The sequence below is a fragment of the Ostrea edulis genome, chromosome 9 (genome assembly GCF_947568905.1).
Source record: "Ostrea edulis chromosome 9, xbOstEdul1.1, whole genome shotgun sequence".
Classification (NCBI taxonomy): Eukaryota; Metazoa; Mollusca; class Bivalvia; order Ostreida; family Ostreidae; genus Ostrea; species Ostrea edulis.
The window spans coordinates 21,249,601-21,321,135 of record NC_079172.1 but is presented as its reverse complement, the minus strand read 5'-3'; the positions used below and the strand labels follow the sequence as shown (position 1 = coordinate 21,321,135).

General features: G+C 36.5%; 2 protein-coding genes across 7 annotated transcripts; one reads left to right on the top strand and one right to left on the bottom strand.

The window, feature by feature from the left end:
• The first annotated feature begins 11,904 nt into the window (after nt 1-11,904).
• Nucleotides 11,905-41,983, top strand: LOC125658606 (uncharacterized). 5 transcript variants are annotated; one of them, XM_048889908.2, is made up of 4 exons: nt 11,905-12,341; nt 12,548-12,583; nt 28,038-28,113; nt 38,076-41,983. In XM_048889908.2, exon 4 carries the CDS (start codon nt 38,578-38,580, stop codon nt 39,361-39,363), a length of 786 nt encoding a protein of 261 aa, XP_048745865.1. In that variant the 5' UTR covers nt 11,905-12,341; nt 12,548-12,583; nt 28,038-28,113; nt 38,076-38,577; the 3' UTR covers nt 39,364-41,983. The 5 variants fall into 5 exon arrangements, with proteins under 5 accessions (XP_048745865.1, XP_048745870.1, XP_048745867.1 ...); XM_048889910.2 differs by having other exon boundaries at nt 12,339-12,436; XM_048889913.2 differs by lacking the exon at nt 28,038-28,113 and having other exon boundaries at nt 12,024-12,341.
• Nucleotides 41,984-58,767: 16,784 nt separating this feature from the next.
• LOC125658896 (asparagine-rich protein-like) lies at nt 58,768-71,518 on the bottom strand. Of its 2 annotated transcripts, XM_048890337.2 has the most exons (7): nt 71,132-71,518; nt 65,096-65,395; nt 63,622-64,530; nt 61,544-61,908; nt 60,698-60,788; nt 59,608-59,687; nt 58,768-59,371 (listed from the first exon to the last, which is right to left on the bottom strand). In XM_048890337.2, exons 1-7 carry the CDS (start codon nt 71,202-71,204, stop codon nt 59,300-59,302), a joined length of 1,890 nt encoding a protein of 629 aa, XP_048746294.1. In that variant the 5' UTR covers nt 71,205-71,518; the 3' UTR covers nt 58,768-59,299. The 2 variants fall into 2 exon arrangements, with proteins under 2 accessions (XP_048746294.1, XP_048746295.1); XM_048890338.2 differs by lacking the exon at nt 65,096-65,395 and having other exon boundaries at nt 71,132-71,348.
• Nucleotides 71,519-71,535: the final 17 nt, after the last annotated feature.

Here is a 71,535-nt window from a genome sequence, read left to right as displayed (position 1 = left end):
AATCTGAGAGAGCAATAGTAATTAACGCAAAGTTTGCAACACTAGAACCAATTCTCTCACAACAAAGACCGGTGAAATCATCAATAAAGCTATATCTGAACAGAATGCCAAGTCTTTTAATCCTAGTAAGATGTGTCACCTAAACTGATGAAGAAAAAAGTCTTCTATTAACCACACTTACATGTAGATCAATTTGCGGGGGGGGGGGGGGGGGGGGGGGGCTGAAAACGTGGACAGTTCATAATCTTAGATAGGTTGATTGATTGTACATTGTTTAACGTCCCGCTCGGGAATATTTCACTGATATGAATGTAAACGTCACCACTGCCGGTGAAGGACTGTACAATTTAGACCTATGCTCGGCGCTTATCGCCTTTGAAGGAGGGATCTTTATCATGTCACACCTGCTATGACACGGGACCTCGGTTTTTGCGGTCTCATCCGAAGGATCGCCCCATTTAGTCGCCTCTTACATCAAGTAAGGGGTACTGAGGACCTATTCTAACCCGGTCCCCCATGGGACATCTTAGATATATATGCATACAGTATGCTTCTTAGGTGTGCATGCATACTGTATAATTAGGCAAAATGTTTGCTTACTTAAAGTCAGACATATCAGTATGCAATTCTTATTGTTTACCAGAACGTATAATAAAAATAATCCTTATTGCGTTTTAGCTGATACGCTCTCTCTCTCTCTCTCTCTCTCTCTCTCTCTCTCTCTCTCTCTCTAGCCGACCAAACCTACTAAATGAGGACGTCTCACAATGTGTAGAAGAGAATACACACATATATTATTCTAAAGGCACAAAAAAACTATGTTAGGTATAGCTATAGGGATATCTATAAAAGTTTATCTAATACTCTCTTTTGAATTATGAAAAAAAAGGTTTTTGAGAGAGAATATTAGTAAGGACATGTCCTCACACCACTTGCCCTCACTAAGCTAATATTTTGTATCTACATCTTTCACATGCCGTAGGTCACATTTATGAGGACGTAATTGTGAGGACATTTATTTGTCCTCATAGTGCAATTCTTGTCCTCACAACGTCTGTCCATTGGTTGAAATTTGTCCTCACTTTACACGTTTTACTGGCTCGCTCTCTCTCACTCTCTTTCTTTCTCTCTCAATATATATATATATATATATATATATATATATATATATAATTCAATTTTAAAAAGCAGGGAAATATACAGTTCCAAAATATATTTAAATCACTAGCGTTTTCTGGATTTTAACATCCATCCTCAGGTGAATACAAATTAAAATAATATATTTTAATTTGTATTCACCTGAGGATGGATGTTAAAATCCAGAAAGCGCTAGTGTTTTAAATATATTTTGGAACTGTATATTTTCCTGCTTTTTTATTGAATTATTTTGACTGTGTGATATCAACTTTTTCTATTTGGATTATATATATATATATATATATATATATATATATATATAAAGCACTAGAATGACCAACGACATGAACAATTGGAATTGTCAAATTTTCGGGACAACCTGTCCCTTCGTCAGGACGTGAAAGGATTACATTATGGAGAAAACACAAATATAATTAACAATAAGCACTAAAGCTACACTACAAAACTGGCTAAACACTTTTCCAGCGGATTACATGTTGCAGGCTTTGTTATTAACCCAAAAAAGAATAACAATCAGGGTGTCTGGTCACCGTGGTATCAGTCGGTAAAGTGTGAAATTAATTAATGGAAGAACTAACTTGGCCGATCAAAATGTGAAACAGTTAATTCGTACATCGTGGTATTCTCCCCTAGATCAAACTATTGAAAATCTAAATTTCAGATAATAGTAAATGAAATTGGCGTAATGTCTAAGCTATTGGTTACTTGTAAAAAACTAAAAATGGAACTTGTTGATGATGAGTGCCAACGACGTTACATTTTTAGTTTTTTACAAGTAACCAATAGCTTAGACATTACGCCAATTTCATTTACTATAAAGTGAAATTTTCTGTGCTCATCCAAATAAAGTGAAATTTTCTGTGCTCTATATCTTCACGTTAAAATGAAGATGAGAAAATAAAGTCAAGAGGAGGATATACCGATTTGTATATGCGTAGATTAATCTAGATCTGTTCTACTCTGCACATCTGTTACTGGTATTTCAAATCATGTATGTTAGAATTCATTCACTTGTTCATTTCGTCCGGAGAATCCCTAGGTAAACAGGTATGTGCGTCACCACTGTCTCAATTAATTAATGTTCACAGGTTCGACAAGGATTATTCCGTTTTGGGTCTGACTCAGCAGTGATGTTTTGTCCACAATTTGAGGTCTGCAGCGGAACAAATACTTTATACAAACAATGGATTTCTGCATCGCTTCATCATTCAATAACATCTAGACGTTCAATTCAGTCTTTACCCTGCCTGGATCACATATGCAACCATTCACAATAATTAGGAGACATGTTCAAAATACCGGGCTATGTTTCATACACCAATCTATGAAAGACCATGAAAGCAAGCAGACATTATACATTAAGTTTCATTAAATTTTCATATCGTAAATAAAGTGTGCATGTCTTTAGGAAATAAATCAATAACGAACATAATAAAAAATGAAATTCAAAATTGATTAACACATGTACAGACAATATAGACTTATTAAAAATATAGTGATGTCGAACGATAACATTTGAGAACAGGTTTCAATTCATTCCAAAGAACAAAGCACCCTCTATTGCATTCAACAAACAGATACATGCATAACTCTTACAGAAACAAGCATCAAAGTCGATGTTAAGATTATCTTCAAATCGTTTAATAACTTTTAAAGTGATGACTTGATTTCCTTATGAAAAGTGAAGATAACGAACAGTGATCAATCTCCTATAAGCAACACAAAATAGAGAGTTGGGCAAACACGGACCCCTGCATGGACACACCAGAGATGGGATCAGGTGCCTGGGAGGAGTAAGCATCCCCTGTCGACCGGTCACACCCGCCGTGAACCCTGTATCCTGATAAGGTAAACGGAGTAATCTAATAAAAAGAATTTGGTCCGGTAGTTCATCCGCACTGAGCACTCATGACTACTTTTTGTCCTCCGTGCAGCATACATCGCGTCACCGCTTGTCCTCTATGGAAAGCCAAAGGGTTCAATATTCTATCTTTGTAATTATGTATTTTGTTCCTAAATGCGCCATCGGTTCAATGTAAATAGAAATTTTTTTATCGTTATATAACGGTATATTCGTTATTTGAATGGCGTAAGATGTAAAGGAATGTAATGTCTCTGTAGATGCGTAACAAGTGAATGCATTATATATTCAATGTAAATTTGAAATTAGATCTTCGTCATCCGTATTTGAGCATTTGCACATTGCAGTTGCGAGTTACAGTAAATTTTTGGTAATCCGTCCGATGATAGTTCGACATTCGAATTTGCTCATTCGTTTACTGCATTTCAACATTTGTTCGTTGTTTTACCATTATGACGACAGAGGGCGCGCGCTACATCGAATCTTTTGGAAAACAGACTATAGAATCATATTGGAGGATCAGTTTATGTGACATTCCCTCGGAGCTATTATTTTCCCGGCCTTTTGAAGTCCGAGGTAAATTATTTTATTTTGTGCAAGGAAGATAAAAAGAAGGGGGTGATCAGATACGAAAAAAGTGCTTGTGGAAATAATGTAAAATTCAAATCTAGGCCATGTCTCAGGCTACTGGTTTTATGGCCTGGCCTAGTAAAAATTATGGAAAAATAGCCCGACTGGTCTATTACATAAAAACTTTAAATATGTTACATGCAAGGTTGGCTGTCATTTAATGAAAACAACTGGTAAATGATAAATGATTCACTTTGTTTACAAATATAAAACCCATAGGCGTCGGAACCGGGGGGGGGGGGGCTAGGGAAGGGCTTAGCCCCCCCCCCCCCCACTTTTTTTTGCAAAGATAGACATAATAACCCAACCCCCCAAACGACGTAGAAACTTTTTTGTTGGTTTAATGTTGAGTGTGCTAGACACCCAAGTAGTCCCGAGTGTTAACTGGTCTTCCTATATGATTCTATAGCTGTTTCCCAAAAGATACGATATAGCGTGCGCCCTCTGTCGTCATAATGGTAGAACAATTTACAAATGTTGAATTGAGCAAATGCGAATGTCGAACTAACATCGGACGGATTACCAAAACACATTTACCACAATCGCATAGGCTTAGGTGGCAGGGGACAGTTTCTTTGGTTTTGAAACATGTGGATAGGGGGTATACACCAAAGTCAGATTATGACAGACTAATGAAAAATCATATTTCCCTTTTCTGTCAATACTTGTATTTCATATTAGTGTAGTTACTAAATTATGACCCTAAATTACATGTAATCTATAAATACTGGTGCTGGTGCACAAAACATGCTCTGAGCAGGTTCCCCTTTTTTGCTTTGATTTTCCCTCATTTGGGCTAATCCGCACCACCCCCACACCATCACAGTACCAAACATGGGGATTTAGACATTGTGCACAATCAAGAACCCTATCTGCCCTTCTCAAAAATCTACCTCTCATATGGGGCCATCCACCTTCCCTCACAACTACAGACCTTTTGCTAGACCCTGCATGTTTTCACCGGGATTTCTTCAGCAACTGACCACGTGTCTTAGTTTCGTATTTGCACCCATCTATATGCTAGGAATCATGGTGACACCTACATGTTGTATATCAACATTTTTACTAAGCACTCAGCTACATTTGACATGCATCCTAAAATTATTGTATACATTTTTACACATGTAATATCACTTCAAATACGGGGTAATTCCATTTTTTGAAAAAGTTGACTGGGCCTATAGTGCGAAACTGTCCCCTGCTACCTTAACAAACTACAATGTGCAAATTCTCAACTACGGATGACGAAGATTCAATTCCAAATTTACATTAAGTAAATAATGCAGTCACTTGTTACGTATCTACACAAACATATATTCCATTTACATCTTACGCCATCCAAATGACGAATATACCGTTATGCACTACAAATGTCAAGATAACGATTAACATTTTTCTATTTTACATTGAACCAATGGCGCATTTAGTAACAACAAATACATAATTACAAAGATAGAATATTGAACTCTTTGGCTCTCCATAGTCCTCCCCCTCCTTCTCTAATTCACCCCGTGTCGTGGCAGGCGTTGGCTAATCGGAACATCACTCGGCCTATTCCGGGAATAAATTTATTCTCCGGAATAGGCCGAGTGATGTTCCGATTGAGGCGTTGGCATAATAAAGAACCCTCACTGTTACGGCCCTGAGCGCTAAGCATACAATTATGTAAGTCTATTTGTGGTACTTTGCCTTCAACACATATGAACAAAAGACTCTGGCGGATTTGAACTCGAGATCTGCGGTTCACCAGCCCAATGCTTTTACCATTGAGCTACGATGATATACAAACAAATCGATTGATACAAATAATTTCACAAAACATTTAAATCTCCATCTTGTGACGTAGTGTCATAGAGAGTATAAGCTTTAGTGTAGTGAGCTACCTTAACATGAGTGGAAAATTCTCGACAGGACTTAAAAAACTAACAACCAATCAATCTATTTCATCTTTTAACCATTGCACCTTTGATTTGGCGTCCAATCCATTTAATTCTGCTCAGTAACTCTACCGGACCTGAACGCACGGCCATTTTGAATTTTAGTGTTGTTGATTTTATTGTTGCAATACACGTATTCTTACACGCAATTTCAAAAAGCTAATTAAAGCTTTTTGATGAGAGAAATTATTTGTTTTAGTATTTAAAAACATAATTAAACGATAAGAAATGAATCTTATATTAATTCTTTTCTTGACGGCGGCTTTCCGTCCAATATTCCCCTATAATACCGCTATCAAGAACAGAATTATAAGAATCATCCTTTATTATACATGAAGTTTTAATGCCTCTACAAAGTATGTTTATAATCAAATCTGTCAGCGATCTAGGTACACAAAACGAAGAGCTCTTATCTTTTAATCATGCTCGTCTGCACTTTTTTGTGAGGTTTGTAATGCTTTTTGTTACACGAGACATAACTTTAGAATAAACTGGAATTTAACTGACTGTTGGGTTTATATAATAGTTGCTTTCACATTTCTGCAAAAGAATCTGTTATTTCATAATCAAGGCAGCTGGTCTCAGGAGTACATGGATAGATATATATAAATTTAAATTGTTCAAACTTGAGAGTGAATTCGGCACCCACGTGCACGTGACAATCAGTCCTCAGCCAGCGGAATACAATGTACATGTGTCCGCCATATCGATAATTTCAGATCATGTCTAAAACCTTCCTATTTTAAGATAGCATTCACAAATTACCATGAAAATAACCATAACCCATACAAATAACCAATGTGATATAGATATGCAGGGAACCACAAACATTTTATAGAATTATATGTATGCGGTAATTTTTGTCCACTTAGCAAAACTTTGTAGAGAAATGCACATCTGTTTCTATAAAATGTTTGTAAAATCATATCTCAAAGCATTTGCAAGTCATTACGGTTGGTTTTATTTGAAATCAATTTCTGAGGTTTTACAGCTACTTAAATAAAGATATCGATTGTTTTAATGAAACTCGAGAAGATAATAAAAGTCAGTTCGTTCACGTCTCTTGAGAAATTTACATTAAAACCACAAGCTTAATTCCTTATATTTTCTTGCTCGGAATTTGAATAAGTGCCAGCCACGCAGTCAGACTATGACATTTCGATTGCGCCAATAAGTATTTTCTATGGTGTCCTGATAGGGCCATTAGCAAAAGCGTTATGTCCAGCGCGTTAGTCACAAATAACACACCGTCAAGCCAACAACCATCACACCAACAAGCAATACGCCGTCACGCCAACAACCAACACGCCGTCACGCTAACAAGCAACATGCCGTCACGCCAACAACCAACACGCCGTCACGCCAACAACCAACACACCGTCACGCCAACAAGCAACACGCCATCACGCCAACAAGCAACACACCGTCACGCCAACAACCAACACGCCGTCACGCCAACAACCAACACGCCGTCATGCTAACAAGCAACATGCCGTCACGCCAACAACCAACACGCCGTCACGCTAACAAGCAACATGCCGTCACGCCAACAACCAACACGCCGTCACGCCAACAACCAACACACCGTCACGCCAACAAGCAACACGCCATCACGCCAACAAGCAACACACCGTCACGCCAACAACCAACACGCCGTCACGCCAACAACCAACACGCCGTCATGCTAACAAGCGCCGTCACACGTTTGCAAATGGCCCTATCAGGACACTATGATTTTCTGCAGATCGAGGTCCTAGGTACTTAGATGCAACTCTGTAAAGGTTATATTATGATCATACAATGTATTTTGATAAACTGCAGGTAAAATGTTCGTAGGAAAGCCAGTTGAATTTTTGCACTAGCTTAATTTTTAAAAAAAACCATATAGGCGTAAACTTGCAGTGATATAAAGTTTGCGTGAATAACTATAGAAAACAATATATAAGCCTAAAAGTAGATCGAAATAACCTTTTTCATTGCGAAACGCAAGCCTCGCCTTGTCAATACCCTTGCACAACACACAGATATTGTGTACTGTAAATACTATTGTTTGTACATGTATTGTATGCTCATCAAGAAATATTGTCAGATGTAACACTTAAAAATGATAATATTTGTATTTGTTATTGTAATATCATTAAGTTTTTGGTTTACGTCCCTTCGAGAAATTTTCACTCGTCATTTAGTAACATTCACTACCTACGTTTACGTCTTTGGTTTGACGCGGCCATGACACGAGCGGGACTCGAACTCACGGCCTCCCGATCACGAAACGAACACTCTACCACTTGCATTTCGTTCGTGTGTTATACATTGTACATGTATTGTGCAATTTTAGTTTGATGTTCGTACTATACACTATATCTTAATTAGTCCCGTGCATGCAGATCCGGGTTAGAGTAGATCCTCAGTACCCCTTGCTTGTTGTAAGAGGCGACTAAATGGGGCGGTCCTTCGGGTGAGACCGCAAAAACCGAGGTCCCGTGTCACAGCAGGTGTGGCACGATAAAGATCCCTCGATCCTGTTCAATGGCCATAAACGCCGAGCATAGGCCTCAATTGTGCAGCCCTTCACCGGTAATAGTGACGTCTCCATGATTGAAATATTCTCGAGCGGGACGTTAAACAAAATACAATCAATCAATCTTAATTATTCAGATTACCTTTCACATCAATAGTACATTTCATTTAATGTTTACAAAAGATATCAGAATTGGTGAATTGTTTTTCTAGGTACATGTACTTTCATAATCTTGCGTCTATTACTATAGTACATCTTGTCCATAATTGTAGATATTTTTACGTACTTGGTGAGCAACACAAGATTATATTGCACAAGATTATATGTTTTAACAAAGAATAGCTTATCACCATTATAATGCTTGTCAGCACGAGGCCTCACCCGTAACATGGCTACTTACGTTTCACTAAAATGGCTAGTTAGCACCGCGCTTTCCTTTAAATACCGGCGATGAAGGCGACACCGGTAAACCAGGCTTTACTTGCATGGTTAATACATGTAAATTCGCAGTGAATTGACATTTTCCGCTATATGTGGTATTTTGACATAGGATATTTATTTTTATGCAGAATTTTCTTCCAGAAACATTTACTTAGAATTAGTGCAAAACGTTCACACTGCTAACCTGAAACTTCTCAAGGCTGCTAACCCTTTACTTTCCAAAGCGCGAAAATTTGATTAGACATCAGTCGTATACTCGTGTATATATACGTTAAATATTGTATGTAACGGCGTGAAGAGGTCTGTAGAGATAATTAAACTGATGAACATTGACCTCTGTGTTTAGGGGTATATCAGGACAATGATTTCTGGATCCAAACATCGACCTCACCGCTACTGGAATGATCGATGATACCTTTAATGCGCGTTATTTTGTGATCCTGGTTTTACGCAATACTAGTACTCAAGAATGGCGGACCACCAATTAGAAGATAAATGTACCAGATGTTGTTGTAATATCTTCATTTCTAAAATAAGTGGATCATGGAGCTTCTTTACTCTTTTTAGATTTGTTAAACAAATATAGTTTATAAGACGCAAGCTTTGGGTTAGAGATAATTACTGCATTGCAGGTAGCCCATGAGGAGCAGTCAAGCCGCGGTCCCCCTAATAGACATTCAGTATTAATGAATTGAAGTTGTTTTCAAGAAGCCGACAAATGAATATTTTAGATATCTTATGGAGATATATGTATGATGGAAATCATTATTTCTTATACACATGTACCGATCGCACATCAAAGACATTTGGTATAGACAATATCGATTGTTTTCAGTTCAATTTACGTGCTTTGTATCAGAAATTACTGTTACATGTACATGCACCCGCCACTTTTGTAATAAAAAGTGCAAGTTTGTAGAACCTCATCTCGCATGAGCAATGGCCACGATTAAATCTACTTCTAAGGCACATGGGAATAATATATCCACACAAAAAATGAGTTGCAGCCTTTTCATCAATGAAGCGCTCTCCGCATGTTCACTGCTGCCTGACATCATATACAACAAAGTGTAGATTTCGGGAAATATACTTTCATTGATAAACCAAGTTTAAATGCAAAAATCATGCTTCACGAGGAGATTGGTTTGCCACATATACCACAAGAAAACCTATGCTTGATTGAAATGAGAGTTTAAAATTGGAATCCTCTTTCTTACAACCGTTTATCATTTTAAAAGCTCATGTGATGTCAGATAGCAAGCTATTTCTCAAATGATGTTAAACTGTAAAACCATTTGATTTTGTAATGATATGGTGCTTTGAAGATTAAAGTAATCAGATACATGTACATAAAGGCAACATTTTCGAAATAAGTTGCAGATCTACAATGTAAATAAGATATATCTCTATCTAACTTAAAAAACACATCTCGCTTGGTAAAACACTATCAAAATATAATCATTTTTAAATTATTGAACCTTAGTTTATCTTGGCCTGTACAATACTCAGAGTAATATAAAACTGAGTAGACCTATTTTAGAACCTACACATACATGTACAATAGTTCAATAGAATGGTTACCTTCTAGAATGGAGTAATTAGAAGGTGATCTCTGGTACCACGTGATTTAGCTGAATCGTCCCTTTCCCCTTATTTTTAACTTAAGGAGGTATGCTACACCAGAGAAATCTGCTATGGATGAAAAGTGGAGGATATGTACAACAATATCTTGAAATTGAAAACTTTCAAATTCACTTTATCTAGTCAAAAAATGAAGTTTTAATAGAAAGCAATCTGAAAAATAAAATTAAAACCCCTGTTGGACTCGAACAGTTCAGCTCTCGACGTGCTTTTTTCTTCTCTACCTACTGAGCTACTCAGCTGGGTAAGAAGTTTTTAAATGAATAGACAAATATTGCTAATATTTATATTTTCATCTATGTTTTAAAAGCCATTGTGACTATATAGAGTGCCTCTATAATGAACGATAATCAAGTACAATGTAAAACCCCATCCTTACTTGTTCTGATACACAGGTCTTAGTGAGGAGTCGGTTTTAGAATGATTTTCAGGGCGCCATGGTCGCATTGAACTAGTGACTCACGGAATAAGCAACATGTCGAAACAACACATTCTTCTTATGTGAAATGTAAAACTCAAATAAAACTAGGGTTATGAAAATTATTTATCTGTAGTTAGAAATTCACAGAAAGTCAGTTTGCAAGAATTTCTTCTCACGGGTTAACAATCGAAATGGGTAGGTTTACCAACATTCCTAGAAAGAACCGATTATGCACTACATACAAATCTAATACCAAATGAAATACTTTTTGATAACGAGAGAACAGAAATATCTAATTTATATATATGTGTGTGTGTGTGTGTGTATCTAATTTATATATATATATATGTGTGTGTGTGTGTGTGTGTGTGTGTGTGTGTGTGTGACATATTGTAATAGAGTTAAGTGTGCTTGAATATACGTTGTCAGTTATTGCTATTGATTAATATACTAACAGTTTCATTTAAAGTCAACATTTCGCAAATTCTATGGTCGTTCTAACGATCTAGTTTGCCAGTACAACCTATCATTGGGTCAAGTGCTGTCTGACATGTTTCATACCGATTGTTAGGCCGTTCTTGGCACACTGATTTTGACTATGGATAACTCCGTTTACCTGATCAAGATGCAGGGCTCACGGCGGGTGTGACCGGTCGACAAGGAATGCTTACTCCTCGTAGGCACCTGATCCCACCTCTGGTGTGTCCAGGGGTCCGTGTTTGCCCAACTATTTATTTGTATTACTTATAGGAGTTATGAGACGTTATTTTCACCTTTCATGTATATTCTATTGTTTGGCATCTCTTCTCTTCATTGTTGTAATTATCTCATGTTTGTCTATTTTGGACTCTGAATTAGAATAAAGTATGAGCATGTTTACTTGAAAAGAGGTACATGTACATGCAGAAAGAGACCCCGCCTGCAACATTTGACCGAATCAATTGTGACGTACATTGTCAACCGACACATCCAATGAGTCACTATAGTCAAAGTGAGGACGGTGATCCTAGAATTATTCTACTATACATTACAACCTAATATTGTGTTACTAATCATTCGTACATATACATATACATCAATCGCCATCGATCTACTTACTTAATTGTTAACAGAAACAATGCAGAGTCAGCATGTATTGCGTCTTTAAACTCTTTTTATGACTTCAGCACCGAAATAATAAGATCTTAGAAATGATCAAGCTGCAAGAGTATAAAAAAAAATTCAGTAATATTCCAAGTACATGTACTTATTCCATACAAGCCATGTCATGAGACGTGCATTCGTTATATCTGCCATTGATAATATAGAATTACTTCAATCAACGTGTCGGCTGTTGCTGGGAGGTTTGTTAATGCTTTAGATTCAGATCCATTTCGAAAGACCAGGGCGGTCTTTGAAAATCGGAATTATTCTGCTTTGTCGAGTCAATCGCTCATCATCGAATATTTTCTTGATTTGTTCTATTTTGACAAGTAATTAGTGGTGAAATCTGGGATAATTCATTGTATTATAAGTCGCTATTGATTTTCTCTCTTCTTTTTGCTCTGTCGAATAGACAAACATAGAACGCGACACAGAGGGACCCGTACCGAATTCTCTTTTTTTTTCAAAGGCATAACCAAGGCGATCATATCGCTACAAACGAATCTGTCGTGAAACGCGGTACGGTGCGATTACATAACGCTCTCTCTCCATTTTCTCAAAGGAGTAACTCTGACTCACTGTAAAAAGGTAACGGTTTTAACTGTACTTCAATGGCGTGATCAATAGAACTTGAGAGTTTCATTACCGAAAGAAAAATGTCTTGATCAAGACAACGAAACTTTGTATGGGATTTTTAAAAAAAAAAATGATTTTAAAAGATAATGTATTTGACTTCAGCCCAAAAGAAAAGAAAATGGGTTTAGTTTTAAAATTATGTATTTTCTTCACGACAGATTTGGAATCTAACAGACGCTGATCTTTCGTGGCAGGTAAGTTCAAACTTTGACTATAAGGTAAACGTGTCAAATCGATATCTTTAGATGTACGAATTTAGTAGAAATGTCTCTCGTGTACCAAGAGCCTTTTCCATGCCCGCCATTATTTCAGCATTTTTTTTTTCTTCACATTTGATTTTCGCTTAAAAGTACATCGACTGATAAATCTTTCAGCCAGATGAACTAAAATGATATTCGCTGATTGGCTAAGGTAGTCAGCGGTGTAACGTCAAAGTTCAACATCAAGAAATAAAACAAAACAACAATAAAATGTATAAAAAAAATATTTAAAAAAATAAAGATAAAAAAGAGGATGGTTTACCAATGCCGTCGTTATCATCTGTGCTATTAGTCGAGAAACTTTTAGACCTAAAAATTGGAATCACTCGATACTAAAAAATGCTTAATAATTCTATTAATTTAAGTTTTATCAATATTATCGCTATATCATGTAAAGATGATGATTTATTATGTTTTACAAGTTTTATCAGTTCAAATATCGAACTTTTTTTTATTTTTTATCAGTTCAAATATCAGATTTTTGTTTATTTTTTTATCAGTTCAAATATCGAACTTAGTTAATTTCTTATCAGTTCAATATTGGATTTTGTTAAATTGTTATCGGTTCAAATATCGGAATGTGTTAATTTTTCATCAGTTCACACATCGAATTTCTTCATTTTCTATCGGTTCAAATATTGGAATGTGTTAATTTTGGTAGTTAGTTTGGTTACAATGTTTATTTCTGTTCTTTGTTTCTCTTGTTTTTGCGATTGACATCACTTTTTTGCCCAATATGTCGAAGTTTTTGTCATTGTTATGACTACACTGCTGGAGCTTTGTCGACTTTTTCAACACTATCGATATTTTTCTTCGACGACAAATGTTTCTATAGCAACATTTTAGTTACATCTTACAAGCCAATTTTGTTCGATGAGACTCAACCGCACCAAATGATTAGAGAAATGTTTTAATGAAATTTCAGTTTTCCGATATATAATTATTGTAAATGTTGAAGCTCATCACAAAATTAGGAAATAAACTGTAAAAGTGGTTATTGGCGCTGTGAACTGCATGTTTTTTCTACGTCCAACATTACGCGGTGGGAAAATACACGGAAATGAAATATATATTATATCAAATATTTATAACTATACGCGTGGGGGAAATTCACGCGCTTATTACGTGACCGCGTAATTAGTGTAAAATTCCCCCACGCGTAAATAACCACTTTTACAGTAACTTCACAGTAGCATCACGATCGCGCGCAACATTCCGATGGGGGGGGGGGGGGGATGGCGGGCACATGTGAAAGTCAAGTATGACCCATAATACTCAAGACATTTTGGATGACAAATCTGGCCCTCTCTCTCTAAATTCGCCACTGACATCCATGTATTTTAATGTTCGCTTTTGATATCATTTTCTCTTATTCTATTAAAACCAAAATTTGCTTCCTATAAGTCTGTTCTGTTGAAAATCATTCATGATTTTTCATTCCAAAATTTGAGATAGCCCTGCAGGAGCCAAACAGGCTTATCGTCTATAATTTAAAATCCAGACGTTACTCCTCTTTGAACACGATTGTAAATCTTATTTCAAAAACATGAACACACTTAACAGACGACTGTTTTGAACAATGAATAGACTAATAATTCATTATCTCGTAGAACGTGTTCCGTATAACTCTCAATAAATATTGCAATGATAATTTGTCAGAATGCATCGAACGTTTTTCATGTCATCGCGTTCAAACTGTCCTTATTCATTGTTTGCATATTTCTCTTTTTATTCAATTGGAAGTAACCCGTGGGAATCCGGGATAGAGTAGATCCTCAGTAGCTGCAATAATGTAGCCCTATCCGATATTTTTTTATTTTGACCAAACTACTAAAATTTTCAGATCTAAGGTAAATAGTGGCATCTTGTTTAGAAAAATGTAAACGATAAAAGAAGCAATAATTTCTTCCACTTTCGGAGAAATAAATGACCAAATGTTTTGATTTATTAAATTACTTTTATTGGAAGAACTTAATTTTTTTTTCAAAAACCCTTAAAATTTGCGTCATTTTATTAATTTCACCCTATCAAAATATGACAAAAAAATAGTAAAAAGGACTACATATGAGACATATTTCAAGCCCCGTAAAAACTGTAAAATCTAGGAGCTTCCCGGGGTTCGCCCCCTGAGCCCCCAACGAGGTCTTCGCCCTGAACCCATTAGGGGCCTCAAGACGGCCCCACATCCCCTGTCTAAATTAAAGTGCGCCCCCTCTAACCGCGATTCCTGGATCCGCCCCTGGCAATGGCGTTAAACAATATTCAATCAATCAATCATTTGGAAGTAAGAATTACTACCCATAATGCCACCGTCATGTAAAATTTAGAATTCCCCACCCAACATTACATGTATACATTGGAGATTTTTGTGCAGGTAATACGTCCAAAATAGTTAATATCATTTTTTATTGAATGAACCATCATCAATTTGTACGTGTGAAATTGATTTTTTGTCAGGTGGAGTCGCCCATATTTGTGAAAGGTGTTTGTTCAGATTTAGATATTTACCCAAAGTTTTTTCTTTAATGTTGCAGCAGTGCATTCTAAAGGGTCCTGAAAACATGAGTAAGACGACTTTTATAAGAAATTCAAATTTAATACATCTTGTTATCGATCAACTAAAACGAATATATTTTTGACACCCATTAAATCAACATTGGTTAACTCGGAGTTAAACTATTGATTTCACTTAGTTTTTGAAATTATATATGAATACAGAGAAAAGATCTCCTAGTATATCGTTACATATCTCATACAGCTTTAGAAATTCCATGCAACTAATATGTGTGTGCGTCTTTTGAACAAGAAGTCAATGGGTCAGAACAGCTGCATTTAATTCCCCTGTGTAAAATCATTCAATCCGATTTCAATGGCGTGGACTATTTTGAATCTGCACTAGATGAGGGAACCTGCATATTGATTTAACATACTGTACCATTGTGATTCTTGAGAAGAAAGGCACAAAGGAATTTTCAAATGCACATAAAACTTTATAAACCCGTATTGTTGCCCCAACGTTGATAACGAAACCAAATATGAAGTTATAAACACATCACACGCTACTCTTTGCATATATTAATTTTATACCCTTGTGATTCTTGAGAAGATTGGTTTTTTTTAAATCCTACACATTGCTGTTTAAAACTTAACTCCTTCTTGTGATCCCACGTGAACAAAATTGGATCTATATTTCTTTATGGCTGTGTATTGATTTGATGTCTTATACATGTACTCTGGTGGTTCTCGAGAAGATCCATATTTTTTTTTAATGTTCCTACATATTTCCATGTCAAAAAATATCCTCTCTTGTGACCTCACCCAAATCCAGGGGGGGTGTCATGGCGTGAAGAAACTTGCATCTATACTTTAGTCTTGTCATTTTCTGAGAATAAGAAAATTGTTTAAAGGATTTTCCACTATGCGCAGTACATGAACTTATAGAGCCTTTTGTGACCCTGCGAAGACTATACGGGGGTGGGGTGGGGGGATGGGGGGGGTGATGTAAACAAACATGAATCTACCCTTAATGACGATACCACAGTCACTTGTTTCTGTAAATGACTTATGACCTCTGTATACTAATAACAACACAAGGTACCTAGCTTCAAATGACACAGAATGGCACCCCCTGAGAATGTCGGCCTTTTGAGCCTCCAGGGAATATGCGATGCTAATGTATTTACTACCATTGTATTGTACAATCATTCAACTTAAAAACCATGTATGACATGACTGCATTCATTGCCTCTTATCGCCGAAAACTGCAACAAAAAATGGATTTTCCGTTTTATACCACGAAGTGCTATGTACTGATACCGCACAGAATACGTGGGCGATTTTGACTGGCTAGCACGCTCTTCTAAAATTACGTTTGGAATTCTTTAGAGTTATTTATAGAAAGATAGAGCATCAGAGATGAATTAAAAATAACAGGCAAAAGGATGATTTTAATGGTGACCATTAACCACAATTGATCTTATTTTATATAATTTAGTTACTAACATTAGGGGGGGGGGGGGGGGGGGAATGCTACAAAAAATAAAGGGGACTCCATCCTCCCATATTTTTTTCCACAGACACCTGATAACTATAATCTCCCCTTCTGATTTTTTTGTTTGGTTTTTTTTTTTGCGGTGACAATGCCTCCAAAATGTGTGGATTCCTTGTCTCTCTCAACCCAATTTCGATTGATGTAGTTGTTTCACGCTTTTCACAAGCTTTAGAGATTGGCCTTCTACTGGACTGGTATAATATAGAATATACTTATTATAAACAGTATAAGGTATTTAAGGCTTACAAAAAAGCAAGTTTACGATTACATAAATCGAAATTAGGATGGAATAGACGGGGAATCCACACATTTCGGAGAAATAATCGCCGCCCCAAAAAATCAGAAAGGGGGGGGGGGCTGTCCATACTTCAGATGCCTGTGAATTTTTCCATATTGGGACAGATCCGTAATATTAGGGATTCGGGGAGGGGGTTCGTCGGAGAAGTTGTAAGTTGCACATGGCTTGTTTAAATTTCCTGACAGACAATGATAAAAATATGATAGTCATGATAAAGACCTTCAGAACCTTAATTAGTGTGTGGGGGTGGTGGGGGTGGGGGGGTGTTATAGTGTTCGTCAATGCTGTCTCAATTTTCCCCCTCAGGCTGGGAGGGGTCATTCTTTGCTCCAGGGCTTCAATTCATAACTTTCAAGCTTACATGCATTAATATCTTCTCATTCACTACTACATAGTACTATCAAAAATAGTGGAGGGGCCATTCTCGCAATATATCTTCATTTGCATGCATGAAAATAACAGTTAATGTTAAGGGTTGGCCAGTCGCCTCCGAAAAACATTGATATGTGCCTGTAGCGTTCTTGGTACTTATGGTGGGTTTCATAAAACTTCAATGTAACAACAGGTACTTGCCACATCAATGCATATCACTAAGTCAATAGTCCTAACACATCACTAAAAAAACTTTCCTTGCTCTATTTTGCATACTTCCAAATAATCTTTTATCTGTATTTTCTCTGACTTTCCATAGATCTGCATGAAACATGCAATTGGCAGAAATATTTCTCATACTAGTTAACGAAGTTGTATTTACAGTAAGTCATAATTTCATTATTATCTTCATCAGAAATGATTCCGACACGAAAATATTTTTTAATCTACACTCGGGAGGTCTTAGCTTCTATCTTCTGATGACATGTAAAATCCCGAAACGTACGAACAGCTTTGGTTTTTTTTTGAGTAACTAAAAATAGCGTTCAGCGTCTTCAATTCAAAATTTTTATTTTGTTAACAAAGCAATATGTTCAAGATTTTTTGGTAATAAACATCGTATCAATTTATTGTGATAATAAAACAATGAGACTTTATTTTTCAACACAACGAATATACAATTTTCATTCTGTGCGGTATCAGTACATAGCACTTCGTGGTATAAAACGGAAAATCCATGTTTTGTTGCAGTTTTCGGCGATAAGAGGCAATGAATGCAGTCATGTCATACATGGTTTTTAAGTTGAATGATTGTACAATACAACGGTAGTAAATACATTTACATAGCATATTCCCTGGAAGCTCAAAAAGGCCGACATTCTCAGGGGTGTCATTTGAAGCTAGTTACCTTGTGTTGTTATTAGTATACAGAGGTCATAAGTCATTTACAGAAACAAGTGCCTGTGGACGATACATACATATTGATTGGGAATAATGCATTTTATTAAATGATAAGGAATTTTGATGCTCTCTGATTGGTCCAAACGATCTTTTCTGGTGTGTACCTCAGAGTGAATTCACCTCAATATTGACATTGTGAGATGTATTCGGGATATGCCCGTTTGACCAATTATAGATTTGTTGACGATTCTATTGACCAATCAAAAAGCATGTTGTAAACCATGTATCAGTAAGTCAAACCCAGTAATGGTACAGTAATGGTTTTCCATACATGGCTGATTATCTACGGTCAATCACAATCAACTACTGGTTGAGAATACATTTCATTACTATTACAGTTTATAGGTTTTGACTGTGGAAGCATTATTATAATGCACATGTTATTTGTTGAAGGAATGAAAATAGATACTGTGGAAATTCTTGTAAAATTCCTCAAAGCTATCATTCAATAAGCAGTAATTGACTTTCGATAAGATATCTACTGGTGACTATACGGACCTGATCTGGTATTGGTTGACCTCGGCCCACAGACTCGGTCAACCAAGATCTGATCCGGTCCATATAGTCACGAGTAAGCCTCATCAGGGCCGTAACTGCCGATGAGGCAGACGAGGCAACTGCCTCGTCTGATTTTTTGGCAAAAAAGAAAATAAAATTATATAAATGTTATATTATAGGATATATGTTTAAAATGAAGACAAGCACCTTTGTCTTTGACACCATATTACGATTCTTTACATAGTACAAATGAAACACAAACATGATAAATTGGGATTTAAAAAGTGTCATTTTCAGTCGTAAAGTCAATCGGCGGCCCCCAATCCCCTGCCTCCCCTGATTTAGAACCCTACTTACGGCCCTGCTCATTGAAAATCATTAATTGTGTTATGTAAAACCCTGGCCCTGGGGCTCATAGTTCAAATCTTAATCTTTATTATATAAGAAAAGTTTAGTTGGTTTCATTGATTTTTTAATTATCTCCCCTTTAGAGGGGACATGTGGGAACCTGAATTCCCGATCTTTATAGACACTTATGGCATATTTATTTGATAATTGACTCAGTGGTTCTGGAGATGACGTAGAATTTGAGTTACAGACAGACGAAGAACGACACAGACAGATGGACGACACAGCTAGCTCAAGAATGCATTATCTACCCAGAGTTCCGTGCGCTACTCGCAAGTTTCACTTGCGTAACGCGCCCCCTGGTGAGAGAATGCTAGCTCGTGGTCAGGCGAGCAAAAACTTATGAAATTTTCCTTAGATAATAAGTATAATAAATGTACTTTTTTTCATTTTGAAAAATCGTCCACGTTTATTGTCATTTTATTGTCGCTAAATAATCCATGTACGGATAATTTTATACCCCAGTTCCCCGGTTTTACCACCCTCTAAATTGACACGTTACTGTTTAATGAGAGATTTGTTTGTTAAAACTAAGCAGCTATCTAAATGATAAAACCATTATCGCTGTCATCTGCATAAAATTTGCAAATGTTCCTACTATTTTGTCCTGTCATTAACCAAGTTTTCTCATCGATTTAAACAGAATGACTCAATAAGACTCAAAGATCGGTCACGAAGCCGTCAACAGAACGAACAAAGTCTCCCAGGACAAGAGGATAAGATCTCTTGTTTTTTTTATACTTTCAATGTCATCTCTTCTTTTTTCTTTAAAAGTTTGCGGGCATATATTATTATCACACGATATATGCCCGGAAACATTCCGGCCCGCAAACATTATGTCACAATCAAATTACTACGCCGTTAATTTTCAAATTTTTTTGTGTTTTTCATCTTTTACTCACTTAAACCAATAAAGAAATTGTTAAAAAGAAAATTATTGTTAGTTTCTAAATGAAATTGAAAGTATATAATAAAAAGGTTATAGACTTTGTATGAATAAATATGACGACCTCGTTTTGTGTTGCGGACGGACGTCGACTTCCGTTTACGCGCCAAAAAACTCGATCGTCATATTTTCCCATACAAAGTCTATAACCTATGATCATTACTTCGAATCTCTGTTGTATATTATACATTACTCGATAAACCGTTAGAAAAAAAAAATTGTTTGAAATTCATCAAACGCTTGAACATAGACAGTGTATTTTACAGGATGTATAGGAAAAAGAGATAGAATGTCTTCTAAAAATTAATTTTGAATATAGTTTTAAAATTTTCATGGTCCTTTAAAACATGATCGGAGTATTACAGACTTATCCCCTTTAAGTCATCCCGTTGTTTACTGAATTGATTTAAGTCATCCGATTGTTTTCTGAATTGATTTAAGGCGTGCTGTTGTTTACTGAATTGATTTAAGGCGTGCTGTTGTTTACTGAATTGACTTAAGTCATGCCATTGTTTACTGAATTGATTTAAGACGTGCTGTTATTTACTGAATTGATTTAAGTCATCCGGTTGTTTACTGAATTGATTTAATGCGTGCTGTTGTTTACTGAATTGACTTAAGTCATCCCATTGTTTACTGAATTGATTTAAGGCGTGCTGTTGTTTACTGAATTGATTAAAGTCATCCGGTTGTTTACTGAATTGATTTAAGGTGTGCTGTTGTTTACTGAATTGACTTAAGTCATCCGGTTGTTTACTGAATTGATTTAAGTCATCCCTTTATTTACTGAATTGATTTAAGTCATTCCGTTGTTTACTGAATTGATTTAAGTCACCCAGTTGTTTACTGAATTGATTTAAGGCGTCCCGTTGTTTACTGAATTGATTTAAGGCGTCCCGTTGTTTACTGAATTGATTTTAAGGCATGCTGTTGTTTACTGAATTGATTTAAGGCGTGCGGTTGTTTACTGAATTGATTTAGGGCGTGCTGTTGTTTACTGAATTGATTTAAGGTGTCCCGTTGTTTACTGAATTGATTTAAGGCGTCCTGTTGTTTACTGAATTGATTTAAGGCGTGCTGTTGTTTACTGAATTGATTTAAGGCGTCCCGTTGTTTACTGAATTGATTTAAGGCGTCCCGTTGTTTACTGAATTGATTTAAGTCACCCCGTTGTTTACTGAATTGATTTAAGACGTACGGTTGTTTACTGAATTGATTTAAGGCGTGCTGTTGTTTACTGAATTGATTTTACAGAATTGATTTAAGGCGTCCCGTTGTTTACTGAATTGAGTTAAGGCGTCCTGTTGTTTACTGAATTGATTTAAGGTGTGCTGTTGCATTTTAATGAGTTTAAAGCTATGTTTCATTACAGCATTGACCCTTTTTCAGCAGAAATGTTAACCTTGGACGATGAAAATCTCCTAAATTTTACATTATTTATTATCTAGCATTTTCTGTTATGCTTGCAGATACTGAAATGCACTAGAGCAGACGGCTATATTGAGCCTGACATATTGTTTCAGCTTTCCTAATAATTAACCTAATTTTAGCAGTATCATTGACCTTGGACTTTGAAATTTTTCTAGACTCCACAATTTCTTGGATTTTTATATATTGGACTGGCATTTCGGTGTGTGGTTGTCTATTGAAGAGCTATCGTGTTAAAGTTGCATTTTGATTGATTTGTACTCAGTTTCTTCTAGCAGTGTTACGTGCCCCATAGACTTCAATGATTTCTAATATATAAAAACAGATATACATTTTTAGCGTAAATATTTGTTACTACAGATCAAATTAATTTTTTTTTTTTCAATTTGACATGGTGAGCTATTGGATCTACATGTACATATCTCTACTTGGCTATCGAGCGGGAACATCCATGTCATATCGATACATCTTCTCTATGTTTGATTCTGCCCATGCATGTTAATTAAGACACCGCTAAACAAAGTTATCATCTGCGTAAAGCTGTATTATTCCAGAGGCAGCCCGACAAAGTACAATCAATCTATGTATCGAGATATCTTTGTTATAATTAAATATCGAATATCTCTATATATCCTTTGAATGTTTTGTTTGCATCGAATTTCTTGTTCAAGAACGGACTCAGCTAATTTTATCTGTGAGAGTTCTACGAGTACAACTGGCTATCGGCCTGTATTTCACCGGGGTCTCTAACTTATACAGAATCATCATTCAATTTATATTCCGCAATTTTGAAATAGGAAAACCCGTATACGAGCAAAAACTCTGGCATTCCGTAGCTCAGTTTTTGTGATTGGATAATCAATAAAATGTCTAATGAAAAACACAACATTTAGAGTGAACATGTCATTTATTATCATGATCAAACAAATGACGTAATAAAACAAGTTCAAACAAAATGACGTAATCGACAAAAATATACAAAATTAATTGCCTGGGACAACTTAATTCAAACAACCATTTACTAATGACTAGGTTTGCAAATGAGCAAATAAACATGTAAATTACGCAAATTGATCCCAGCCAATGTACATATAAGAAACACTAATAATATCAAAAAGGAGGCACACAATGCTTCGTAGTACTCAAAGCCCCACGGTCAGCACGATATGCGGACAATTTACATCAATAAGAGTTTCTTTGGGAGAAATTGATATTGCTCACAAGGATGAAAGTTACATATACAATATTTCTAGTGGGTTTAGCAAATTTCATCTTGATAAAAGTTAGAAACACATAGTAATATTCCATAAATTTAGGACTGCGGAAAAATTGTGCAAATCATCAATTTTACGAATTTTGACCTGCATTTAACGACACTTGCTAAAAACTTCTTTTTTTTTCAAAAATGTTGGAAATGAAAACTAAATTTATGTTTTTATAAGTGACATGAATACCGCAGGGAATGGAATTCATTCCGATTATTTTTGCATTAAGTCCATGACAAGGGGGAAATGTGTACAGGTACAGGGTTATATAGGGAGGGGGATATATTTCAACTTTTGAACATCAGAAAATTTACAATTCCTTTATTCTTTAGGACTTAATTACCACCAAACTAAGCCACAAAATATATGTCAACACATGCATCCATTTTCTTGTTTGTATTGAGTGCCCTTAATGTTTCATATCAATAAGTTTATTATAATTTCTATACGAGCACTTGTTCAAAGTATTTATTAGGAGATCATATGATACTATGTCTATATTACAATTCAATGATTTCTTACCCATATTTCACAGAAATATCCTCATGACAAGAGTAGCGATTTATGTACTCTTCAGAGAAAAAGACCTTGTAATCAATTTGATTTGATTAGATCATAATTCAAATGAATTATCAATTTCATCAACCTAACATATTACACTTTTAGATATTGTAAATTGTGTACGTGCTTGTTTTGTGTAAAAAAAAAAAAAACCCAGAAAGAAAAGGGAATAAAACCCACACACATTTGATCCCGAGTTGATATGATTTTTGATAACAAATTGGCATGTTTTGATTTATGTGTTTTCCGCGTCTATACACGGCTCTTTCTAATTACCCTTTTCGTTCGCGCCTCATACTCATGGCGACGTTGATGTCAAAAATGTACTTATGTGTTACTACTCAAGAACTTCGGACTAAGCTAGGACACATGTAGTCGGGTTTAGGATATCCCAACGACAGAAAAACAGAGGCAGAAAGAGGGCGTTAACCCAATCTGATTAAAATCAGATCCTCGATCCGCTGCGTTAACCTATCTTCTAACTTTGAACACGACCATTCCTTCCTTATCTTGTGTTAATACCATCACTGTGAAAATAAGATAAACAAAATTGATTCTCTAATATTGTATTAAGCATCATATTGGGGTAATTATGTTTCGTACATGTAACATCTTTAATTTAAACATTCCTTTATGGCTGTCACACTTCTTGTGCTGCTATTTGACAAAGACTACTGCTATTTGATATAGACTACTGATATTTGACATAGACAACTGATATTTGACACATAATACTGATATTTGACATAGACTTCTGATATTTGATATAGACTGCTGATATTTGACATAGACTATTCATATTTGACATAGACTACTGATATTTGACATAGACTACTGATATTTGACATAGACTACTGATATTTGACACATAGTACTGATATTAGACATATACGTCTGATATTTGACATAGACTACTGATATTTGACATAGGGTACTGATATTTTACACATAGTACTGATATTTGATATAGACTACTGATATTTGACATAGACTACTGATATTAGACAAAGACTACTGATATTTGACATAGACTACTGATATTGGACATAGACTACTGATATTTGACACAGACTACTGATATTTGACACAGACTACTGATAATTGACACAGACTACTGCTATTTGACATAGGGTACTGATATTTTACATAGACTATTGATATTTGACACATGGTACTGATATTTGATATAAACTACAGTCATTTTCAGTTTATTGATACATACTTAGTGCACTATCACATTGAATATGCATGTATATTATCTCACATAGTATAACCTAGACTTGTCTACTGTCATACTCTGTCTACTGATACTGTAACAAATAATCTACAATCAGTCTACTGATACTGTAACAAATAATCTACAATCAGTCTACTGATACTGTAACAAATAATCTACAGACAGTCTACTGATACTGTAACAAATAATCTACAGTCAGTCTACTGATACTGTAACAAATAATCTACAGTCAGTCTACTGATACTGTAACAAATAATCTACAATTAGTCTACTGATACTGTAACAAACAATCTACAGTCAGTCTACTGATACTGTAACAAATAATCTGCAATCAGTCTACTGATACTGTAACAAATAATCTACAGTCAGTCTACTCACACTGTAACAAATAATCTACAGTCAGTCTACTAACACTGTAACAAATAATCTACAGTCAGTCTACTAACACTGTAACAAATAATGTACAATCAGTCTACTCACACTGTAACAAATAATCTACAATCAGTCTACTGATACTGTAACAAATAATCTACAGTCAGTCTACTGATACTGTAACAAATAATCTACAGTCAGTCTACTCACACTGTAACAAATAATCTACAGTCAGTCTACTGATACTGTAACAAATAATGTACAGTCAGTCTACTGATACTGTAACAAATAATCTACAGTCAGTCTACTCACACTGTAACAAATAATCTACAGTCAGTCTACTGATACTGTAACAAATAATGTACAGTCAGTCTACTAACACTGTAACAAATAATCTACAGTCTACTAACACTGTAACAAATAATCTACAGTCAGTCTACTGATACTGTAACAAATAATGTACAGTCAGTCTACTCACACTGTAACAAATAATGTACAGTCAGTCTACTCACACTGTAACAAATAATCTACAGTCAGTCTACTGATACTGTAACAAATAATCTACAGTCAGTCTACTGATACTGTAACAAATAATCTACAGTCAGTCTACTCACACTGTAACAAATAATCTACAGTCAGTCTACTCACACTGTAACAAATAATCTACTGATGCCGTTATGGACCTTGTCTACTGCCACATTCTGTGTACTGATACTGTAACTGCTCCCGTTTCTTTGCTGGTCCTCTTTTAAATTTCTCAGTGATACCGTCTTCATTCTCGGTAGCTGTAGAATTGATTGATATGGGGTCAGACTATCTCTCTGTAGAGTTGTTTGGTATGGGGTCAGGCTATCTCTCTGTAGAGTTGTTTGGTATGGGGTCAGACTATTTCGCTGTAAAGTTGTTTGGTATGGGGTCAGACTATCTCGCTGTAGAGTTGTTTGGTATGGGGTCAGACTATCTCTCTGTAGAGTTGTTTGGTATGGGGTCAGACTATTTCGCTGTAAATTTGTTTGGTATGGGGTCAGATTATCTCGTTGAAAGTTGACTAGTGTATATGTGTATGGACGATGGAGATAACTAGGAATCGAGTGGGACGTTAAGGTGGCAGGGGACAGTTCTTTTGGTTATGAAAAATGTGAGTAGGGGGTATACATCAAAGTCAGATTATGACAGACTAATGAAAAATCATATTTCCCTTTTATGTCATTACTTATATTTCATATTGTTGTAGTTACTAAATTATGACCCTAAATTACATGTAATCTATACATACTGGTGCTGGTGCACAAAACATGCTCTGAGCAGGTTCCCCCTTTTCGCTTTGATTTTCTCTCATTTGGGCTAATCCGCACCACCCTCACACCACCACAGTACCAAGCGTGGGGATTTAGACATTGTGCACAATCAAGAACCGTCTGCCCTTCTTAAATAATCTACCTTTCATATGGGGCCATCCACCTTCCCTCTCTCCGGAATTTCTTCAGCAACTGACCACGTGTCTTAGTTTTGTATTTGCACCCATCCATACGCTAAGAATCATGGTGACACCTACATGTTGTATATCAACATTTTTATTAAGCACTCATTTACATTTGACATGTATACTAAAATTATTGTTAGTATACATTTTTACACATGTAATATCACTTCAAATATGGGGTATTTCCATTTATTTTTTTAAATTGACCAGACCTATAGTGCGTGCGAAACTGTCCCCTGCTACCTAAACAATATACAATCAATCAATTCATACAAGGTGTTGGGATATGTCCACGTTAAATTAATTTTCGATATGATGATTTTCATTCCACCTGTCACTGAATCGTTCAGCTAAATCTTACAACCGTGGTCTCTTTATTTAATTGCAGTATTCTTCGTTAATCAAACTGACACAGTGCACGGTATTAGAAAATTCAATGTTTATCTTTTTTGCATGCGGTGGTAGCTAGAAGCGAACGATAAGCCATCAACAATGTTTATAGGCCTATGCAGATGATATAAAACGATTTAATGGTAAATAAACCACCATTACTTTATGGGGATGGCCATATTCAACAACATAGGTGACTAATGAAATAGAATATGCATTCTTGATTATTTTAATTGGTACAAGTTACCATCTGGCACGGTATGTGTTTCTGCAATATCAATACACCAGGTAAATCTCGGTAAATCTCGCGCACTTCAGGTCGTCTAGGTTTCATTATTTCTGAACAACACTGTCCACAATTTCTCACGTTGTTCCTGTTTGATTGTGCAATTGCTTGTTGTACTGTTGACATGCTTTCATTCAGGCAACACATTGATGTCTGAACTGAGATACGTGGAGCTTTTGCAGTTTGATATATTTAGGTTTCATTCAATGTTATATAACCATTTACAACTCTTCTGGCCAGAGTAATTTAAAATTGATATCATTTTTGAAGTTAAATGTACATGTATCACCTCATCCGAAGATGATGTCACCTACACCTCCAATTGACAACATATTTCTACAGATTTCCACCGACTAATCCTTTTATTTTCACGCGTACAGTCAACATGATCTAAAGAAGTACATCTCATTTGATGGATAATTGCCCCGGGATTACGCACACTACACGCAGTGGGTAGTCCTGTCTATTTTCGTAGCTTTTAAAAATCATAAGAATTGATTTTATAATCCCCAGGTTTTTTCTAACATGTGTCAGACCACGCAGCAGTCTGATGTAACGACCATTTGATCTCTCTCATACATTTTTGACCTTGCAAACCCTTGTTGCCTGCCAGGTCGGATAACTGGCGCTATATCTCTGGGGCGTAAGACGCGGAAGTCGTCAGTCCCATTCATATATCCTGGAGCGATAGAACTTTGTCCTCAGAAAAGTTCGATTATAGAGCATTTCTTTCCTTTAACAGTTTATCGATCAAATGCTCGTGTTGAATGAGGATGTTGAGTGCTGTGAACACATTAGATGTTTAAATACTAGTGTATGTCCGTTTATTATAGTGATAACAACATTCAGTTTCTAAAACATTGACTTCGGAATAATGGATCCTTCCCAGTTTTGATCCTGCTGGAAACGGTAAATATTTTGAAATCATTTCTACTAAAATAATATTCTGTTTTTATTGAATATTGCAAATCCTATCTCGGCAGTTAAATGCATGTCATTTTTAATACATTTTTGTGATAATTGAGACTGTTTACGTCATCGCGTTATGATTCATGCTACAACAGGTAGTCCTCTGATCTCTTGTTTTTGAAGACTTTAATTAATCATATTTTTTGGTGACGTACATTTTCAGAGAGGCTTTGGCTTCTTTTCGCGAATTCACACGCTAGCATTGCCTGTGTAATTATAATAATACGTCTTATTGGTGTACTCTAAACAAATTTTTATTCGAGACGGCTTTACTTCGCAATTTACCAGGGATGAAATTGGTTCGCGGCGACTAAGTTTCGCGACCCAGATTATCTTTTGAAAAATACAAGAGACATTTAAGGACTGGTTCACGGCGCGATTATGAGGTTCTCGTGAACTTTGCGAAAATTTCTCGCACGCGAATAAAATTCGTGAAGCCAATCTTTCAAGCACCAAAATGTACTTCAATTCATAACTATTACATACTGTTGATAAAACGGCATAAAGCTTTTAGAAAAATGGACCCATATATATACTAAATAATTCAGCATTACATGCTAGTCAGGGACAGTGCTAAAGTATGTGCTTAATATTTCTCTACTCTAACACGTGGAGAGAGAGATCAATCAATAAAAACAAAATTAAGGTATATCAAAACTTTAACTAGAGTAATATATTTCATAATCTAATAATTGTTAAGTTAATGTATTTCGCCATATTCATTGCAGGTGTGTAGAATTGAAGAAACGAATCAGAATTTTCTTGAGTATAGTTTAAAGAGTTCTTTGCATACATGTGTATAGACAGGAAACTCAATGCTCTATGAAGGGCGTGTTGTTTAGCGGTGGAATTGCTGTTCACTGATTCGCGTAACATAACAGTGAAGGCAGACCGAATATAGCAAAAATGCTCATTATGATGTGTGATGTGAAAAGTGCATACTATTTTATTAGCTTTGTTAAAATAGATATCTGCTATTCTAGGAACATGGAGATTTCATATTAAGACAATTTAATGACCATTCCCCCTAACTGTTTTTACTATGTAGAGAAGGGTTCGTTGAGTGAGTAATCATTATATACAGTATATATATATATATATATATATATATATATATGAATGAGAGAGAGAGAGAGAGAGAGAGAGAGAGAGAGAGAGAGAGAGAGAGAGAGAGAGAGAGAGCTATACCGTCACCTTGTCCATGAGAATGGTTTTTCAGTTATCCAGGATTCTTAGATTAAACATTCGTCGGTAACGCACACAACTGATTGGTTTATTACATGTAGAGATATTAATCAGGTGTATATAGCATATTCCATGAGGAGCATGCACTCGTCTCATTACTGTACAAAGTACTTAATTAGATTGTAAACTATCTTCTCCGCTCTAGAATTTGATACCAATCGAGGCCTTTTTTGTACACTGATTTTGACTACGGATTACTCCGTATACCCGAGCGAGATATAGGGCCCAAAACGGGTATGATCGGTGGAAGAGGGATGCTTATTCTTAGGTACCTAATTCTACCTCTGGTATGTTCAGGGGTCAGTGTTTGCCCTACTCTGAATTTTGTATTCTTTGTAGAAGTTATGATATTGTTTACTTTTCGTTATCTTCACCTTTTCATTCTTAGATTAATTGAAATTCAGTAATTTCCATTTTGGGATAATCAGAAACAGAATATCAACATAAATTTTCCCGAATCTTATTGCTATTTTGGAATATGACGTCACAAATTGTTAACTTTTGAAGAAATTTCCATAAAATCTGGAATAACACACCGGAGAAATTTGATGAAAAGTGGGACATGTCCAATATTTTGAAATGGAAAACTTTCAAAGTTACTTCATTTCGACCAAAAATGCAGTTTTAGTAGAATATAATCTTGAAAAATTTGAAAACCCTGCTGGACTCAAATCCGCGATCTATAGACAAAATGACCAACTGAGCTATCCAGCTAGGCAATCAAATTCAAAAGGAATACACAATATTGCTGATATGTATATTTTCATTCATGTTTTAAAGGGACTGATTCACGGCTTACTTTAAGATTTAGTTTTTCACTTTTAATGATCAAATCTACTGTCTAATGTGTTTTATAAATGGTTACATAAAAAAAATAACGTTATACATTTTGACAGAAACTCATTTTAGAAAGCTTATGATTTGTTGTGTAAACAAAAACTGAGTTATATTATCGTTACAAAGTTTCGAAAATTCATGGTTATCGATCTAACTTTATGATCTATATCGCATTATAACGATGTAGTATACCTCCTTAATATTCCAAAATAAATTCAATAAAACAAGAAGAGTTTTAAAGTAGGGCCTGTTTTTATAAATGTTTTGTAAACGGTAACATATTACATAGATCAGCGGTCGTTTTTTTTTTTCTAAGATAGCATGCCAATCACTAAGATAGCGTGTCTATCACTAAGATAGCGTGTCTATCACTAAGATAGCGTGTCTATCACTAAGATAGCATGTCCATCACTAAGATAGCATGCCAATCACTAAGATAGCATGTCCATCACTAAGATAGCGTGTCTATCACTAAGATAGCGTGTCTATCACTAAGATAGCATGCCCATCACTAAGTTACTGTTAGCATGCCCATCACTAAGTTAGCATGCCCATCACTAAGTTAGCATGCCCATCACTAAGTTAGCATGCCCATCACTAAGTTAGCATGTCTATCATAATTGTGTCTAATAATTTAAAAAGAAAAAATTCAGGAAACTCAAGGAAAGATTCATTTTCTTTCAGGATGATTTACTTTACTGAATGCGACAATGTAAATAAAACAACAAACAATAAATACCCTATCAACACTATAACAATTGATTGAACTTGGTGACTAGAAAATAAAGCTATATTTGGATGTTTGGAATGCTACATCTTTATTTTTTATCTGCTATTTTAGACATATGAATAACAATGTATCTAATTATCATATCTGAATCTATTTTATTTCATTATCATAAACAGATTAACAAGAGCCGTGCTAGAGTGGGGGTATTCATTTTCAACCGTGTTAGTATGTGACGAGAGAGAGAGAGAGAGAGAGAGAGAGAGAGAGAGAGAGAGAGAGAGAGAGAGATTTTCATAAGTTGTGTCTGTATGTGATAATGAAGAGATAAAGAGAAAGTGAAAAGAACAGTGATCAATCTCATAACTCCTATAAAGGAGTAGAGTAAACACGGACCCCTGGATACACCAGGGGTGGGATCAGGTTACTGGGAGGAGTAAGCATCCCCTGTCGACCGGCCATACTCGACATGAGCCCTTTATCTCGATCAGGTAAACGGAGTAATCCGTACTCAAAATCAGAGTCTTTAAGAATTCTCTCTATTAGTAATTTCCACCAAAATTACCTCCTTGAAAATTACCTCTGACTGCATTTCCTCCTTTTTTTAACACCCCCCCCCCTTTGTCTCACCTATTATTGATAAGGTTTGTATACGTTTCAGTCTTCATTTTGTTTTTAACAAATTGCCTTTGAATCTCACCATTCATAATAATGGGATGTCTGGTATTCGATCTAATACAGGAACCGAATTTGGGCCGAAATCCGATTCCTATTTACATGTAGAAAGTCCAAATTAGTGCCAAATCATACCGTTAGTGAAGTTTATAAATTGATTTTTATTATAGGATTAAACATTCTTTTTGAAGAATTTATCGATGTGTAGACTCCGGACATTTTACTCACAAACTGAATAAAAGTGCGAAGCACTTTTATGCTAAGTTTGTGAGTAAAATATCCGGAGTTTACACATTGATAAATTCTTCAAAAAGAATGTTTGATTCTTATAATTCCAATTCATTCACTCTATTAACAATTGCAAAATTTAAATAGTTTCCCCGCACTATGTTATTTGTTTTCAGGCTTGTATGAATACATCGCGTTTTCGAATTTATTGATGTATAAACTCTTGTTCAGCTTTATTTTTGTCCAATCAAAACAATTGTAATAAATAACATTGGAATTATATACTTGTAATCTGATGTTATTCTTCATAATTTCACTTACAAAAAGTATCACAACATGCAAAAACACAACTATTCTAATAAACTGCACAACGTTCCACATTTTAAACGTTAGATAATGTGTACAAGTGGTCCTATGATTGAGAAAATGAGGGGTTTTTTTTGTTGTTTTGTTTGTTCTGGCATGATAAGACGAAACCTTCTCTTGACGTGGTGTCATATTTTGTAATCCATATTTAATGGAATGAAGTACTCCTATGGAACAATAGGCAGTGTGTACAGTTCAACAGAATGTCAATAATTTCGTCAATACCAAACATCGAACGCATTATAATGAACGCCAGTCTCTAAAGAAGTCAGATGCATCACAGAAATACTGCCACGGTAGCTCGGGTGAACGTGCACTTCGGGAATAGGTGGAACGTGCACTTCCGGAATAGGTGGTGATGGGGAAAACGGACAAGTACTGGAGGTCGGATCTGTAATGTGTGGTGCCACTACTGAAGTATTGATTGATTGATTGTTTAACGTCTCTCTCGAGAATTTTTCACTCATGTGGAGATGTCACCATTACCAGTGAAGGGCTGCAAATTTAAGCCTTTGCTCGGCGCTTACGGTCATTGAGCAGTGAGGGTTCTTTAGCGTGCCACACCTACTGTGACACGGGACATCCGTTTTTAAGGTTATCTCCGAGGACCCGTGACATTCACACCTGATGTCGAGCGTTTGGCGATGGAACTGTCACAACCTGTTTTAACGATTTAGGTTTGTCGCTGCCGGGATTCGAACCCCAGCCTTCCGGGCGCATGCGGGGCGAACGCTCTACCTCTAGACCACCGCGGCGGTTTTGAAGTACTGAAGGTCGGATTTGTGATGTGTGGAACTAAAGGTCGGGTCTGTAATGTGTGGAACTGAAGGTCGGGTCTGTGATGTGTGGAACTGAAGGTCGGGTCTGTGATGTGTGGAACTGAAGGTCGGGTCTGTAATGTGTAGTTGTCGGTCGTTCTGGTGGTGAGGACGTTGTATACTACCGATTGCAAAATGGAGTCATTCATTCTAAAGCTGTGTTAGTATCGTTATTTAGAGGTGTAACATTACTAGAATACTCAGTATTGACTAATTCAGAGATGTAACATTACTAGAATATTGACTAATTCAGAGATGTAGCATTACTAGAATATTGACTAATTCAGAGATGTAACATTACTAGAATATTGACTAATTCAGAGATGTAGCATTACTAGAATATTGACTAATTCAGAGATGTAACATTACTAGAATATTGACTAATTCAGAGATGTAACATTACTAGAATATTGACGAATTCAGAGATGTAACATTACTAGAATATTGACGAAGTCAGAGATGTAACATTACTAGAATATTGACGAATTCAGAGATGTAACATTACTAGAATATTGACTAAGTCAGAGATGTAACATTACTAGAATATTGACGAATTCAGAGATGTAACATTACTAGAATATTGACTAATTTAGAGATGTAACATTACTAGAATATTGACGAATTCAGAGATGTAACATTACTAGAATATTGACTAATTCAGAGATGTAACATTACTAGAATATTGACGAATTCAGAGATGTAACATTACTAGAATATTGACTAAGTCAGAGATGTAACATTACTAGAATATTGACGAATTCAGAGATGTAACATTACTAGAATATTGACTAATTTAGAGATGTAACATTACTAGAATATTGACTATTTCAGAGATGTAAAATTACTAGAATATTGACTAATTCAGAGATGTAAAATTACTAGAATATTGACTAATTCAGAGATGTAAAATTACTAGAATATTGACTAATTCAGAAATGTAACATCCGTGGCCGAGTTGTTAGAGCATCGCGCTCAATATCACACGGCCTCTCACCTCTGGTCGGCGCAGGTTCGAATCCCGCTCGCGCCGGTAAGTGAGGAAGTTTCCCAGTTTACTTTCGGAAAGTCGGTCGTCTCTTTCCAGGTACATTGTATCTGTGTTCTCTCTTCCACCAATAAAAACTGGGCGCCACCAGATAACTGAAAAATTGTTGAGTATGGCGGAAAACAGCAAAACAATCAATCAATTACTAGAATATTGACTAACAATCGTTAATTTGTTTGATTTATCACTAGTAGGACTGTGTCTATCACTAGTAGTACTGTGTCTATCACTAGTAGGACTGTGTGTATCACTAGTAGGACTGTGTGTATTACTAGTAGGACTGTGTCTATCACTAGTAGGACTGTGTGTATCACTAGTAGGACTGTGTGTATCACTAGTAGGACTGTGTCTATCACTAGTAGGACTGTGTGTAACACTAGTAGGACTGTGTGTATTACTAGTAGGACTGTGTATATCACTAGTAGGACTGTGTGTATCACTAGTAGTACTGTGTCTATCACTAGTAGGACTGTGTCTATCACTAGTAGGACTGTGTGTATCACTAGTAGGACTGTGTGTATCACTAGTAGGACTGTGTCTATCACTAGTAGGACTGTGTGTAACACTAGTAGGACTGTGTGTAACACTAGTAGGACTGTGTGTATCACTAGTAGGACTGTGTGTATCACTAGTAGGAATGTGTGTATCACTAGTAGGACTGTGTGTATCACTAGTAGGACTGTGTGTAACACTAGTATGACTGTGTGTATCACTAGTAGGACTGTGTCTATCACTAGTAGGACTGTGTGTAACACTAGTAGGACTGTGTGTATCACTAGTAGGACTGTGTGTATTACTAGTAGGACTGTGTATATCACTAGTAGGAATGTGTGTATCACTAGTAGGACTGTGTCTATCACTAGTAGGACTGTGTGTATCACTAGTAGGACTGTGTGTATTACTAGTAGGACTGTGTCTATCACTAGTAGGACTGTGTGTATCACTAGTAGGACTGTGTGTATTACTAGTAGGACTGTGTGTATTACTAGTAGGACTGTGTATATCACTAGTAGGACTGTGTATATCACTAGTAGGACTGTGTCTATCACTAGTAGGACTGTGTGTATTACTAGTAGGACTGTGTGTATTACTAGTAGGACTGTGTGTATCACTTGTAGGACTGTGTGTAACACTAGTAGGACTGTGTCTATCACTAGTAGGACTGTGTGTATTACTAGTAGGACTGTGTGTATCACTAGTAGGACTGTGTGTATTACTAGTAGGACTGTGTGTATTACTAGTAGGACTGTGTCTATCACTAGTAGGACTGTGTGTATCACTAGTAGGACTGTGTGTATTACTAGTAGGACTGTGTGTATTACTAGTAGGACTGTGTCTATCACTAGTAGGACTGTGTGTATTACTAGTAGGACTGTGTCTATCACTAGTAGGACTGTGTGTATTACTAGTAGGACTGTGTGTATTACTAGTAGGACTGTGTGTATTACTAGTAGGACTGTGTGTATCACTAGTAGGACTGTGTGTATCACTAGTAGGACTGTGTCTATCACTAGTAGGACTGTGTGTAACACTAGTAGGACTGTGTGTATCACTAGTAGGACTGTGTATATCACTAGTAGGAATGTGTGTATCACTAGTAGGACTGTGTGTATCACTAGTAGGAATGTGTGTATCACTAGTAGGACTGTGTGTATCACTAGTAGGACTGTGTGTATCACTAGAGATGGTGATACATTATTATTTATGTTTTACATTGGGTTTTTTTTAAAGAGCACGCATAAAGTTATATTCTCAATACAAAGTTTCTGAAAGGCAAGACGATAACCTATAATTTGGGGTCAGCACAGGATCCTCACTCGTCAGGTCATACACAGTAGAAGAAATGTCACATTCACATAGATGAACTTTTCCATTGTTCTTTTGTTTTATGTTCGAATTATGGTCCTTAGAATAATTTTTGTAGACTTTCTGCTAATGATATTTTCGGTCTAAATGCCCTCCATTTGGGTGCACGACTCGTTTTCATGCTACATGGAATTTATTTATCAAACAATGAACTTCAGGTGTTCAGTGTTACCCAGTGGCACAACTCTTTAATGACGGAATCAATCGGACCCGAGGTCCATCCCTTAGTCAGGAACAATAAACACTTTAAGTAGTTTCAAATATCACCAATCATAGACTTTTTTTAAAATCCTTTAAAATGTTAAGTTCGTAACAACTTGCAAGCAACTTTTCATGTTTGCTTAAACATAGTAGTATTCTTGAATGACAAGCAGGCATGAGCATGTTATGATACCTAGCTTTACAGTTGAATACCACTGCAACATACGATATTGCTAAGATAAGTATTTTAGATTAGAAAACAATGTATTCATTTTTGCATTAATATATATATATCTTCACATCCATTTCGAGTACAGCAAAGCTGTTGACATTATCTGACCTGGATCTATCCATTTAGTTTGACAGTTTTAATGGGGTATATCCGCAGTCTGCCGTAGCAATAGCCAGCAGTCAGTTCATGGCTTTCCGGTCATAAGTTCGGATAAAAATTACGTTATGACTGATCCTTCAACAAACACTCCATTTTGGTGATTAAATGTCTCCGATATGACTAAACAGTTGAGGTCCAGGGGTACGATAGGTCCTGACCAAGGTCCAGTGTCAATGTAAGTCTTGACCAAGGTCCCGAGTCAATGTAAGTCTTGACCAAGGTCCAGTGTCAATGTAAGTCTTGACCAAGGTCCAGTGTCAATGTAAGTCTTGACCAAGGTCCAGTGTCAATGTAAGTCTTGACCAAGGTCCAGAGTCAGTGTAAATCTTGACCAAGGTCCAGTCAATGCAAGTCTTGACCAAGGTCCAGTGTCAATGTAAGTCTTCACCAAGGTCCAGGATCAATGTAAGTTTTAACCAAGGTCCAGTCAATGTAAGTCTTGACCAAGGTCCAAAGTCGATGTAAGTCTTGACCAAGGTCCAGAGTCGTGGTAGCACTGTCTGAATCACGGTAGACAGTGATACGATGATAAAGAACCCTTGCTGAAATGGGCCCAAATACAAACCATACAGTAAAACTTTGTTATCAGGAACCCTAGGAAACTCACAATAGCTTCGTTATAAACATATTTCGTTTGATATTCGATTAGAATGGTAAAGAGTTTTATACACCACCGGGAATACTAGAATTTCATCAATAAAAGGAATTAGTGTGGTTCTATGGTCGAGACCTGTAGGAAGTATTTTCAAAGGAGGAGGCGGACTTAGCCCTGGACGTGTCTTGCTGCCCAAAAAATCCCTTCCCCCTTTTCTACAGGCTTTTGGCTTGCATCAAATACCCCCTCCCCTATTTTTTACAGGCTTTTAGCTTACATCAAACATCATTTCCTGTCAGAATATTTTATTTCTTTAGTAGTTCTAGCTTTTATATAATTGATAGAATTTGATGGAGTTGTAAATTTGTACATGCAGTCACTCCTATACCCAATGCAGCGACACTTGATTGTTTTATTATCATTGAACAGTCGGGAACCAATTTATGTGCTGTGATTGTTAGTTTCACGAAGAGATACGAGAAAGCACTTGCATCTACTTAGATTGCTGTGTCACCAAAAATTGGTTTTTGAAAAGAAGAAATAAAAACACCAACATACATCTTATTTGTTCAATACGCTATACATCTTTGCACTCTGATTATTTTTAAAGAGGAAAGGAGCGTCACAATATTTACTCGTGCGTGTGTGTTGGAGTTGCGTTGTACGCATATCACACCCGATCGTATAGGATTAGATCGATAGAGGGCGTGTAAGTCAATCAAAATGGCATTAGTCCAGAACATCTTCGTTATTTATCGTTTTTCTATCTTCGTGTCCGTTTCCAGAGAGTTATTTGAATAAGACTGTTATTTCTCAAACGTTTGTTAAGGAAATTTCCCTCACCCTGCGATCAATAAATGTCGGAAATAAGATATTTATCTGAAACATAACTTTTCTATATTTTGCAGGATATAGCTGGTGTTTAAAAACGTTAGCTGTTCACGTGTTTCTAGTTGGATGATTTTCCTGCTAATCTGGAGCCTGTGACGTAAAACATATGAAGGATACCGAGACTTAATATGACATTTCAAACCGAAACCAGAGTATACACAAATGTGAAGCATGAAAAAGGGAAAGGCCTATTTAGCGCGTATTGATTTCACCACTGACATTACACAAAAAAATCAGACAAGAGCCCATCTGGTCAGAAGAGCTTGCCAAACACTGTCAGAGGCTATGTGAAATTAAAACCACGACATATCGATATAATATTAAATCCTATAGTTTCATGCGAATTTGATATTTCACAGCGACTTCGGAATACTCTAGACATCGTTTTAGGACGGCCAATAAATTGCGGGAAAGGGCAAATGATTAATTTGGAGAGGAATGCTATATTTGTAAAAGTGTTTTCATTTTGAGAAATATTACATCATAATTGCAATCGAAATTCTTTCTTGGATTATCATCATGTCTGCTAAAATAAAAGTGCCAAAACAACTGAAAAAGCGTAACCTGGGTGTCGGTGATTACCTCAGTGATGAAGAGCAAGACTTTAGCGATACGAACAGACGCGGATCGAACGTATCCCTATCAAGGGTACGATCATGTCCGCAGTTGTTGGAGGAGTACGATGGACGACAGATTGAACAATCCTTTGAGAACATTGTTGATGATAATATAAGTGCTCCAGGGATTCAGGATTGCCGCTCTCCACGATCTCCAATGGTTGCCCAGGGATTTCAGTTCCAGTCGACCTGTTTGACCCCTGGGTCAGCGACACCAACACCACCGTCCTCACCCGAAAGCCAGAGAAGCAGTTTGTCTCAGAGAGGAATACCCGATACACCCGTGCAAAACAACTCACCCATAACGACGCCCAAAATTAGACGTGGAAGTTATTCTTGGAGGGCTAACATCAGTCAAGGTTCTTCTGTCGAATCTCTAGATAATGACCGAAATATTCCGAATGTGAAAAATAATATAAAAACGGCACTCAATAGTGAAAATTTACAGAAACACGAACGATTGTCGATGACAGCTCAGCACAATTTAAACACAAGTGATAACAAGTGTTACGACACTCTGCAACCCGGACTTGTATGTGACAAGAACATTCGCCCGAAGTCCACTTCACCTCAAAGTCAGGGTGAAGGTGAGCTACAGAGCAAGTGTGAAATGTGGCTACAAACTCTGAATATTTCACAGGGTGATAAAATCAAATCACGGAGTCACATACAACTCCCACCTATATAGATATAGACAGTTGAACAGCTATTCGCCGGTGAAATATCTAAACAATAATACTACAGGTATGGATGTGAAAACTATATTACTAGATTCACAAAAAGTTTGTGAATTGAGGTAAACAAAAATTAATAATTTCATAATGATCTAAGGATGGACGTTCCCATCCTTATTGGGGGCGTTGAGATGTTACATTTACTATACATCTGTTCAGCGGTCTACGGATTTCATAATTTGTGAAGAAAATATATTATGTGCATATTTCCTGATTTGTGTGAATAGTGACAAGGATCAGCCATTAAGGTATATTAGGACTAAACCATTTATTTATGAGTGGTATACCTTTTAATTACCTGTATGTATTATATATGTATCAATCCACGATATCACACTGTGGGTGGGTGGGGGGAGGTTAAACGTTTGTGATATAATTATGTTCCATGTCTGTTATTTTTATAATAAAAACTCTATTGTGAATATATGAATCGCCATTTGATCTTTCATTTGTTTACAAAACGTGTCTTTATTGATGTATGCATTGCATCGAATTTATCCTGTGTACGAATTAATTCTAAGCATACTGTGAGAAATGAATCATGGTCACAAAGAGGCTTCGATCGGTGTGAATCGTATTCTCGTGCTCCCCGCGTTCGTGTTAGAGATGAGGCCCAATAAGTGTGTTTGGTGCCTTTATAACATGAAACAATCGTGTAAATCTTCCCAAAATAGACGATTCTTGAATGTTAAAACGTCTGCGTGTAAATGTTCCTCTTATCCTGCTACACTGTGGAATAAAATTCATGTTAAAACTTCAAAGAATCGAGATAAGATCACGCGGCTTACTTTATCTATAGATAGCATGTACAATCCACACAGTAATTTAGTGATCTGTAATACTGTTTGCTTCTCTGTAATGCATAATATTTTATAGAACGGGACGTATGATTGTATTAAGATACCTCTCAATATGTTTTACGGCGCTTATGGCCATTGAGCAGTGAAGGTTCTTTAGCGTGCCACATCTGTGTATCAAACAAATAAACCAAAGAATAACTAGTTACTGCATATCAAACGAATAAACACCTATAGAATAACGCGTTATTGTAAACACCTATAGAATAAATCGTTACTGAAAACACCTATAGAATAACTCGTTACTGTATATCAAACGAATACTATAGAATAACTCGTTACTGAAAACGCCTGTGTATCAAACAAATAAACCAAAGAATAACTAGTAACTGCATATCAAACGAATAAACACCTATAGGATAACTAGTTACTGCATACCAAACGAATAAACACCTATAGAATAACTAGTTACTGTATATCAAACGAATAAACACCTATTAAATAACTAGTTACTGTATATCAAACGAATAAACACCTATAGGATAACTAGTTATTGTATATCAAACGAATAAACATACACAAACTAACCCATTACTAAATACCAAAAGAATAAACACCCAAACCTCCTTATCTCCCTAAAGAATAAACCCGTTACTCATCTGCAGATCGAATGCTTGGCAGAAACTGGTTTGATTGGATGGCACACGGGGATAGAGTGATGATATTTTCACAATTTGTAAAGCACACATTTGACAAGGGATTTGTGATGTCGTGCCATTCGACAATAAAAGCTGGCTTTTACCTGTCTCGCTTTACATAATCTATTAGAGATTACACAGTGCAAATATATAAAGCCCCCGCTGCTTCGTGTTACATTATGCAATATTATATACATATACACAGAATAGCTTCGTCAATACACGGATACCGACGTAAATTCTACTAAAAAAACAAGATTAAAAACGTATTCCTTATACGCAGGCTTTTACAGACGCACACATTTGGAATACTAATATGATGCGTCTTAGCATATACCGGTTTGATATTGAAAAATAACTAATTCTGGCATTTGGAAGACCATAAAAACCACTAAATAAATCTTGGAAAATATACATGGGTTTGATGTCAGAAAGGTACAGAGTTTCCTGAATGTACTTAAAGACCTAATTTTGTCCTCTCCGGCAGTAATGAATGACCAACAGAATAGTTCTGAGATGCGCAACACCACGCTCCGCTTTTTCAGGAAATGTATGTGTTTGTACATTTCATAACATCGATGTGCTCTACTTCCTCGTTTAAAGGCAATATTCTCTTTCCTAATTTGAAAATTCACCAACGACAAATAACTAGACATAATCTAGGAAATGTCAACGTAAATGAAACTGTATTTTACAACAAAGATTGTGTTTAGGTATTTATATACATTGTGTGCAGTGACATATGCATCTACCGGTATGAACGGTTTAGAAATGCCTCGTACATTGTAAGCAATTCCCATTGGTAGCGCTCTCCATAGCCTCCTCATAGACGCGCGCATGCGTCTCTCCAATCAACCACGGGATTGTCTATCACATTAGAGTTTTTAAGGCACCTTAATAAGCTTCCTACTGTGATAAATGTCAGTATTTGTAAAAATGAATATTGTATACCGAAAATATTACGAAAAATTATAAAAGAGATAATAAATAGATACTAAACAGCGATGCTGCCCCGTAAATCATTGTTATTGAGGTTCTTCATGTTATGAATCTGAGAATTAAAGTTGATTCCATATCGATTCATATAGCTTCTTTTTTGTCAGAGAGAGAGAGAGAGAGAGAGAGAGAGAGTCGATTCCTTCCATACTGGTTTTGAGCAAAGTTTAAAAGAATCATGATGCATGATCAATTCCACACGGACGGATTTCCGTGCAAAGAATCAATTTGCACCTTTGATTAATCCTAAGTGAAATCGATACCTACAAAGTATGTATGAAGTGATACTTTTGTATAAAATATGAATAAGAAATCTATTATCAACACGCTCTATCGTCCTGGGAGTAGTCTGGCACTTTCGTGTCCGGTCTATTTCTGTAATGGGGCCTTTGTAGACACTCCAGTGTTGAATTATGAAATTATTACAATCATATTTCTGAATTATGACGACCTAAATGTAGCTACGATGATTTTGATACATGAAATTAATGTAAATACATGTACATCTATCATTTAACAGCTAGGCGTAGAAAATAGAGTTACTGCCGGAACACCGTTTATTCTGAATTTACACACCTCGGTCACGTGAATTCAAACAATGCCAAGCTCTCGATACTTCCCATGCAGACGATACATGTACAAATATTAGTACACGATAAAGCGCAACAATAATGTCCTGCATCCGACAATTCTGCACCGATTGAAAGAGGAAGGAGGCATGACATTTAGGGCGGTGGCCGTCGTCCCAATTATTTTGCAAAACAAAAGAGGGGAATGATAAATTTAAGAAATTTGTAATGGCGATGTATGTCCATTTCAGCGGCGAATATAACGGCGGTCTATATTCAATAGAGTGGCGAGGTGTGAGTTCTATTGGACATACAAGTACAAAGTTGGGGGTATATATACCTGTATTTCATGTAATTAGGAATCCAGGTGCGCTGAATCTTTCTGCAGTGGCCATCGACAATGTGTCTGCACACGGGAGTTAAGGAAATTTATTTTTGGACGCATTTGAGAGGCTACAAAGCAAACAATACTTGCATGGACTTTAGTGTTTGGATATTGAACTAAAATACATGTATACATCAATATCTACCGAATTACAATACATGTCCATCAGCTGGATCCGATATTTTCCTATATCTATAAATCTCCTTCGCATCATGCTTACCTGTTAAGAGCTTACAATAGCCATTCATTCCCGGAATTTGGTACCACCTCGGAGTCAAATTTTATACACTTTCCAAACTCATACAGCGCTATGATTGCACTTTTCAGCGCATGCTCATCTTCATATTCGGCGCCATTGAAAACAAAAATCGTTATCGTTGTTATATAGAGAAGAATAAATATCTTTCGCAGCAGTGTCTTTTTTATGTTTCATGAGTAAAGATAAAGATTAAAAACCACAAAAAAACAAAAAAACAACAACAACACGTGTCTAAGAGTTCTAAAGAGTCGGGGGAGGCGAATACGCCAGTTTTTTTCAGATACGTCCGAGTTATTTCCCTTTGGAGAATTGTAAGTGAATGTACTCAGCAAGTTTCTCATACGCTATTTGATCACCTGAATTCGACTGATACACAAACTAAGTGATAAGTATTAAGGGAGTAATTTTAAAATACATGGACTTCTTATCATATCACGTTATTTCGTTGGTCGTAAGTACCATACATGTATCTAGGATATTACTTGCAAATATGACATTGTTTTTATATTTCCACTTTAGTAAAACATTTCTTTCGATAGTACATGTATTTTGTATTCCCCACATTTACAAATTTAAAGAAAAATCGCTTTTAATAGATTTTATCGTCTTCCTCACTGACTGTAGGTCCACTCTGTCCCACTTAGGCATTCAAAGTTCCACTAAATGCACCTCCTACATTGTACATAGAAAAGCTCATATCTCGAAACAGCATGCATGGCATATTCACCCCTGAAAGAGGCGAATGTCTGATAAGGAACAACCACCTCGTGGTTCTGGTTAAGAGGCAAACTACGAAGAATCCTGGTAAGAATTCACGAAATGAAAAGACCTCGTCGTCTGACAGACATTTTATTCCTCTTGCAACAAATTTTTCGGAGCTGGTTAACTTCGCTATTATTCCTGAGGTAAATTGTTCAGCATTTCTATCTCAACGGGAACTCGATGCGATGTTTGCAACGAGATTTTCAGATTTTGAAAATAAAATAATCATTAATCTTCTTTTTTGTCAATAATAAAGACTCATCGGCAAATAGTAACGCCGAATTTAACGAGACCCTGTTAAATGTAATGGCTGATGACGGTGATACTTGCAGTTATTTAAACACTTCATCTCCAGACAAACGCCACTCTTGGCAGAGTGAGTGTACTTGTACAAGTTCTAGAACAGTACCCCCACGCAGCTGACGGTGTCAATGAAACAGTTGACGCGCCTCAATGTGGTAATGTTGCGGAGGAGAGTGAGGCATTGGAATCTATTACATAATCTTGGGACAATATGATTCAGAATGTGCAAAAGAACCCCAAGAGACAGCCAGGGAATCCTTTTTATCTCACTCATTCTCTGGTCTGCCATCAAGTTAAAAATACACTAAAGACCAAGTTTACCAGCAGACGGCATAGTTAATGCTTGGAAAGAAGCAGAAAAACAGATATCAGTATAGGTGGCCAGATGAAGACTTTGATAAGATAGGGAAAAGTCCACATATAGACACATCAGTCAGTACATGTACTTATATTAGTACAAATAAAGGGCTCTAGATATAGACACATCAGTTAGTACTTATATTAGTACAAATAAAGGGCACCAGATATAGACACATCAGTCAGTACTTATATTAGTACAAATAAAGGACTCCAGATATAGACACATCAGTCAGTGCTTATATTAATATTAGTACAAATAAAGGGCACCAGATATAGACACATCAGTCAGTACTTATATTAGTACAAATAAAGGGTACCAGATATAGACACATCAGTCAGTGCTTATATTAATATTAGTACAAATAAAGGACTCCAGATATAGACACATCAGTCAGTGCTTATATTAATATTAGTACAAATAAAGGGCACCAGATATAGACACATCAGTTAGTACTTTTATTAGTACAAATAAAGGCCTCTTCCAAAGACACATTTAACAATTCATTTTTGTCTTCAGAATCAGGAATATTCATAAGAATATTGCGTCTAGCAAGAACACAACGTGCTGAAGCTCTAACTGAAAAGTCACGAATATCTACAATATAGCATTTGCTAATCCTCCCAGCACTCAAGGAGACAAAGAGACAACATTTTATCTGAAATTTAAGATTCTCCTTTTAATCCTTTTGACAAGTCTGATAGAATTGGAGATGCATTCGTCAATACAACCTCGCATTGGGTCAAATGCTGTCTGACGTGTTTCATACCGATTGTTAAGCCGTTCTTGGCACACTGATTTTGACTGCGGATAACTCCGTTTACCTGATCAGGATATAGGGCTCACGGCGGGAGTGACCGGTCAACAGGGGATGCTTACTCCTCCTAGGCACCTGATCCCACCTCTAGTGTGTCCAGGGGTCCGTGTTTGCCCAACTATCTATTTTGTATTGCTTATAGGAGTTATGAGATTGATCACTGTTCGTTATCTTCACTTTGCACACAGCTCTCTGTTAATGCGTCAGACACAGCTCTCTGTTGATGCGTCAGACACAGCTCTCTGTTAATGCGTCAGACACAGCTGGTGCCCTTTATTTGTACTAATATAAGCACTGACTGATGTGTCTATATCTGGTGCCTTTATTTGTACTAATATTAATATAAGCACTGACTGATGTGTCTATATCTGGAGTCCTTTATTTGTACTAATATAAGCACTGACTGATGTGTCTATATCTGGTGCCCTTTATTTGTACTAATATAAGTACTGACTGATGTGTCTATATCTGGTGCCCTTTATTTGTACTAATATAAGTACTAACTGATGTGTCTATATCTGGTGCCCTAGGAAAAATTGTTTGCTGAATAGCTACAGAGCTAAAGAGCATCAGAGATGATACGTGATGTGCGAGAAACTTCCAAGGCTTATGACATACAACACAATGGGCAGAAACGACCATTTTGTGAAACATTTGATGATGGTAAGCGTCCAGATAAAAACAAAAAACATTTGGACAATTCGGGTATTACAGTTCAAGTGGTAGAACTGGTATTTTAAACAGTTCATAAAGAAGCTGAAATACAAAGAAATCTGATGCTATAGGCACTCTGGTTGGGGCGATCAATCAAAAGCTACCTGTCAACTATCTAAGTTACAAAAAGGAAAAATATTAGATGGGGCATCTAATAAGCCAGTCATGGAAGCTTCCAAAACCAAGACTTAGTATCAAAGTTGAACGAAGACTCCAACATTTTGTTCAAAATTGGAAACGACTATCAAACGACAAATTCATTCTCAGAGTCATATCAGAAAGTTACAAAATAGAATTTTTGAAGAAGCCACCTTCTTTCACAGGCATAAGGCACATAGGAATTCTAAATGATCTAGAAAAATAGTAAGTAATTTTGGAGGAAATAAAATCACTCCTAGACAAAAATACAATAGAAATTGTAGATCCAAAAAGAGACTCAAGGGACGAAAATTTCCATTGTTCCAAAACAATTAGGGAGATTTCCAACAATCCAAACTCTGAGAATATTAAACAAGATTATAAGAAATCGGCATTTTAAATGAAACCTTTTAGGTCGGTGATTCAGTCACTAAATATAGGGGAAAGGTCCTTTTCTATATATCTTTCAGATGCTGATTTGCACATTCCTAACCATTTAGAAAGCAGAAAATTTTCGGGTTTGTTGAAGAAGGAATAGTATATCAGTATCGAGCGCTTCCATTCAGAATTTATGTTGCTCTCGCTTGTTTACAGAAACAATGTGCAATGTTATGTAGATTCTATAAGGCCATTTGCGCCGAAGAGGAGTTATCTAAAATTTGTTTTTTCTCATATATTTGAAGAAAGGATTGCCTTCTCCAATTTAAGAACGTTAGCAGGCTTTGAGAGTATTGATTCATCTGTGCCAAAAATCAACAAAGATGCAAGTAACAACATTTCTTAGACTGTAAGGAATGATGAAATCCTGCATATATCAGATACGTGTGGCAAAATAACACATGAAGTCCATTCAACTGCATCTCCGGTTTCACTGGAAAATGAACTTAAAGATTGATTGATTAATATATATTGTTTAACGTCCCTGTCGAAAAGTTTTCACTCTTATGGAGACGTCATCATTGCCGGTGAAGGGCTGCAAATTTAGGCCTATGCTCGGCGCTTACGGTCTTTGAGCAGGGATGGATCTTTGTCGTGCCACACCTGCTGTGACAAGAGGCCTCGGTTTTTGTGGTCTCATCCGAAGGTCCGCATCATATAGTCGCCTCTTAAGACAAGCAAAGGGTACTGATTACTTATTCTAACCAGGCTTCTTGGCACACTGATTTTGACTACGTATAACTCCGTTTACCTGATCAAGATATAGGGCTAACGGCGGGTGTGACCGGTCGACAGGAGATGCTTACTCCTCCTAGGCACCTGATCCCACATGATGTGTCCAGGGGTCCGTGTTTGCATAACTATCTATATTGTATTGCTTATAGGATTTATGAGATTGATCACTGTTCATTATCCTCGCCTTTCAAGAATAATTTCCAAGAGATATCCCTAACAGATCATGGGAAGTCGTACTTAAACTGGTAGATAAACCAGGATTTTTTTTTTTCAAAGGGTTACCTATGAAAGACAAACCAATCTCTCAAACCTTGGTAAAAGGATATCTCCAAGACAGGTTGGGGGAGCACACCTAGGTCAGATACAAATGATGGGTGTTTGGTCACGAGATCTAACTCATCACATAAGTTGCTTGGAAATGATGACAGTTTTTCTTACAGTAAAGCAATTTCAGAAATACTGAAGGGTCAAAACCTGTTTGTCAAGACAGACAACACCACTGTTATGACTTAAATCAACAAGAATGGGGATCCACTCTCCATCCCTATGCATCCTGCTCTGGAACATGTATAGGTGGGCTATAGACAAAATATGTCATCTTAACTGCTCAACATATAGCAAGAAAAGCCAACATTCTGTCTCGAAGATCAAAACCACTTCCAGCAGAGTGGATGCTAGACAAGGCAGCTGTACAGACAATATATGGATGAGACCACAAGTAGACCTGTTTACAACTCGATGGAATTGTCAAATTCAGACCTTTGTGTCTCCGTTCCCAGACGAATTAGTTCTGTCAGTGGATGTCTTGAGTCTTAGTTGGCAGGGAATAAGAAGATATGCTTATCCTCCTGTGGTCCCCAATGTACTGTAGAAAATTCAGTCATCAAACTGTATTATAATACTGATAGCTCCTTTTTGGACAAGACAATCATGGCTTCCAGAGCTAGCTCAACTACTAATAAATTACCAGTAAGGTTTCCAATGCTGCACAACTTGATAAGCCAGTAAGGAGGAAGGTTTCTACATCCAAACATAGAAATGTTTTACGTCCCTCTCGAGAATATTTCACTCATATGGAGAAGTCACCATTGCCGGTAAAGGGCTGCAGAAATTAGGCATATGCTCGGCACTTACGGCCTTTGAACAGGGAGGGATCTTTATCGTGCCACACCTGCTGTGACACGGGACTTCGGATTTTGCGGTCTCATCCAAAGGACCACCCCATTTAGTCGCCTCTTATGACAACCAAGGGTAGTGAGGACCTATTCTAACCCGGATTCGCACGGGACTCCAGCGAGGAAGAAGGTTGTTTTAAGAAGAGTTTTCTAAATAAATGCCCAAAGGAGCAGCTTCTTGTAGACGAAACACCGGCTGCGGTAGCTCAGTGGCATAGCGTTCGCTTCATAACTGGGAAGTTGTGAGTTCAAGCCCCGCTCGTGCCATGGCCGCGTCAAACCTAAGATGATAAAATAGGTAGTGATTAATCCTTCGACGAACGCTCGGCATTTAGAAGTAAGAATCGCGGGTCTTTCGGATATGACCTTAAAAACGGAAGTCCCGTGTCACGATAGGCGTTGGCATGATAAAGAACCATCACTGCTACGGCCCTGAGCGCTAAGCATAGGTCTAAATTTGTGGTACTTCACCTACAGTTGGTGACGTCTCAGGATGCGTGTAAGATTCTCGTCGAGATGTACGAGTATAAACAATCAATAAATCAATCAATGTAGACGAAACAGTACAAACAAAACATACAATAACAGACTCGGGCTTTATTTTGATTGGACTCAGGGAAAGATTTATCCCTTACAAGCATTTGAACCTCGTACGGCAAACTTTCTTTTTTTTCAGTTAAGAAATTACACACTAGAACTATTGCAGGATACAAATCTGCAAGTGCTGCTGTTCATCCTGGTTGGGATGGAGTAGGTGTTGGTCAGGCAAAAAGTTAAAAGGTTGGTGGGTTTTTTTTGCTTGTCCTCCATTAAGGAGACTTGTCCCAACACTGGATATATGATTTGTGTTACAGGCATTATGTAAACATCCCTTTGAGCCTTAGGTCAAGTAGATCTGAATTGTTTAAGTCGCCTGAGTCACTCAAGTGACCTATTGCCGTTGATGTGCGTCGTACGTTATTTTTTTTATCCCATTAGTACCCGGGTTAGAATGGGTCCCCAGTACCCCTTGCTTGTCGTAAGAGGTGATAAATGGAACTGTCCATGCTTATAGGCCGTTTAACGCCGAGTATAGGCCTAAAATTTGCAGCCCTTCACCGGGAATGGTGACGTCTCCATATGAGTGAACAATTGTCGGGAGGGATGTTATACATTATACAATCAATCTTCTTGGAAACTACATGTCTAAGTGTTACCATTTTTGCTGTGATGCATCTCTAGGATAGGAGGAATATGAATTAATGCTGTTGTAGTTTGATGTTGTTGTAGTTTTATGCTGGTGTAGTTTGATGTTGTTGTAGTTTTATGCTGGTGTAGTTTTATGTTGTTGTAGTTTTATGTTATTGTAGTAGTAGTAGTTTTGTACTATTGTAGTTTTATGCTGTTGTAGTTTTATGCTGCTGTAGTTTTATGTTGGTGTAGTTTTATGTTGGTGTAGTTTTATGTTGTTGTAGTTTGATGTTATTGTAGTTTTATGCTGTTGTAGTTTTAGGTTGTTGTAGTTTTATGCTGTTGTAGTTTTATGTTGGTGTAGTTTTATGCTGTAGTTTTATGTTGTTGTAGTTTTATGTTGTTGTAGTTTTATGTTGTTGTAGTTTTATGCTGCTGTAGTTTTATGTTGTTGTAGTTTTATGTTGTTGTAGCTTTATGCTGTAGTTTTATGTTGTTGTAGTTTTATGTTGGTGTAGTTTTATGTTGTTGTAGTTTTATGCTGCTGTAGTTTTATGTTGTTGTAGTTTTATGTTGTTGTAGCTTTATGCTGTAGTTTTATGTTGTTGTAGTTTTATGTTGGTGTAGTTTTATGTTGTTGAAGTTTTATGTTGTTGTAGTTTTATGTTTTTGTAGTTTTATGTTGTTGTAGCTTTATGTTGTTGTAGTTTTATGCTGTTGTAGTTTTATGCTGTTGTAGTTTTATGCTGCTGTAGTTTTATGTTGGTGTAGTTTTATGTTGGTGTAGTTTTATGTTGTTGTAGTTTGATGTTATTGTAGTTTTATGCTGTTGTAGTTTTAGGTTGTTGTAGTTTTATGCTGTTGTAGTTTTATGTTGGTGTAGTTTTATGTTGTTGTAGCTTTATGCTGTAGTTTTATGTTGTTGTAGTTTTATGCTGTTGTATTTGTACAAATTAAAGTTGTTTTTGCTGTAGTGCATGATGTATTTGTTTTTGTTGTTGCTATTCTTGTTGTAATTATTGTTGTAGATCGTATTTTGTTGTTTTAGTCGATGTAGTTGTTGCTGGTTTTATTCTTGTTGCTGTTTATTCAAAGTACATGCAGACTACAATTCACGTTGTCAGAAATAATGATCGATTTCCAGATGAGGTCATTTAGAATCTACTGCTATAAAAGGATCACACTTCCGCTTGCTCTGATTAACTGACTTCTTATCGGGAACAATCGTCCACCGTCGAGCATCATAAGCAGAAGTCATGCAACGTATTTTGCATCCGGAAGCAAATGCCTCTTTAAATGCTGTTAAACTTGACACTAGACACTTCTTACAATGTGATGTTTCCAAGCGGATTGATATATTCAAGTTTGTGAAGCGTTTTAAGAGGATTGACTGGATATTAGTGCATTAATTCTATAACGACATTTCCCTGATAAATACTGTACAACTCCGATATTGCATTGTGGTCTGATACTGATCCTAGGAGTTACCCACTGAACAAAGCTGAATCTGCATTACCTGAGAATGTTTCGAATCATTTATTTGACAAATCAAAGCCTCGTTGTTTTGAACAAGAAGATGATATATAAATAAAATTCTCTATACACCATTCCCATGTAAAACTTTAAAATCCCCATTCTGACCCTTTGCTGGCTCCAGAGTCACCAGTTGAACAAACGTGAATCTACAAAATATGGGATTCTTGTGGGAATCCGGGCTAGATCAGGTGTGGCACGATAAAGATCCCTCCCTGCTCAAGGGCCGAGCATAGGCCTAAATTTTGCAGCCCTTCATCGGCAATGATGACGTCTCCATATGAGTGATATATTCTCAAGAGGGATGTTATACAATATGCAAACAACCAACAACAAAAAAACATGGGTATACTTCCACATTAATCTAATTTGATAAATGACTGTTTTGTTGTTCTTAACAAAAAGATATAATCCTTGGGTATTAAAAATTCATTGTCACCCAATGCAGACTTAGAAGCCACCGGCCATTACAGCAAAAGTGGATCACATACATGAGGGAAAATTGGAATTTTTATTCGTATCTTATTCTATCTGTCTGTCAGTTTTTAGGATGAAATATCCAATACTATTAGATGCTTGGTAATGAAACTTGAGAGAAATGATCTTGATAACTGCAAAGTACAGAGTAATCAAACGGGCAAAGGTCAAGTTAAACAATGTTACAGATATTGTAGAAGTGGTTTTCAGATAATGTCTCCGATCCTATTTCAGTTCTAGCAATTATACTTCAATGGACTTCAAGAATCGGATTACGCTTGTGGGGTTTCTTTACTTGTGTCGAAAAGGTTCGCCAAGTCAAATTAAGACAGGATTGATTTTCAGCAGACAAATGAAACACAGTCTCAATTTTAACCGTGGAATTGCACAGAAAGAGTATGAAGGACTAAAGTTGTTCTTTGGAGTAAGAGGTCAATATCACTAACAATCGGATCACGCGCTCGTCCTTTTCCGTAACCGGTAAGAAGACTCGGACGTGGATCGGCGCAAGAATTGCATACACCATACAATTTTCCGTCATGTATGTGATCCACTTTTGCTGTAATGGCTGGTGGCTTCTAAGTCTGCATAGGGTGACAATGGATTTTTGTTAAGGTCACGAAGTTAAGTTTTCTATGTTCATTAGATAATTATTTTCAAATCCATTCAGGTTAGTATAATGATGTTTCAAACTAGGCTGTAAAACATTTATCGCGTTGACCCTGAGCTCCATGCAGAAAATGTATTTATAAGCAATGTTAAACTGGATGTTAAGACCGGCGAACATAAAGTGGCAAGAAATGAAATGTACAGCATTCGTGATGTTCATTTGTTACAGTCAAAACATTTAACGTCAATGGGCGTTTTAGAAGCTTGATTATTGCCGCGAACGAGTGGATACATTTTTCAGCACGGACTGGGGATTTTTAAATTGAACGCGCATGAGATGAAATTTGATTTAGTGGGTTTATTTATTTATTTTTATCAATGTTTATTATATATACAATATACTACAGAAGCGTATTAGTGCCACGTTTTTACTTTTTATTTATTTTTTAAAAATATTTTACACTTTAATATGTAAAATGTACACTTTAGTCTGTAAAATTTACACTTTAATCTGTGAATTTTACACGTTAATCTGTAAAAATTACGCCATTTTGGACAAGTATTGATAATATATAGCACAAGTAAGTAACAGGCAAATGACTGTCAAGCAAAGGTCACTCAAGGTCATTTTGGAAAGGTCAACTGAAGGTTTATCAGAACATACATCTTATATATGGAGGAAAAGTTCCTTGTTTCAATAGTTGATCATATATCACACAAACAAGTAATATGCAAATGACCTGTCAGACGAAGGTCATTCCTCGGGGTCATTTTGTAAAGGTTAACGTCACTCAACACATACTTATATTTATCAAAACCCTTTATTTTAACAGTTATTGATCATTGTGCAAGTCATGCACCATATGAAGAATTTCATTTCAATTCGGGGAGCATCCATTAGTTTTGCTGATATTCTTGTTTTTCAAATGGAACCGATATAGCTTACCTTCCTCGCCACACCAACAATATTATAGTATATTAAAAATTAAAAAATTTAAATTTTACAAAAATTTAACAAATTAAAATTTTTTTACAAAAATTAAAATTCGCTTTCGTACGAATTCTGAACAAGTTAGTTGAGTCAAGCGATGAGAGAGAGAGGGAGAAAGAGAGAGAGGCCACATTAGTGGATATTTTTCTCGGCAATCTCTGCTGCCCCAACCAAGTGATATACAAAAAAAGCGTAAATTGTACAGATTAAAGAGTAAAATATACAGAAAAAAGCGTAAATTTACAGATTAAAGTGTAAAATTTACAGATTAAAGTGTTAATTTTACAGATTAAAGTGTATAATATTAATAAAAAATAAATAAAAACGTGGCACTAATACGCTTCCGTACACAAGAGTATGTTTATCGGAATCGGGATTCGCCGGTTTCCTTGAGAAAAATGATGATGCAACCTTTATTCCTAACATGGTAGCACGTGACCTACACATGGGGAAAGTGTACATGTTAATCGGGATAAGCATTGTTTCATAAACAATTTTCAAGTGAATTTTAAAACAAATGTTCTGTATGGTTTGTAAAAACAGTTTTTGGTGTTCTGCAATCGGCGTCTAATTTATCTATTTATACATACACGTACATGGCGCCATTATGCACCCCAGCAACGCTCAATAAAGAAATAATTATCTTATATCTTATTGGTAAAGTTGCACTAAGCTGATCTTGTAAGTATTAGCATTTTGTTGCCAGATTTATATAATTAAATTAAGGTATGAAACTCTAACGTTATTATTTAGACCAGATTGTATCCCCTGTTGAATTGAACTTAACGGTCAGATCAAATACAAAGTTTGAGGTTAAAGGTCAAAGCTACAAATATTCATTATCAATTATATATCATTACAGCTTTAGCAATAAGACACAGTAAAAAATTTGCGTCTTTCAAAATAAAAAAAAATTGTTTTTTAAAACACATCTTTAGGTCGCCTGAGTCATTCAGGTGATCTTTTGCTATTGGTCTGCGTCCGTCGTCGTCCGTTAACAACTTCTTCCCAGAAACTACTGGGCTAATCTTGACCAAATTTGGTATGTAGCATCTGTAGGGGAAGGAGACCAAACATTTTAAATTTCATGACCCCCCACCTCCCCTAAGGGGCTTCAATTTTGGGGTAAGAACTGTAAAATTGATGTATTTATTTAAAAATATTCCTCTTTATTCCTGGGCATTATATCAGTATGTAGTAATGATGAGCAAGGAAACTTCTACAAAAATTGTAAATTTTATGATCCCCGGGGTAGGGGTTCTGACCCCAGGGTGGGGCCAAACTTATTATTATATAGTGTTTATGTGTAAAACACTTTTAAAAATAACATTTTCTTTAGTGCTATTGATACTAAATTGAAACTAAATAGATATTTAGAAAGAGCAGGTAGTCCTTTACCAAAATTGTAAATTCCATGATCCCGGGGTAGGGGTTTTGACCCCCAGGGTTGGGCCAAACTTAGTACATAGTATTTATGTGTAAATTTGCTGATACTGTATAAAATCTAAGTGCATACTTAGGAATAGCAGAAAAGCATATGCAAAAAATGGTGAATTTTACAATCCAGCGAATTAGTCATACATGTATCTTTTTAAAATGTTCTAATGATAATACACCCACATGTATCATATTATTTTTATAAAAAGCATTTCATCAGTGTATGCACTTTTGATGGTACTGGAGTTTTAAGAACACATCTTGTTTTATACTGTTGCTGAACATTAGAATTTAGCTTAGATACCAGTATTCAGAACAGGAATTATTTTTCTAGATTCCATAGCCTGTGTGAGTAGTGATACTTTTTCATTAGTACTCAGGTGACCGATAAGGCCTGTGTGAGTAGTGATACTTTTTCACTAGTACTCAGGTGACCGATACGGCATGTTTGTCTCTTGTTTCTTCAACCTAGGAAATAAAGTCTCTGTTTGAAACACATGCCAATGATCCACGTATTTCAGTTCCTTTTTAAGAACAGCAACTTTTTTGCACCTTAGAAATAGGGTATATTGTGTGAATCAAACTGAACAGAGGCTAAACGTTCAGCATTTAGAAGTGAATATCGCGAGTCTCTCAAATGTGGCCTTTTAAAAAACGAGGCAGGTGTTTGGCATGATATAAAAATAATTTTCTTTCTAAGGCCCTAAGTACTACATGTTTACAGAATGTTTTGTGGCACGTACTAATCTATAGCTGGTGTAATCTCCATGTGAGTGATGATTTTTCGAAGGGATGTAAAAAAAAAAAATGCAAACGATCAAGCATCAGGGATCACACTGAAGTCGAATCTTTAAGGTTAATGGACTAGTGATGAACCTCTGGGCAAACGACACCCGAATGACATACATGTATATTTGACGACATTGCGTGGTTGTTCGGAGTCTGGGGGTTTGATTTTCAAGCCAAATACCATTGTCGTAAATTCCTAAGATTTATGAATATATATTTCTTTCTAAGATTTATGATTATAAATTTCTAAGATTTCACATTTCCTACAGCTAACCAATCAATGTTAAAGTCTTTGGCGTGGTAGTACAATGTATGATTACGTTTAGTTACTCACGAGCGTATAGATTTTCGTAAAACGACGAAATTGGAAAATATTTACCAAAGAAGAATTCAATAACTTAAAGTTAAGCCCTGGCACTTTTCTTGCTTTTTAATTTTCCCCAAATTCCATATTTGACGTCGTTACCTTATCGGGTTTTTTTTTTTATTTCAATTATCAATTTCAAACTAAACACAATTTCTGGTTTCCTATTTCCATATACTGTATTACACAGCAACATTCTAGTCGATTTTAACGGTTGCGATATCTCAGTGGTAGAACGTTCACTTCGTAACCGGTAGGTCGTGGGTTCGATCCCCACTAGAGTCATGGCCGCGTCAAACATTAGGCGTAAACATAGAAAGTGATTGCTCATTCGCCAAATGCTCGACATCACGTGACTTTCGGATATGACCGTAAAAACGGGAGTTACCGTGTCGCGACAGGCGTTGACACGTTGAAGAACCCTCATTGCTTTGACCTTGAGCGATAAGCATACGTTTAAATTTGTGGTACATTTTTATACTTCACCTACAACAGATGAAGTATCAATATGACAACCACAAAAAATTGGTAAATTAATGAATTTGTTAGCCAATAAAAATTTTACTTTATGTACGAAATTTAATGAAACATGAACTCAATTTACATGTTTTAACCACGCCCTCTTGCCGATACTTTCATCTATTATACGTCTCAGGTTTGCTGCCTACACCAGATTCTATGTGTAGCCATTTAACACTCTTTAAACTTTTACCGCCGTCTGTATGCATCCTTTTTCACGAGGTAGTAGAGAATTCAGATGGTTTGTTGTTTTCTATAAAAACGGAAAGGATTTCCACTTCTCATAATCCCAGGCGGTAACAGACCACAAGGCTGTCTTTGGACTATAATGTTCCTTTATATCAAAAACGTGTTCTAATTTTGAGAATAAATCACCCTAGCACGAAGAGCAAACATTACAGCGAATGTTGGATATCAGCTAATCCCTCATTAAACAGGATTTAAACTTGTTTAACGAACATTTAAAAAAGCGGAAAGTAAGCGATTTATATTACTCTTCGAGAGCAATCAATATCATGAAGAACTGTGATATCAATCATAATAAATTGTACATTTCAGAAAAGTATCAATCAATAGTGTAGATAATGAACAGTGATCAATCTCATATAAAGATTGCAATATTAAAAGGCAAACACAGACCCCCAGAAGTTAGATAAGGGAACTAGGAGGAGTAAGCTTCCTCTGTAGACCGGTCACAACCGCCGTAAGTCGTGTATCGTGATCCCTCTATCGTGCGCCCTCTATCTCCATCAGGCAAACAGTATTCTGTAGTCAAAATCAGTATATAAATAACGGTCTAACAATTGGTACGAAACAGGTCAAATAGCATTCAGCCTAACGAATTTATATTCATAAATTATATCATTATATCGACCATAGAAGTTGCGAAAAGCTATCTTTAAACGAGACTGTTGAAGTCCCGATAACATCAACTTATTTGTCAGTAGCCTGCTTTGATTTTAAAATTGCTGAAACTCAGAACAAGCTCTTGTGTATCAAAGGAGTTGGGAGACATAAAAATCACATAAGGTGACAATGGAATTTAAACTGGTTCCCTGTTGATCTTGCTTCTCTACGGGTTTGTGTGTAGCACCAATCAGCGGGGAACCAGTTTAAATGGAATACTGCTACATAAATACGGCAAGTTAACGATAGGGAAGCTGACGTCATCTGATTGTTAAGTCGTTCTTGACACACTGATTTCGACTACAGATCACTCTGGTGTGGGGCTCGCGGCAGTTGTGGAAGGTCGAGGGGGGGTTGGGGGGTGTTGCTTCTCCTGACCGTCTCTTGTGTGTCCCAGGGTCCATGTTTGCTCAACTCTGTATTTTGTATTTCTTATAGGAGTTGTGAGATTTATCGTTGTTCGTTATCTTCACCTTTCATGATATATGTAAGATAATCATTGATATCATGCGTGTAAAATTGTCGTTGATATTATAGTGTGAGATTGACATTGATATTATACGTGTAAAATTGTCACTGAAAGCAAGATTGTAAGCAGTGGTCGAGTTTATAAAAGTTTGCAACATATGACATGGTTCCTGCTCGTAGCGGAATGGAACATATACCCGTGGATTACGCGTACATTGGCATAAGACTGTAGTTGATAATGTGTAGATTGTAATAAAGCCAGGAAATAAAAATCGCTTTCAATTTTCAACTTTTTAAAAACTTGTCCACTGTCCTTGCCATCTTTCCTCCTTTAATGTGCTGATATCAGGCTAAATTATTGCCACAAAACAGCATATACAATCAACCAAAACCTTTATATATTCTTCTCCTGTTAGACTACGCTTTTGTTTCAATCTGGCTTAGTGCCTTTCTATAAAAGAGGAATAAAATATCATAATGGCTGACTTCCGTTTGAAGAATACAAATATCGGCGATAAAATCACATTCCTTTTAAATCCGCTTGCCTAGCGTGGTAGCTCAGTAGGTTAAAGTGTTCACTGTTAATCTGTGGTTTGAGTCCAGCAGGGATTTTATTGTTTTTAAATTATTTTCTACTAAAACTGCATTTTGTATATAAATAAGGTAAATTTGACACTTTTGAAATTAAAAATATTATTGTGCATACATATCCTCCACTTTCATTCATATCCAATTTCTCGGGTGTGTCATTCCCCCTTAAATCCGCTTCGCAAAACCATAAGCCTCTTTCTCTACCTATCCAGCAATAATGTCTATTTAGTTTTGAAAACAGTGAAACGTTTCCTCTCAGGATTTCTACAGGCACGCAGATTTCTACTGGTGTTGAAATATTTCAACTTTAAAGTCTCATAAATATATAACAGGCATCACTCAAATACACCTAAACTAAGATAAATTTTCCAAGCCTTTACTTGAGGTAAAAACCGCAACAAATTACATTTTTTGAACTTCTGATTCAAATGAGATATTCATAAATACATAGAATTAAGACAATGATATGGAAGAAGTAAAATGACGATAAATTATTGTTACAATGATATAAAGCACAGAATGGGGTGATTGTGATGCAATTCAGAGTGTACATTATAATACAGGTATAAATACACAATACAGGCATTAAATCGGTGACGGAAACATTAACATATTACACCTGCGTAAAAGATGATGAAAGTTTAATTGTCCGTTTAATTAGTAAATCCTGCTCACAGTCCATCTGTCGGAGACAGTAAATGTCTCTTAGTCTTGTCATTTCAATTAATAATACTATGAGGAACATGTTTTGAAACACACGAGAACTTTTTTTTTTATATATCTGATCGGAATAGGTTCCCCATCTCTTCTTCTTTTTTTCTTATTCTTCTAGTAGATAAAAGACAGGCTGCCTAACCACGTGATTTTACAATCAATTGAAAGTTTAAAAACTTCAAGGAAGAACTCCTGATAACTGTTTCACCTTCCTCTCAAGAGGTGGTACACATTTAGAGTATACTTCAATCTGAAAAGAAAATATTTTGATGTTACATAAAGGAAATCTATTAATCATATGATTATAAAAACTATAATGTATTCTCTGGAGGTTACAAATCGGATATTTCGAATTTCCAATATATTAAACTTGAAAACTTCGAAATAGCGATGAACGACTGTATTTTTCAAGTCGTAATGATGTATGAAAAGTAATTGTCAGATTTACAAATATGTACAGAAATTCAAAACGAACATAATACTCACATCTTTAAGCTGTCCTCTGTAATTACCGTATCGTTCGCATTTACCAAACACAATCGCGTCAGGTCTGTTCTGAATTTTTCCTGTGAATAGACAACACACATGTCAACATAATTCAAGAATGAGAAAAGCTCTTACAGGTATGGTCAATAATTTGAATACTTCAGTAGTTGCATATATTTTCAATATTGTAAAGAAAGATAATTTATAACGTTATTTTCATAATTAGAATTAACCTACAGTTTAGAAAATATTTCAGCTGAAAATATAGCACGGCACGGCAGCGTAGTTCGTTACTAGCTATATACAGTTGACTCCGGATATATTGCGATTCAGGGGACCAACCTGAATTGATCCCATGGAGATCCGGGTTAGAATAGATCGATACCCCTTGCTTGTCGTAGGAGGCGACTAAATGGGACCGGGGGTCCTTCGGATAATACCGTAAAAAACGAGGTCCGTGTCACAGCAGGTGTGGCACGATAAAAATATCTCCCTGCTCAAAGACAGTAAGCGCCGAGCATAGACCTAAATATTGCAGCCCTTCACCGGCAATGGTGACGTCTCCATATGAGTGACATATTCTCGAGAGGGACGTTAAACAATATACAACCAAACACCTGAATTGTTCAATATATACAAAAGTTCAATATAACCAATGTTGAACTTATAAATAATATTACTGCGGATTTATCTTTCATTCAATATAACAGGTAGTTCAATATATGCGACTTCAGTATAACTGGAAGACATTGTATGCCCCTGTTAAACTGTGTTTAACCATGATAAATATCAATATGGGCTATACCATTCTGACTGCACTACGTGGTCTTATGCTGAGTGCCTCATTTCGATTTTGCGTTTTTATATTGAATATTTATAACTAAGGAAGCGAGTGGGGTGGGAACAAAAATAAGTAGCTAGAGGTTATGTTTATTGTGATGGTGACTCAGGCTCTCGGGTACGTTATCCTCCTTGTCTATCCCTCAAAGTAGATTCCCTTTATTTCAATTATACTCGAGCACCAAACCTTAAGTACCTGCTTACACCTGAATTAACACCTTTCCAATTAGATGAATATTGGACACCTTACCAAAGATGGATTTCTGTTTCACTTCGTCGTTAACCCGTCCTATCATGGTGCCGTTATCGTATCTAAAATACACATCGTTCCAGCTATTCGGCTGCAAAAGACAATTTGACATCTTAAAATGTTGATGAGGAGTAGTTTCGATACGATCTTTATAGTATGACAACAGAACAGTGGCCAGAGACAGGTACTGTATGCTGGAAATTTTCGTCTGTTTTATTTTCGCTCAGACATATTGACATTAGCCACGGGTTGCTTCATAACAATACGTTAGTGAAATTTAACTGAATAAGGATTTATTTCCGTTTAAACATTTCCAAAAGTATTAGGGAAATGAGAAAAGTTGAATTCCCTCTTTCAGAATAAGGACGAAATTAAAACAAAGACTAAAATGTCTCGGTATACAGTGAAAAAGGCGAAGATAACGAACAGCGATCAATGATCCCTATAAGGAATACAAAATTAAGAGTTAAGCAAACACGGACCCCTGAGCTGATCTCACCTCTGGTATGTCCAGGGATCCGTGTTTGACCAACTCTTCATTTTGCATTCCTTATAAGAGTTATGAGATTAATCACTGTTAGTTATCTTCACCTTCTCATTGGACTGATTTACGTATAATTAATTGCAGTTTCAATTTCTGATAAGCTATCTGACAATGTAAATATCCATATGTTTATATTTGGAGTTGCTGATATTTTGTTAGAAAATGGAGAGTTATCCTTTTAGGAACCATGGATGTTTTACCTTGCACACAATTTCTCAACATCTACTGACATGTGTGCCCCCTTTCCAAACAGATAAGACTATTGTATATCTTTGGTTATTTCGAATTTGTTTTATACTTACATCAATGTCAAACGTCATAAATCGTTCGCCTTCTGTTCCATATGTCTTGAGGAAGAAGGTCACGACATCCTTGAAGGTGTTGAGGACAATGCCAAACGACGGCTCTTGTTTGCTTTCACAGTTGCTAACAAGAGTGTATGGCTCGGATCTTGGACCAGGCTTAGGTTTGAATTTAAAAGTGATCTGAAGCTTGTCCGTATATTCATAGTTTATGAATGTCCAAATTCTCAGGCGATTGTTTCCATTTAAGAAGGCCTGTCTGTCGTGAATGTCGACTCCCTCCGATTCCACAGCGACATTGTATTTCTCTTTAAAGGTAAGGTTGATTACCGGAAGACATTTCCCAGGTTCTCTTTGGTCTAGAGCTAAAACAGAACATGTATGACATTACTTTGATTGTGACAGGAGCATTGCGTATAAGACAATCTGATACTGAACGGTTTCGTAAGAGAATTGACATCTTTTTCTAATCGTTTTATTATATACGGCATTATTAGGAAGTGTCTTGTCGCAAGACGCCGAAGTAGAATGAGAAGATCATCTTTCAACGACAGGCAAATATTCTTGCATTAGGATAGATCATTACGGTGATTGCTGGTATTGTTTGCGGTAGTCTTACCTGGTATTGTTTGTGGTAGTTTTATCTGATATTGTTTGTGGTAGTTTTATCTAGTATTGTTTGTGGTAGTTTTATCTAGTATTGTTTGTGGTACTCTTACATGTACCTGGTATTGTTTGCGGTAGTCTTACCTGATATTGTTTGTGGTAGTTTTATCTAGTATTGTTTGTGGTAGTTTTATCTAGTATTGTTTGTGGTAGTCTTACATGTACCTGGTATTGTTTGCGGTAGTCTTACCTGGTATTGTTTGTGGTAGTTTTATCTAGTATTGTTTGTGGTAGTTTTATCTGGTATTGTTTGTGGTAGTTTTATCTAGTATTGTTTGCGGTAGTTTTATCTGATATTGTTTGTGGTAGCTTTATTTAGTATTGTTTGTAGTAGTTTTATTTAGTATTGTTTGTGGTAGTTTTATCTAGTATTATTTGTGGTAGTTTTATCTGGTATTATTTGTGGTAGTTTTATCTGATATTGTTTGTGGTAGTTTTATCTGGTATTGTTTGTGGTAGTTTTATCTAGTATTGTTTGTTGTAGTTTTATCTAGTATTGTTTGTGGTAGTTTTATCTAGTATTGTTTGTAGTAGTTTTATCTAGTATTGTTTGTTGTAGTTTTATCTAGTATTGTTTGTGGTAGTCTTACCTGGTATTGTTTGTGGTAGTTTTATTTAGTATTGTTTGTGGTAGTTTTATCAAGTATTGTTTGGTAGTTTTATCTGATATTGTTTGTGGTAGTTTTATCTAGTATTGTTTGTTGTAGTTTTATCTAGTATTGTTTGTGGTAGTCTTACCTTGTATTGTTTGTGGTAGTTTTATTTAGTATTGTTTGTGGTAGTTTTATCAAGTATTGTTTGTGGTAGTTTTATCTAGTATTGTTTGTGGTAGTTTTATCTGATATTGTTTGTGGTAGTTTTATCTGATATTGTTTGTGGTAGTTTTATTTAGTATTGTTTGTGGTAGTTTTATTTAGTATTGTTTGTGGTAGTTTTATCTAGTATTGTTTGTGGTAGTTTTATCTAGTATTGTTTGCGGTAGTCTTACCTGATATTGTTTGTGGTAGTTTTATCTGGTATTGTTTGTGGTAGTTTTATCTAGTATTGTTTGTGGTAGTTTTATTTAGTATTGTTTGTGGTAGTTTTATCTGGTATTGTTTGTGGTAGTTTTATCTAGTATTGTTTGTGGTAGTTTTATCTAGTATTGTTTGTGGTATTTTATTTAGTATTGTTTGTGGTAGTTTTATTTAGTATTGTTTGTGGTAGTTTTATTTAGTATTGTTTGTTGTAGTTTTATCTAGTATTGTTTGTAGTAGTTTTATCTAGTATTGTTTGTGGTAGTCTTATCTAGTATTGTTTGTGGTAGTCTTACCTTGTATTGTTTGTGGTAGTTTTATTTAGTATTGTTTGTGGTAGTTTTATCTAGTATTGTTTGTGGTAGTCTTATCTAGTATTGTTTATGGTAGTCTTACCTGACATCATGGTGTCACACCCACATGTTGTTGCGTTATAACCAGAACCCGGGGCACACCACCTTACTATCCAATGTCCATTGATAAACTCTTCGTATTTTGCATCGACTATTTCTCCTGTTGGTGTAGTATGCGCCTTGGTGCGGCAATGAGCTTCATGAAGAAATGTGTATTCTGTCTCGATTGGCCCGCGATCAGGAATAACGTTGGTATCTTTTCCTTGCACTATGCCTGTCGCTATATCAAGAATTTGACCCTGTCTGTCTGGCGTAGATTTCAAGTCGATGGCGTTTCCGAACTCAGGGATGTTGGAAAATGAGTCCAGGAAAAGTTCTCCAGCATTAGCCATTGGGTCAATCCTCCCGATCTCACTGACCGGAGGCTGTGACTCTACCATCGTTCTTCCTTTGTTGGTCATCGCCTGTGATTGGCTTCCTCTTCCCGAATCTGGAACTTGTACGGATCCTAAGTTAGAACTGAATATCTGATTTACTGACTTGGATGGTGCAGCAGAGTCCGATGGAAGCATGGACTTAGCATCTAAACCAGGAAACTGATCGTTAAAGTTAGAGGGAAGCCACTCCTTAACAATTTCCGAGCCTGCCAATGAAAATTGCTGATTGTTTTTTCTTGGTTGTACTTCCGGTTTAAGTGTCGTTGGGGGTAGATCCTGTCTTAAGTGACCAGCATGTGGATCCGCTGATCCCATATGTGGTTGGGAAGATCCCATATCCGTATGGGGCTTAGGGAGTTCCTTACGCACCTTTTGTTTTTTTCGAGTGTTCACAAGAGGAAGGAGAGCCTTCTTCTTCTTTGGTTTTGGAGTAGTTGGTGCTGGCGGTAACAATCCTCCTCTCGGATTTGGTTCCAACAGTAATGAAGGATCACTTGCCATGCTTTCAATAGTTCCTTAAAATTGAAAGATAGAACGCCTGTGATTTAATACCATGATTCAGTTGCTTTGTTTTAGTGCCATTATCTACGTCCACTACTAACAGTATACTTTGAAATGGAAAGCACAAACATGTGCAATAGACAATGATTTTTATTCAGTGGTTGGCCGCTCTCTTTACATTAGTAGTGTTAGTAAGCCAATACAGGTATTAGGTAATTAGTTCTAGTAGTTCTGCTTTCATACTCAAGTCAGTATAGCAGGTTAATTTCGCGAGATCCAATCTTTTGGTATGCTGCTTTATTGATTGTTTTCGCGAAATGATGAATCATATTCGCGAAATCTGAACATAAACCTGCTATACGGTAGCTGAGTATTAATTGAGCTGAAACAGTAACATACATCACATACATGTAATAAAGATTTGTTGTCATCGGTTGATTTTAGACTTTATTTGAAATCCATCTATGTGTATGCTGAAAATCCTGTCTATGAAGAGTGCCTAGAAATACAAGCAACACAAATGTTTCCTATCTTTTCAAAACATTCCCAGTAAGCGCTGTCACCTGTGTGCACTTTTACCTTGATTGGGTTCAACGGGAGGTTGAACTCCAGAGCTAATGACCTTAATGAGTGTGGAGTGGGCAGTCGAGAGATCTTCATTGACTGCACATGTGTATGTTCCATTATCAGACTCGCTGATGCTTGGAAATCCGATAAAGTTATCGTAAATAACCAAATGCCTAAAGGCGGCATTGGTAAGAATATCGCCATTTTTATACCACGTGACTGTGTCTCCCACATTCCATGGGACGGGACAAACAAGGTCGAAAAGTGTGTTTGCTGGAACTTGCACAACTACGTCTGCTGTGCCTTCTGCCCCTGAAACAGTTATGTTGAGTGATGGTGTGAAAACGAACATTTGAAAATTTCTGCTGACTTGGCAAAAGCTGAAATTTGAATTGTCGTTTATGAGGATCACTGAAACAGATAATTGGTTAACTTGATGTAATGAATATGATGACATTGGCAATTCCTCTACATGTTATATAACTAAATACATTTAGAACGTTTTGCATGATGAAATGTTTCTATCCTAATTAAAACAACATAAATATTGTGTAATTGCTAAACAAGGTGTTTTTCTTTCTCGAAACTGAACTGGGATTCATATCTTGCAGTGTTACGCTGCTAAATTTAAGGGCTCGGTAGAAAAATAGATGTGTATGAGCGTTGGTACATGCGTTTATGTTATAATATGAATTATATCTTTTGCAGTAGTGAAGAATGCAGGGGAGCATTGCATCATGAAATATATGCGTGTGGGTGTTGTTTGTGGTGGTGTGATTTATAGATGTTGTCAGAAGTGGTAGTGGTTGTATACTTGTGGGTGTTGTTTGTGGTGGTGTGTATAGATGTTGTTAGAAGTGGTAGTGGTTGTATACTTGTGGGTGTTGTTTGTGGTGGTGTGTATAGATGTTGTTAGAAGTGGTAGTGGTTGTATACTTGTGGGTGTTGTTTGTGGTGGTGTGATTTATAGATGTTGTTAGAAGTGGTAGTGGTTGTATACTTGTGGGTGTTGTTTGTGGTGGTGTGATTTATAGATGTTGTTAGAAGTGGTAGTGGTTGTATGCTTGTGGGTGTTGTTTGTGGTGGTGTGTATAGATGTAGTTAGAAGTGGTAGTGGTTGTATACTTGTGGGTGTTGTTTGTGGTGGTGTGTATAGATGTTGTTAGAAGTGGTAGTGGTTGTATACTTGTGGGTGTTGTTTGTGGTGGTGTGATTTATAGATGTTGTTAGAAGTGGTAGTGGTTGTATACTTGTGGGTGTTGTTTGTGGTGGTGTGATTTATAGATGTTGTTAGAAGTGGTAGTGGTTGTATGCTTGTGGGTGTTGTTTGTGGTGGTGTGTTTTATAGCTGTTGTTAGAAGTGGTAGTGGTTGTATACTTGTGGTTGTTGTTTGTGGTGGTGTGTATAGATGTTGTTAGAAGTGGTAGTGGTTGTATACTTGTGGGTGTTGTTTGTGGTGGTGTGATTTATAGATGTTGTTAGAAGTGGTAGTGGTTGTATACTTGTGGTTGTTGTTTGTGGTGGTGTGTATAGATGTTGTTAGAAGTGGTAGTGGTTGTATACTTGTGGTTGTTGTTTGTGGTGGTGTGTATAGATGTTGTTAGAAGTGGTAGTGGTTGTATACTTGTGGTTGTTGTTTGTGGTGGTGTGTATAGCTGTTGTTAGAAGTGGTAGTGGTTGTATACTTGTGGTTGTTGTTTGTGGTGGTGTGATTTATAGATGTTGTTAGAAGTGGTAGTGGTTGTATACTTGTGGGTGTTGTTTGTGGTGGTGTGATTTATAGATGTTGTTAGAAGTGGTAGTGGTTGTATGCTTGTGGGTGTTGTTTGTGGTGGTGTGTATAGATGTAGTTAGAAGTGGTAGTGGTTGTATACTTGTGGGTGTTGTTTGTGGTGGTGTGTATAGATGTTGTTAGAAGTGGTAGTGGTTGTATGCTTGTGGGTGTTGTTTGTGGTGGTGTGATTTATAGATGTTGTTAGAAGTGGTAGTGGTTGTATACTTGTGGGTGTTGTTTGTGGTGGTGTGATTTATAGATGTTGTTAGAAGTGGTAGTGGTTGTATGCTTGTGGGTGTTGTTTGTGGTGGTGTGTATAGATGTTGTTAGAAGTGGTAGTGGTTGTATACTTGTGGTTGTTGTTTGTGGTGGTGTGTATAGCTTTTGTTAGAAGTGGTAGTGGTTGCTTGGTTGTTTGATTTACGTCCCGTTGAGTTTTTTTTATTCACAGCTGTAGGTGAAGTACCACAAATTTAGACCTATGCGTAGCGCTTACGGCGTTTTAAGGTCATATTCGAAAGACCCGAGAATCTAAGTTTTTGGCAAAGGTGCATTCACTACTTATATTTACATCTTACGTTTGACGCGGTCATGGCACGAGCATGGATCGAACCCACGACCTCCCGATTACACTCTACCACTGAGCTACCGCGACCTCCCGATTACACTCTACCACTGAGCTACCGCGACCGGTCGTGTTGTAGTTGTGTTCTTGGTGGTGATGATGGTGTGTTGTTAAAGTTGTTGTTCTTAGTAGTGGTGGTGATGTTGTAGTTGGTTTTGTTTGTGGTGATGTGGTGTTGTTGTTGTAGTTTGTGTTAGTGGTGGTGGTGTTGTAGTTGGTGGTGTTAGTGGTGGTGGTGTTGTAGTTGGTGGTGTTAGTGGTGGTGGTGTTGTAGTTGGTGGTGGTGGTGGTGGTGTTGTTGTAGTTGGTGGTGTTGAAGTTGGTGGTTGTGTTAGTGGTGGTGGTGGTGTAGTTAGTGGTGGTGGTGGTGTTGTAGTTGGTGGTGTTAGTGGTGGTGGTGTTGTAGTTGGTGGTGTTAGTGGTGGTGGTGTTGTAGTTGGTGGTGTTAGTGGTGGTGGTGTTGTAGTTGGTGGTGTTAGTGGTGGTGGTGGTGTTGTAGTTGGTGGTGTTGTAGTTGGTGGTGTTAGTGGTGGTGGTGTTTTAGTTGGTGGTGTTAGTGGTGGTGGTGTTGTTGTAGTTGGTGGTGTTAGTGGTGGTGGTGTTAGTGGTGGTGGTGATGTTATTGTTGTTAATGATGTGGGTAATGTTTATGGTGGTGGTGTTTTTGTAGTTGTTATTAGTGTTGGTGGTGTTGTACTTCGTATTGTTAGTAGGGGGTATCCTATGTCTTTAGAAGTAATTCAGCTTTCTTCAAGCAATTTAACATGTACCTGTATTTGTTTCAAAACTCTGTCTAATCTCATCAACAGTTTGCAAATAAATTCAAAATTCAATGCAAACATGGTGGACAAAACATGGCCGACAGTTAAATTCTTAAACTCTGAAATTATTTTGACAAAACTATTGATGTACCGTAAAACGTGACAGGCGTTATTAGACCGCAATGAAAGTGATTAATTGAAACCTCTACATTAATAATTTGTAATTCATAATTAGCCAATTTAAATTAAATCGTTTCCCGAGAAATGCAATATATCTATCGAACCCGAGACAGGTGCGCCGATTCGTCAATTTAGATCTATCTAGGTCTGTCAAAGCCTGTCGAAATAAGATCTATCTAGGTATGTCAGAGCCTGTCGAAATTCCATAAAATATGTTGCATGTTGGAATATCTAATGACGGCATAAAGTGTAGCGCTGTTGTAATCATCCGAACGATAATCTGGCGTCTATTAATTAATTATGCTGCAAGTCACTAAATGGTATTGTGGCCAAGAATTTGAATATATCTTTTATGCATTACGTCTCCAGCTCTCCTCCATTTGGGTCGGTAATGTTGCACTTGTCATTACTCGTTCTTTTGCAAAAGTCCACAATGAACCCTAGACTTGTAGCGGGGGTATTATGATGATTTCCTTGCTATGCTTGATTCAATATCTTCGTACTTGCAATTAGTTCTCATAAAAAAAAACCAAATTCTGATAGTTTATATTCAGTAAATAATTTAAAAATATTGTTTGTTTGTTTTAGGTCCCTTCGAAAGATTTTCACTCGAATTAAGACGTCACCAGCTGTAGGTGAAGCACCACAACTTTACACCTATGCTTAGCGCTCAGGGACGTAGCAGTGAGGGTTCTTTATCGTGCCAACGCCAGCCGCGACACGGGACCTCCGTTTCTAAGATCATATCCGAATGACCCGTGATTCTCACTTCTAAATGCCGAACGTTTGACGAAGGAGCAATCACTACCTATACGTCTTAGGTTTGACGCAGCCATGGCACGAGCGGGGCTCGAACTCACGACCTCCCGGTTACATTGTTAAGTTGTTGTAGCAAGGAAGGAGAAAATTCTTTTGAATAATCGAACTCGTATCACTTTGAAGTAGCGATTTGAAGAACAATAAAGATAGATTTAAACCTATTTCGGAAATCATACAGGAACTCTTCATATGGAGGAGGTGGAAAAACTAGGTTCAGACAGAAATGGCAGAAAGGTCGCGCATGGCCTTAATTAGTTATTCACTGTCTTCGCCACTCATATATCTTTACAGTTCTGTAGATTTCCATTTTTCTGAATATGAGGATGGAAAACCTATTAAGATTATACATGTTGTTTATCAAAGATGAATTTTTCAGTCAGATCCAATGACATTAATTTGATACCGTAATTTCACAACCGTATATATAAACACGTTTTCGCAAATCAAATACAGTTTTCAGAGCAACTTCTGAAATAATTATAATTAACATACAAAGCGTTTTCTGAATCAGGTTGTAAACAAAATGATGTGATTTACATAAAGTTGATGACTCGTGTGCTACAAAGCATGACGTTAGAAAGCCCATAAATTTACAGATTGCACTGCGCAAAAGTGTATAGTATTAAAAAGATACATACTCCACATTTAGATACATCGACAACGTTTTGTGGAAGTTTCGGCTTCATAGTTGGATGTTTAATCGAGAACATATTATCAACGGCAAACTAACAAATTAATGGGATGATCTCAGTTTCTCCATCTTTAACTTTCCATATCTAAGTAGCAAAATGTCATTATCCTTTATATATGGTGTTTACATCTTTCAACTGATTCGATACGCAGGAGCATTATCTGCGTATGATCACTTTTTAAACAGATGCAAGCTATATAAAATAAGTGTATGTTAGAGGGGTTTAAAGTCAGCATTTCACAAATTCTGTGGTCTTTAAAATGATCTAATTTGTAAATACAACATGTCATTAGGTCGAATGCTTGACCGGGCAAGACCGGTCAACAGGGGGTGGTTTCCCCTCCTAGGCACGTGATCCCACCTCTGGTGTTTGCTTAACTCTTGACTTTGTATTCTTTATGAGGTTATCCCCATTCTTGTTGTCATACTTGTACATTTTGGAGGACTTCGTATAGACTGTTGTATACTTATGTTTCCTGTAGGTTTTGTTTATATAATGATATTCCAGGCTTATTGATCGTGGTGACAGTCAAGATATGAAAATTGAACTTTGTATGCATGATTTACGTGGCGTAAGCTTCTAATTCTTTGCAATAAGTTTCTTTCTGTACTTTTTAGTACTCTAAATTGACAGTGGTTAGTGTATAACGATACTGCACCAATTAATCTGTAATGTTCTGTATAAGATTAAGTCAAATCCATGATGATTAGAAATATTTTACATTAAAGATGATTTTCCCTCTGAATCATAAATTGAGAATTTCATTTAATATTAGTGTATAACTAGAAAATTAAAGCAAGGACGAGATAGAGCTGATTGTTAAGAAGCCGAAATTCCTTAAGCTCAGTATCGTTAATCTAATTCGTTTCCGTATAAAAATGGTCACTGCGAAGATAAAAAGTAAGAGGAATATGTGGTTTTAAACAACAAGCTCTTTAAAAACATTTGAGAATGTGGTTAACACTGATGATGCATGAGGTCTGTTAGTTTGAAAAATTAATAATAATAAATAATACTAGCGATGAGATTGTGGAATATATTCAATATTTTGGAAATAATAATATCTATTATATTTATGTCATAAGATTGTTGCGATTTTTAAAGAAATAATTGCAAAATTATATCCAAAAAAAAAAATTGCCAATTGATTTAATATTTTCTCAACGTTATTCATAAAAATATGTCCACGCAGTTACCTTGTCCGCCTGTTTGTCCGTGCGAATGTGATAAAAATCCACAGAACAAAACAACCAGCGCTAAACAGTTCATGTTGGTCTGGAGTCCGGTCCGATTCCTGAGAAGTCTGATTCTGACAACAGGCTGTTAGAGACTTGATGTGTCTCTCGCGTTGTGAATGGCTGACAGACGTGTCGAAAAATATAAAGTAATTTAGATCATGTCAAGCCTACAATGACAGAAGCATTTAAAATTCAACCATAAGGGCGTATTCACAGTTTTACATTTGAATATAATAATCAACGTAAAACAATGGTAATTCATTGCCTCGTTAATGAGGACGATAAAAAATGGAAAACGAAGTGCATTGTGTACTGGATGTTTGGTACTTTCGAGTTTCTTATACTAAATCGTCAAGTTTTGG

What these genes read in the sequence shown, in the direction of transcription:
- LOC125658606 (XM_048889908.2), top strand. Translation starts at nt 38,578, where the DNA reads ATGTCTGCTAAAATAAAAGTGCCAAAACAACTGAAAAAGCGTAACCTG.
- LOC125658896 (XM_048890337.2), bottom strand. Translation starts at nt 71,204, where the DNA reads ATGAACTGTTTAGCGCTGGTTGTTTTGTTCTGTGGATTTTTATCACAT. An exon ending in GTGTGACACCATGATGTCAG is followed by an intron (nt 61,909 to 63,621) that starts GTAAGACTACCA and finishes GTTCTGTTTTAG; the next exon opens with CTCTAGACCAAAGAGAACCT. An exon ending in ACAGAGGACAGCTTAAAGAT is followed by an intron (nt 59,372 to 59,607) that starts GTGAGTATTATG and finishes TTTTCTTTTCAG; the next exon opens with ATTGAAGTATACTCTAAATG.